At 41.8% G+C, this 72,089-nt stretch overlaps 5 protein-coding genes across 15 annotated transcripts in view; 2 read left to right on the top strand and 3 right to left on the bottom strand.

Moving 5' to 3' along the window:
* The window catches only part of mms4 (Methyl methanesulfonate sensitivity 4), a 16,851-nt gene extending 12,246 nt beyond the window's left edge, over window positions 1–4,605 (bottom strand). For 2 of the 9 annotated variants that reach the window (XM_045767241.2, XM_045767245.2), the window contains exons 1-2: window positions 4,122–4,420; window positions 3,872–3,986 (exon numbers count right to left, since the gene is read on the bottom strand). In XM_045767241.2, coding sequence (XP_045623197.1) covers window positions 3,872–3,924 — 53 coding nt within the window. In that variant the 5' untranslated portion in view covers window positions 3,925–3,986; window positions 4,122–4,420. Of the gene's footprint in view, window positions 1–3,871; window positions 3,987–4,121; window positions 4,422–4,584 lie in introns of those variants that run through there. The other 7 variants (XM_045767240.2, XM_045767244.2, XM_069317872.1 and 4 more) reach the window with 6 other exon arrangements.
* Window positions 4,606–11,538: 6,933 nt separating this feature from the next.
* On the bottom strand, window positions 11,539–45,576 carry LOC123773450 (crooked neck-like protein 1). 2 transcript variants are annotated; one of them, XM_045767238.2, is made up of 9 exons: window positions 45,440–45,576; window positions 27,182–27,294; window positions 26,220–26,470; window positions 24,504–24,591; window positions 23,677–23,796; window positions 16,288–16,869; window positions 15,834–16,046; window positions 15,058–15,327; window positions 11,539–14,618 (listed from the first exon to the last, which is right to left on the bottom strand). In XM_045767238.2, exons 2-9 carry the CDS (start codon window positions 27,218–27,220, stop codon window positions 13,506–13,508), a joined length of 2,676 nt encoding a protein of 891 aa, XP_045623194.2. In that variant the 5' UTR covers window positions 27,221–27,294; window positions 45,440–45,576; the 3' UTR covers window positions 11,539–13,505. The 2 variants fall into 2 exon arrangements, with proteins under 2 accessions (XP_045623194.2, XP_069173972.1); XM_069317871.1 differs by lacking the exon at window positions 45,440–45,576 and adding an exon at window positions 41,151–41,169.
* On the top strand, window positions 28,152–33,635 carry LOC123773451 (transmembrane protein 69). The gene is made up of 4 exons (XM_045767239.2): window positions 28,152–28,268; window positions 29,386–29,505; window positions 31,562–31,656; window positions 32,104–33,635. Exons 2-4 carry the CDS (start codon window positions 29,397–29,399, stop codon window positions 32,578–32,580), a joined length of 681 nt encoding a protein of 226 aa, XP_045623195.2. The 5' UTR covers window positions 28,152–28,268; window positions 29,386–29,396; the 3' UTR covers window positions 32,581–33,635.
* Window positions 40,181–46,050, top strand: LOC123773449 (uncharacterized). Its single transcript, XM_045767237.2, has 3 exons — window positions 40,181–40,270; window positions 44,428–44,631; window positions 45,350–46,050. Exons 1-3 carry the CDS (start codon window positions 40,265–40,267, stop codon window positions 45,548–45,550), a joined length of 411 nt encoding a protein of 136 aa, XP_045623193.2. The 5' UTR covers window positions 40,181–40,264; the 3' UTR covers window positions 45,551–46,050.
* A 2,689-nt stretch (window positions 46,051–48,739) lies between these two features.
* LOC123773448 (tubulin alpha-3 chain) lies at window positions 48,740–61,611 on the bottom strand. 2 transcript variants are annotated; one of them, XM_045767233.2, is made up of 3 exons: window positions 61,498–61,611; window positions 52,230–52,452; window positions 48,740–49,928 (listed from the first exon to the last, which is right to left on the bottom strand). In XM_045767233.2, the coding sequence occupies exons 1-3, from the start codon at window positions 61,510–61,512 to the stop codon at window positions 48,799–48,801; spliced, it is 1,368 nt and encodes a 455-aa protein (XP_045623189.1). In that variant the 5' UTR covers window positions 61,513–61,611; the 3' UTR covers window positions 48,740–48,798. The 2 variants fall into 2 exon arrangements, with proteins under 2 accessions (XP_045623189.1, XP_045623190.1); XM_045767234.2 differs by lacking the exon at window positions 61,498–61,611 and adding an exon at window positions 54,323–54,460.
* Window positions 61,612–72,089: the final 10,478 nt, after the last annotated feature.

Genomic DNA, 72,089 nt, shown 5'->3' with positions numbered 1-72,089 from the left:
AACACTTAGTTGGTCAGCCAGAGACTTATGCCCCACACAGGAATATCCCTGCACCCCCCCCCCCCCAAAAAAAATGCGCTGCTTGTTTGCACAGCTCTCCAGGGAGAGGGAGGGGGAGGGGACAGCCCCGGACCCTTGTGCTGGCTGCCCACACCTCAGTTCAGAGTCTGAGCATCAAAAACAAAATGAAACCACTGACCAGAGGGAGGGAAGATGCCAGGGAGCCTATGTGGCTCACCCAGAAAATGGCATTTCATTACATTCAACACTGGTTTTCTGTGGGAAGCCCCCTTTGGCTCTCTGGAGCTACATAACCAGAGATAGGTATAAAACCAGCATTGAATGTAATGAAACACCATTTTCTGGGTGAGCCCCAGAGGCTCCCTGGAGCTATCGGGCTAATATGCGAATTGTTAGACCGGAGTAGTATTCTATGGAATTCAGCCTACCGGGGACCACAAGCCAGAATCTGGCACCCTGAGAGAGGAGCATGGAGCAATGACCCTGGACATCCTCCTCCCCTGCGTTCGGGGGTTTTCCTTATCTGCCATCGATCGGGGTTAGGCACCCAGAAAGATAAGCATAACAAAACAGACCCCACGTGGTAAGAAAATTGGAACTGAAAACTGAAATGTGAGGCAGAACTCCCTCCATTCCCAGAGAAACAAGCAAATAAACAAACTTCACACTATCGCCACGTCACTCATCCGTGCAGCCTCCCCCCCAACCCCCGTACTAACAACGCCGGCGACCCAGCCACTTCAGTTCGGAGGCCAAGTATCAACCACACGAAAACTATCGACCAGAAAGAGGGAGGATTGTCAGGGAGCCTCTGGGGCTCACCCCAAAAATGGTGTTTCATTACATTCAATGTTGGTTTCCTGCGGGAAGCCCCTTTGGCTCCCAGCAGCTATATAATCAAAGATAAGGAAGTAGGGACTTACCCAGGAGGCAGCCACCACACACTGCTCAACGCAAAGTTGAGACAACTGACTGCAACCTGCGACCCAAAGCAACACAAGAACGCCCAAGGCCCAGGAACGTTAACCATATATCGGGTGGCCAGAACCGTGTTCGAACTCAAAAATCCCCGTGCCTGAATATCAGCCCAAGTCATGTTGCCAAACACGGCAGCCAACGCAGTAAACTTCCTAATGTCTTGGGCACGAAAATAAACCGCAGGCTGGCTAGACTTAACCCTGCGGACAACCTGGGAGACCTGAGCCCTGGAACAGGGAATGAGGGGAAACCCGGATCAACCTAAAGCCCATCCCCAGCAACAGAAGCCGAAGCGCACAGGTAACGGCGAAGAGCCTCAACCAAACACAAGACATGATGCAACCCCGGCCTGACCAACCAAGCATCAATTACCCAAGGACCCCTCCAGAAAGCAGCCATCTCATTCTTCGCCAGAAAAACAACAACCATCCATTCCATGAACATAGGAATGAACCAAGACAGGCTGTCCACCAGGACGTTGGACACTCCCTGGATACGAACCGCACGGAGAACTAAACCCTGAGAATCCAGCAGACGAGTCACCTGAAGCGACCAGCCCCAAAGAGCCAAGGACTGAAGAGAACACCTGCGTTTCAAACAAGGAACAACTGGAGCGCAGTCCGAATAAAGCCGGATCGAAGAGCCCCGAGTGACCAGAACCCTCCGCAGTAAAAGCCAAACTGCCTCAAACTTCCACACTGTGCTGTGGACCCAATGGAAGGATGGAGCCCATCGCCCCTGCCTGGCCTGGTGAGCGCTGGTCACAAAGACCCAGCCGAGAGATGAGGCATCCATGAACACATCGAGCGAGAGATCGGGGAGGCGCCAAGGCACTGAACCCTGAAAAGCCAGAAGAGGAAGCCGGCGATGCAGCAACCGACGCAAGGCCCACAGGGGTCGAACCCAGCAGTTGCAAGAGAGGCAGAAGGGACATCCCCGAAGGAACCAGAATAGACGCCGAAGCCAGAACCGACCTGGCGGGAAACCAGCACAGTGAAGTTCAGACTCCCGCACAACCACCCTAGCAACTGCTAAGTGACTCGGGACCCCCCCAGGAACAGCTGGAGGTGGGACTGCAGCCACAGCAATGCCACAGGGGGGACACACATGGAAGTGGTCCTAAAATCCCAAACAAGGCTGGGCTGGGAGCCCACACCAACCAGTCATCAAGGTAGGCCAAAACCCAAACATCTAGCAGATACAGACGGGCCACCACGAACTGAGTAAGATGTTTGAAAATGCAAGGTGTCAGAAGCCGGCCAATTGGAAGGCAATGAAAACAAGAAGCACACCACCCCACCACAAAACCAGTTCCTGAACCCTGGATGAATCGGGATGTGCCAACATGCGTCCCGGAGGGCCAGAGACACCATCCAACATCCCGGCCCCAAAAGGAGCCGGATCTAAGACAGAGGTCATCCGGAAGGAAGACAAGGAAACAAGCGGTTCAGATAGGACAAGTCCAGAATGAACTGGAGATCCGCACAGTCCCATTTTAGCACTGGAACAAGTGGGAAACCCACTTAAGGGACGAGGGCATTACGACCATGCCCAGGTGCACCCTCACCGAGATGACCCGACAGAGGCACGGGGGAAAGAAGCTAGCCCCAAGCCTCCGAGAGGAAGAGGAGAAGCCACCCAACGCCATCACAGGCCGGAAAATGAGACCCGAAATGCACAAGAATCATGGGACCAAGCGTGAGCAAACAGAGCCAGCCTCTCCACATCAATGGGGCGATCTGCGAAAGGGCTGACGCCCCCTCCAAGAAGCTGATTAGCGAGTAGAACGAACACTGCGATGACCAGACGAAGACAGCCCCGGAGGAGGCACTGGCACAGAACTAGGCACCAAAGGCCCATCTCGACATGCAGAAGCTGGAGACCCTGGCATGACCATAAAACCCGAGCCAAGCTCCAAGAAGTAGTCGGCAAGCCCTGGAACCCCAGAATGCACCCAATATGGGGATGAGGACACATGTGGTAACAGCATACTAGACCTTGTGCTAACAACAGATGAGGGGGTTATGATTGATAAAATTCTTGTAGGGGGAAAAGCTAACCCCTCATGCGACCACCATATTTTAAGATGGATTATGATTATAGAAACCCACATAAAGGTCAATGATGATGAATTTCTAGATTACCAGCGAGGTGACTATCAAGGAATATGAGGAACTGCAAACCATCTTCTGGAGGGAGCTGATGGGTACACATGGTACAGAAGCAGCATGGCAAAATTTCAAGAGGGTCATCATGCAACTCGTTCAAAAATATGTGCCAAAAAGATGGAAGACAAGAAAGACCTAGATGGATGAGACAGGTCATAAAATGACAAACAAAATCAGGGGCAAACAGCAGGGGGGACCTTTGACAAGCTGCCAGCATCCTGTCCTCATCAAGGTCACTGAAGTGTTAGTGGTCCTCAGATAAATTCAGGTACTGTACAGTATATCATTAGGTTAGGTTTTTTATTTATGTATTTATATATACAAGAGTTGTTACATTCTTGTACAGTCACTAGTACGCGTAGCATTTCGGGCAAGTCCTTAATCCTATATTGCTTGCAATACAACCCTGTGAAAAATCGTTTAACAACCAGGTACCTATTTTACTGTTGAGTTAAACAGAGGCTACACTTAAGAATTTGCGCCCAGTAAATCCTCCCCGGCCAGGATACAAACCCAGGACAAAACACTTGTGAAATGCCAGGCGAGTGTCTTAACCACTACACCACAGGTTGTGTTAGCTTGGGATTACATTTGATTACATAGGTTTTAAAATCTGTTGGGTGGCCGTCTTAGGTAGGTGTGACATATCCTGGCTCTGCCTTTATGTACAACACGTCAAAAGAACTAATAACATTACAACTAACCTGTCATCTGAATCATTGTCCGATGATGAGAGTACGTGAACACGAGACGCCATATTACATACAATAGTCAAATATTGTATAAGCTAAGCAGCATTCATCAGTTCTATATCATACCCTGAAAAATACAAAATAACTACATTTAAATTTTAATTAGTCCGATCAAAAGTGCTAGATACTTAATTCCTTCCATAAAGAAGTCAAAAGGAATACAAGTGGAGGCTTCTTTAAATATACATGTATACATGGTTACCTTGCCCACAAGTTACAGCCCGCTCCTGTGCCAGGTAAGTCCACTACGGGCTCACCATAGCCCGTGCTACTTGGAACGTTTTGTTCCCAGTAGCTGAATCTTAAATAACATGGTTACCTCCTCGTGATGACTACCGAGTTATCATGTGATGTGGTGCTCCTCATCACTCGCTAGTTAGGAGCTGTGTCCGGCCACTAGTTGAGGACACTTGGCCTGGGCCCTGGGTGAGGGAACTCTTATTGGTAGCTTAAGGGCGACTTGGCTTTGTTTGGGGAGAGAGAGACGCTCACTTTAACTCCCAAGAATTATTTTCATTTTCTTTGAGAACATTAATGCGGATACTAATATATTTTGATTTTGCGTTAATAGGTAGAGCTAGTACATACCTAAAGCCACTAATACGCACAGCGTTTCGGCCAGATATATATAGGGCAAACAATTTTTTTTTTATAAGAGTTCTTACATTCTTGTACAGCCACTAGCGTAGCGTTTCGGGCAGGTCCTTAATCATAATATTCAGAGTTGACAGGTACTACGATGAAGATAAAACTCAGGCAGGGAAAGATCCGGGCCAGAACAATACAAGACCAACTTGGACTAGGGACGTTAACCAACCCAAATACAAGACGGCAAGAACCCTGTCAGAGCACTAAAACATTCCAGCCCAGGACATGTTGGAGAAGACTGCCGTCAAAGCAGCGTACTTCCGAACATCATGGATCCAAGAGTAGCCCACAGGTTGGGTAGACTTAATGACATTGTAAACGACCTGAGAATTGCGAGCCATGTAACACGGAACCAAGGGAACAAGGTCAACCAACAACGCTTCAAATTAGAGAACCAGTGGCCCGCAGGTAGCGGCGAAGAGCTACCATCAGACAATAAATGACGCACCCTTGTCTAGTCACCCTAAGTATCAGTCATCAAAGGAGCCCTCTGAAAAATGAGCCCTCCCAGTTGTGTAACCGGACCCCGACCAGTTGTGTAACCGGACCCTGACCAGTTGTGTAACCGGACCCTGACCAGTTGTGTAACCGCAACCCTAGCAGGAATGAATCGAACAAACAACATCCCAAGCACAAACATACACGAACCGAAGCCCAACTATGCACAACCCGAAGCCCAAGTAATACCCCCGAAGCCCGACCAGTTTTGTAACTGGAGCCCGACCAGTTGTGTAACCGATACTCGAACAATTGTGTAACCAGACCCAGACCAGTTGTGCAACCGTAAGCCTAGCAAGTATACATCTCATCCAACCCCCACCAAGCTAAACAGTCGCAAAGCACAACCAAACTCCATTCGTAGCTCGACCAAACAAAAATCTCTTTAGCCCTACCTAAAACCCTCCACTTGCCCTAGAAACCAACTATGGAGCCAAAGCAAACAATTGAATTATATAAAAAAAACTTATTTCTAGCAAACATATAAACATAGAGCCCTAGCAAACAAACCTGGAGCACTAAAACACAAACAACCGCTGGAGCACAACCATGCACGAACCGAAGCCTGACCATGCACAACCCATAGCCCAAGTGACACCCCCGGAGCCCGACCAGTTATTTAACCGGAGCCCGACCAGTTATTTAACCGGAGCCCGACCAGTTATTTAACCGGAGCCCGACCAGTTGTGTAACCGAAGCTCGACCAGTTGTGTAACCAGACCCCGACCAGTTGTGCAACCGTAAGCCTAGCAAATATACATCTCATCCAACCCCCATAAAGCTAAACAGTCCCAGAGCACAACCAAACTCCATTCCTAGCTCGACCAAACAAAAATCTCCTTAGCCCTACCTAAAACCCTCCACTTGCCCTAGACACCAACTTTTGAGCCATAGCAAACAATTGAACTACATACAAAAAAAGAAACCTGGATTTCTAGCAAACATATAAACATAGAGCCCTTGCAAACAAACCTGGAGTACACAAACAACCACTGAAGCACAACCATTCACGAACCGAAGCCTGATCATGCACAACCCATAGCCCAAGTGACACCCCCGGAGCCCGACCAGTTATTTAACCGGAGCCCGACCAGTTATTTAACAGGAGCCCGACCAGTTGTGTAACTGGAGCCCCACCAGTTGTGTAACCGGACCCCGACCAGTTGTGTAACCACAAGCCTAGCATGAACGAACCAAACAACCTCTGGATCACAACCATGCATGAACCAAAGCCCAACCATGCACAACCCGAAGCCCAAATGACACCCCCAATTAAGCCCAACCAGTTATGTAACTGGTGCCCGACCAGTTGTATAACCGAACGCCGACCAATTGTGTAACCATAAGCCTAGCAAATATACATCTCATCCAACCCCCACAAAGCTAAACAGTCCCAGAGCACAACCAAACTCCATTCCTAGCTCGACCAAACAAAAATCTCCTTAGCCCTACCTAAAACCCTCCACTTGCCCTAGACACCAACTATTGAGCCATAGCAAACAATTGAACTATATACAAAAAAAGAAACCTGGATTTCTAGCAAACATATAAACATAGAGCCCTTGCAAACAAACCTGGAGCACTAGTACACAAACAACCGCTGGAGCACAACCATGCACGAACCGAAGCCTGATCATGCACAACCCATAGCCCAAGTGACACCCCCGGAGCCCGACCAGTTATTTAACCGGAGCCCGACCAGTTATTTAACCGGAGCCCGACCAGTTGTGTAACGGAAGCTTGACCAGTTGTGTAACCAGACCCCGACCAGTTGTGCAACCGTAAGCCTAGCAAATATACATCTCATCCAACCCCCACAAAGCTAAACAGTCCCAGAGCACAACCAAACTCCATTCCTAGCTCGACCAAACAAAAATCTCCTTAGCCCTACCTAAAACCCTCCACTTGCCCTAGACACCAACTTTTGAGCCATAGCAAACAATTGAACTACATACAAAAAAAGAAACCTGGATTTCTAGCAAACATATAAATATAGAGCCTTAGCAAACAAACCTGGAGTACACAAACAACCACTGAAGCACAACCATTCACGAACCGAAGCCTGATCATGCACAACCCAAAGCCCAAGTGACACCCCCGGAGCCCGACCAGTTATTTAACCGGAGCCCGACCAGTTATTTAACCGGAGCCCGACCAGTTATTTAACCGGAGCCCGACCAGTTGTGTAACCGAAGCTCGAATAGTTGTGTAACCAGACCCCGACCAGTTGTGTAACCATAAGCCTAGCAAATATACATCTCATCCAACCCCCACAAAGCTAAACAGTCCCAGAGCACAACCAAACTCCATTCCTAGCTCGACCAAACAAAAATCTCCTTAGCCCTACCTAAAACCCTCCACTTGCCCTAGACACCAACTTTTGAGCCATAGCAAACAATTGAACTACATACAAAAAAAGAAACCCGGATTTCTAGCAAACATATAAACATAGAGCCTTAGCAAACAAACCTGGAGCACTAGTACACAAACATCCATTGAAGCACAACCATGCACGAACCGAAGCCTGATCATGCACAACCCATAGCCCAAGTGACACCCCCGGAGCCCGACCAGTTATTTAACCGGAGCCCGACCAGTTGTGTAACCGGAGCCCCACCAGTTGTGTAACCGGACCCCGACCAGTTGTGTAACCACAGGCCTAGCATGAACGAACCAAACAACCTCTGGATCACAACCATGCATGAACCAAAGCCCGACCATGCACAACCCGAAGCCCAAATGACACCCCCAAAGCCCAACCAGTTACGTAACTGGAGCCCGACCAGTTGTGTAACCGTACCCCGACCAATTGTGTAACCATAAGCCTAGCAAATATACATCTCATCCAACCCCCCACAAAGCTAAACAGTCCCAGAGCACAACCAAACTCTATTCCTAGCTCCACCAAACAAAAATCTTCTTAGTGTTACCTAAAACCCTACACTTGCCCTAGAAACCAACTATGGAGCCATATCAAACAATTGAACTATATACAATAAAAGAAACCCGGATTTCTAGCAAACATATAAACATAGAGCCCTTGCAAACAACCCTGGAGCACTAGTACACAAACAACCACTGGAGCACAACCATGTACGAACCGGAACACAAGCATGCACAACCCAAAGCCCAAGAAATCACACCCCTGGAGTTATGTAACCGGACCCCGACAAGTTGTGTAACCGGAGCCCGAACAGTTTTGTAACCGGAGCCCGACCAGTTGTGTAACCGGAGCCCGACCAGTTGTGTAACCGGAGCCCGACCAGTTTTGTAACCGCACGCCTAGGTTTACTTCGACTGTTGCTGGTGCGCCCCCACATGAATTATTGCATCCAGACATGGAGACCTCATCCTCAGAAAGACATAGCTGCTCTGGAGCCATGTCTTACCAGAGCTATATGGAGCTATGTCTTACGACAAAAATCATACCAGAGCTTAGTCATCTGTTCGGTTGAGGGCCACAGGACTAACACCACCTCAAACCAGGCATGACAGGGCGGACTTCATAGAAACCTTTAAAATACTAAACAATTTGTAGGATGTCGATCAGGCCAATGTCTTCAAAAGGTCAGATGTTACATAAACAAGGAGCAACGGGTTCACACTCAACAAGCCAGAATGTTGGGCAGGAAACAGGAGATGCTTTTTTACCGATAGGGTTGTAAACCCGTGGAACCGCTTACCCGCCGAAGCTGTAAACGCCAAAACCCTGCTGGGTTTAAAAATACAGCTGGAAAAGATCAGGACAAATGGGGTCCTTTGACAAGCCGCCGGCTTAATCATCGAGGCCACTAGTGTTAGTGGCCCTCAGGTAAATTCAGTTCCCGGAGGGGTGTCCCCGCTCCTTCCTGTTGGGAAGTTAATTGTTCATCTATTGCAGTATCATACTATCATGGAAGAGGAGCCACATATCTATGGTTCATCCAATAATATCAGCAGACTTCTAGATGTTACTACTGCTCGGCTTAGACTCGGTTACAAGTATCTCTGGAAATTCTCATTATCTGCTGATGTAGACCTGACCAAATGTAAACTGTGTATCAAGATTGTAACTTGCTTAGCTAAATGAATTGTGGGGTTCAGTCCCTGAGCCCATTATGTGCCTCTGTAACTCTTTCCACTACCACCCACAAGATGGGTATGAGGTGCATAATAAATAAGAATGTACAGGAATGTAACAACTCTTGTATATATCTATAAAAAAAAAAAAAATTGGCCGCGGAGGCGAGCCTGGCCTGAGGACAGGCAACTGTAAATGCAAATTCAAATGTAAATTCTCCCTCCACACACTTCAAGTGTAAATAATTGCCAACAGAACTTGAATACCGAACCTACTATACGCCTAATTAATTATAGAATATAAAATTAATTCATACACGATAAAAACTATTTTTAATACACAGTACATGAAATTCGATAATAAATGCGTCTTGGGATGTGGGGGGAGACGACCGCCGCGTTAACGAGCCTAGCCTGACGACGGGGTAGTTTAACACTGGGGAAGTGTATTCTACATAATATCCTACCCATATAATGTTGGCAAATCATGATCCTCAAAATCTTCCACAATATCCGAGAGAGGACAGGCTATTTAGCATTAGTGGAATACAAACATTTGAATACTACAGAACCCGGATGAAAAAAAAATACGGAAACAATGACCCTCGGAGACATTACAAAACTCAATGTTATAATAGCGAACAAATGTATAATGCATTAAGCATTGTACGTGAAGGTAGACTATGTATTCATGCTACCTCCCAACTGCTCCGATATATTTGAAAAAAAAAATTATCAGTCTTACCTACTCGGGAGAGACGCATCACACGCCGCGGCTGCTTCTTGACGACTGACCGGCTCGTCGTCGATGACCCGGTCACCCGGAAGCGTCCAACCGACCCAGAGACCCTTTGTCTAAAATTATTTGAATACCATATTGAAATTCCTGACGTATAGCGTCAGGAATGTGTAAATTAATATATATACGCATTATAGGCCTTTCTAAAGTAATTTATAGATCTGAATATCATATATTGTCTAACAAACTAATTATTTAAGTTAAGATTTTAATTATGCCAGATACAAGTTTCATTACACACAAGAAGATTCGTCGGCGGATTTGTTTTTTTTTATTTATATATAAAAAAAAGTTTTTAAATTCTTGTAAAGCCACTAGCACGCATAGCGTTTCGGGCAGGTCCTTATTCCCTGGAGTATGACCCGCCAAATTGTTTAACAACCTATTCTGTGCTGGGTGAACAGTTAAGGATTGGCGCCCGGTCAGTCCTTCCCGGCCAGGATACGAACCCAGGTCAAAGGGCTGGCAAATGATTTCCTCCCCGAAACGCTTTGCGTAATAGTGGCTTTAGGCATTGTATATACTAACTCTATCTATAAATCTATCAATTTTTGTATCGCCTCTTGTATGTATGTACTTTACCTGAATAAACATTTGAATTTTGAATTTGAAGAGCCGGGCAGGTGCTTTACCACTGCGCCACAAAGACTGCTCCGTGGCGTAGTAGAATTTTGAATTTTGAAACCCGACTAACCGAGATCAACCCAACCTAATACTTGTGTAAAGGAGGAAATGTATATGTTTATCTCTCAGAATGTTCGGTAATACGTTTATCGCTTGTGACGTGTGTCTATGTATGTATTAACACGATGTACTGAATGGGGTGAGAATAGCTTGAGCTACCTCATCCCTTTGTGTGTATTTTACATCAATAAACTTATTTAAATTTAAATTTCAATTTTAACCCAACCTAACGTAACCCAAATCCAATACTATACCTATAACTGCAGTTATCAATAACAGACCAAATGGTATGAGGTACTTTGAGCTCTGTAACTACAGGTACTTCATACACACAAAAATTTTAAGATATATTTTTTTTCTTGGTCTGCACTCAGATTTTTTTAGTCCATGCTAATATATACAAGCCTCTCATTTGATGTATTATCCTGATTCCATGTAATGACTGACCATCCTGTGAGATGGTGATATTAGATGAACTTATAGCCAGTTTTTATTTACACTTTGTAGTCCTTCATATTGAATAGGGTAGTAGCACATTGCTGTGTATACCTAAGCTTATAAAAAAAAATTGCCCCTCTCTATCACTGGTAAGAAGACACCCAAACTTTTCAGGAATGAAGTACATCTTCATATTAAAAATTAAATACAAAGGCAGCAATGGATTATGTATCTTATATTTGAAGCAGATCCAAATACCTGGTTATATAATAATAATAATAATACAATATTATTTTTAAAATACAATAAGGATCGGTTAGTGTTACTTGGTAGGTACAGTACGTGCGTGTTTTATAAAGCCAATAATTATGCACAGCATTTCGGGCATAACTTCGGAAACGTTTAAAAGATTTATATTGGATACGTATATTAATCCAGTTCGATGATGAACAAATCACCAACATTAAAACCATTTGGATATTTACACACAGTAAACTGTATAGGTTTTTATATGAACAAAAATATGCTTTCACCAAAATTTCTCATTGAACATAATCATTCATATTTTAAGTAACTATTAAAATACAAAAAACATACTATGTATTTACACTACAGGTACTTACAATATTTACACAAAGCAGAAGGGCACCATTCTGTGTCATTTCATGGATTAATTGTCAAGTGTTGTGGTATGATTGCAATTACCAATTTATCTACAATTTTATTGTGGAGTAATCCAAAATACACAGTGATGTTGGTGAAGAAGCAAGAAAGGGTAGATTAGTTCTTTGCACATTTTAAAACAGTACATAATGGCTTCAATTGTAATTTTGTCTCCAGTTAAATTGTAAATTCTCAGACTTGAATGTGCTTATCTGTCAAGGTCAGGTATAGTGCATTCAACTACCATGAATATTAATACTGTAGTTGGTTAGATGACCTTAACCCTTGCTTGGAGTGGTGATGTGCGATTCTGAGAGCATTTCAGAATGCTCTCTGAGAGCAATAAGCATCAAATTACTGAGTAAATTTGAATTCCTTCAATGAGTTATCACATTCAATTTTATCAGAACAATTATATAATCCCTAAATAGTTGTTCATTTCATCTCATTACTACATACTTGCATTACCTTACACAGCTTTCCACTTTCCTGAAGTAGGTTTCCTGGTTCTGATGATAGACTTGCACATCAGAATTCCTATGGGCCTCCACCAGCTTCCTCTGGCCAGGCATAGTTCACCATGTATATACTGAATAATCAGGGGTGACATGACAACCCTGACATACACCTGCCAAATCCATACATGCTCTTCACTCCCCCCAAAGTCCTTTTTTTATAAACGTTTCTGCTTTTTTTTCAGTCAATAGCCTTGTATATATAACTTACAATCATTCCCATATACCTTCTCTATAAATTGTATCAATACTAATATTTGATTATACAAATTTTCCACAGTCAAACCCAACTTGTTCATCAGTAATCAGTCTCTCAATAATTTCCTGGACTTAATTAATCTTGTGATCACTTTGCTTGGTAACTTAGTAACTTAACTGCATCACTTAGTACTAACAAATACCTCTTGTAATTCTTACAATAATCCTTATTCTTTCTTCCCAATCCACTGGCATATCACTATCGTTCCATGCTTTCCGACAATTTTTCCAGGCCTACTCCATTCCTCTTAATCTACAACATTTAATATTTTCTGCACATACAGTACAAATACCTCATTATCAAAGCCAGCACTTTCTGGTGCTACAAATTACTACTTTTTTCTCTTCAATAACAAGCATATGAATATAGAGCAATGGTCCCACCTACACAATGCTCTGAATAATAACCTGAAAATGATGGGTAGATAAGGTATGAAAGAAAATGTTGTAAGCCTGTGAACAATGTACATGACTGAACACAACCGAATTAAAGCAATTTGTTAACAAGACATGAATTAAAGGTGGAGCTACATCTGTTAAATTTTTGTTAAAACATTGTTGAAGGTATATGCTAGCTTTCCTAGCTAGCTGTAGGTATATCCATAGATACTTAGTATCTATGGACACTAAGAATAAAAGGTATTACAGGAAATGAGGCACCACTGATATCTTTTAACTATCTTTTCCCATCACTGCCAAGAAAATACAGCTTTTGCTTGGTAAAAATTAAGCAAAAGGGCAACCCATTAGCATCCTATGACTTAATTTTTATGTAAACAAAAGATATACAAGATCACAAAATTTAAAGCAAATAAATAGACTGACAAGAATTAAGCAATATTATATCCTATTATCCTATGATAACACTCAGTGTTACCTCCTTCCACAATTAAAAGTATTTTCTTGGAATATGAACCGAGTCAACGCTTTCATCATTAGTTTAATGCCTGCCTCATGCACTCCAGGAGCACATCATGCCTTTATACAGTTCCTTCTGCTTCCCCATTTAATGCTTGTTTTCTTCCTAATTACTATCACTGGAAGACCTGCCCCTCTTTGATCTTTTCTTTGCCAACTTTTTCTCATCTTCATCAGAAGAGCTGGAAGAACTTGAGGATTTTCTTTTACTATCCCTTTTTGTTTTTGTTGGTCGTTCTCCATCGGAAGAGCTGGATGAACTTGATGATTTTCTTTTACTATCCCTTTTTGTTTTTGTTGGTCGGTCTCCATCGGAAGAGCTGGAAGAACTTGTCGAGGATTTTCTTTTACTATCCCGTTTTGTTTTTGTTGGTCGCTCTCCGTCAGAAGAGCTGCTTGAACTTGTTGAAGATTTTCTTTTACTATCCCTTTTTGTTTTTGCTGGCCGCTCTCCATCACTTAAGCTGGAAGTACTGGTACTTCTTTTCTTCTCTCTCTTTTTTGATCCCTCATTTTCTTCATCACTAGTGTTAGAACTATCTGTTTTGCTTTTCTCAAGTTTATTTTTTATTTTTTTATCACAACTACTTTTCTCTTCAAGTTTTCTCTTTCTTCCGTTTCTGTTTGCTGTCTCTTCTTGATCACTTTCACTTGATGACTCACTACTAGATGAACCCACGTCTACTTCACTGTCATCACGATCCAAATCAGGATTAAACTCCGGTGTTTCTTCATACCCTGGCTTGTCTGCCTTAGAACTGACTTCTTCAGAATCTTGCTTTTGCTCCTGTTGCTTCTTGACCCATTCTTTAGCCTTTGCCAACAAGAGCAGTGATGGTTTGGCTGCTTCATCATCTGGGAATATGTAATCAATATATTCTTCCCAGCGGGTCTGTGACCCATCATCTGTGGTGACCTGTCGACGACGGGTGACCTTCCTGGGCATCAGGTTCTTAACTTTCTCTTCACTTTCTTTATCTCCAAATTCATCTTCAAAGTCTTTCCAAGCTTCAAGGAGCATCAGCCGCTGTTCCTTTTCTTGACACGAGCGAAGAGCACGATTTGCTCTTTGGAACACTGCCCGGGCATGAACAACATTATCCTCAGTAGGCATCGAGTGTTCACACTTGGCATAACTAATCCAAACCTTCACATGATGTGTACGCTCCAAAAGTCGTTCATAAAGATTTCTTACATGGTCCCATTCTTCCTGTTCTACCTGTGAAAAAAAAAAACAATTACTGTATATAAATCTTTATATAATCTTTTATTACATGCATGATTATACATTCTTGTTCTTTTAACAAGTTATAATTTGTATTCTCTCCAATCAGTAGCAATGCTTGATTAAACTTGAACCTCTAGTTAGGGAAAATGCAAGTAAAATCTATTGACAACTGTAAGATACAAACAGAGCTTCTTGATAAAGAATCACTATAGAATCTAATTAGTGGCTACCACAGTGGGATAAGTCGGTAGTTACCAGAAGGCACTAAGCCAGTATGGTTATATTGCATTGGACATTTCTCAAAAAAGCACATTCAAACTCTTATACTGTACTAGCTACAAATATCTATACAAGTTAAGAAAATAAATGATCTGTATGATTACTATACCTCCAAATTCCCTATGAAATACATGAACAGAGAGAAACTCACCTCAAAATCTATGTATGACTTCCACATGTATTCCGGCATATCAAGGCGTGGTTGTGCAATTGATAGTTCATAAATGCCCCTTGCTCGTTCATCATCATTCAACATTGCCTCCAAAGTTGCAAACTGAATCCACATTTTGCAATTTTCTGGATCAAATTCAGCCCACTTTTCATAAAGTTTACGGCAACGGTCAAATTCTCGTAATTTGATTTCAAGATCAATATATCCACGAAAAATCTTGTGCTTTGGACACATTCCTATAGCTTGACCCTGTAAAAAATAAGTGAGCTATTACACAATAAAAAAAATAAAATACAGTGCAATCATTTGAAAAGAAAAAATCTGCAAAATGGGTCAAGAATGTTTTAGTATTTTGAAAACAAAATTTCAGATTAAGGAAATTTATACTTTTATGCACTTGAGTATTCTAACATGCTGATTAATATAATCTCTAAGTCTATAAAATATAAAATGCAACATAAACTGCACCTGCATGACCTTAACACAAGGGAAACTTATCTTAAATAAAAATCACTGAATAAATACACATTAGTTACAGGGCTTGAGCCAGGTCTGTATAGGAACTCTAATAACAAAAACTGTGTGTACATATGTACACAGACATACATATGAACATTTTATGAGATGGTTACACCATTATACTTAATTACAATAATTCACTGGAACTGTTAAACAACAAGAAAATTTACTACAATATATACTGTACAACCATTCATTCAGTGATTATCCATTCATTTCAATAATGACCAGCTTACCAATGCTTTTCTTGCTGCTGATAGGTCCTTCTGGCGAATCTCAAATTTAGCATAGAGTAGCCAAATCTCAGCAAAGGTAAACACCTTGTGTGGAATTAGACGAAGGCACATTTGGTACACCTGCCGTGCCCTCTCCATATCCTTGGTAGTGAGCTCTTCAAACACTGCATAATAAATCCAAAGGTAGATGTAGCGGCGCCAGTGTCTCTTCTCCTGTTGGGTGTCATCACAATCAAATTACAGATATACAAGCAAATAGTTTTGCAAATGATCAATACTGACACATGGAACACTTATACTGTATCAGTACTGTACTGATATATAAATAACACACACTAATTATCAAAAGAAGGCACCAAGCTGGAACATACTAAATTTCACAATATCCATCAATACATAACAAACATTCTGGTGCAAGACTCGGGAATAGTGTGCTGATAATACATACACTAACCTTTAAGGGCGGAACACAAGCTATTGCTCTCTCATATGTCTCTCTAATGAGATCCACATTGCCGTCTGCCTCCAACATCCGTGCATAGTCAAACCATGTGTCATAATCATGAGGATTGGCTGTCACTGCTTCTTCATACTGAAATTTCCTCTTGCTGGTAATGACATCATCAATCGATGATTTATCTCCATATTTCTTTTCATGTCGTGTATACTCATTGTAGAGAGTCAAACACTTCTCTTTTGGCATATGATCCAGTGCGTACCTATAAATAACTCGGGCTCGATCATGTTCCTTCTGACCTTCCTCAAATTTAGCAAAGGCAATAAATAAACTCTCCTCTAGGTGATCATCGCCATAGAATTCAATGGCACGTTCATACACTCGCCGAGCACTCTGAATGTAGCTATGATTCTCTTCAAAATGAGCATATTTAATCCAATATTTTGGTTCGGGATGAACATAAACAAAGCGTTCGTAGATTGCTCTTGCACGATCTAGTTCTTTATAACGTAGCTCAAATTTAATGTAAGTGAGCCAGGCCTGCTCATCTGGCTCCCACTCCATCCATCGCTCAAATACCTGTAAAAAAAAAATATCCCTTTATTATGGTATTATCTTTATCATCATTACCAAGTTTCAATTATTATGGAGTTGAGTGGTATTAGCACGGAAAAAACCATGAAAGCAAGGTAGGGGAAAGGAAAATGTGTACTAAAAAATCACTCATTCTTTCACTATCTTCCACACTAAATAGCATCACATAATACTCAAAGAATTAGTACCATTATGTTTCAGCTGAGCATCCACAGCAGTATTCCACCACTTCATATGACAAAAATAAAGTGTACTTACCATGATCTGCTTAAAAGTATATTAAACATGTACAAAGAAATCAAATTAACAATGTATCAATGAGAAAATCAGGAGCTATAAGATGGATTTGAACCTGCATGTTGGATACTCCAAAGCACACACCTTAGACATGCACAAATGCACAAACCACATGTCGTTTGTGCATTTGAAGAGAAGTATTGAAAGAACTACTCCTATACTACAGCGTGAGTGCATGCAGACAATGAGTGAAACCCTGACTTGCTTCAGTGGAAGACTCGGGACCCATAGAGGACTCGGTTGAGCACCAAGTTTCGTTGCTTTTGAGCATGTCGTTGTTAAGTGGTCTAAGGAATGCACTTGGGAGTACTTAGTGTGCAGGTTCAAATCCTCCACATAGCTCCTACCGATTTCCCCAATAATAAACATACAAACAATAATAAACATTTAGCAAAGAGTGAAAACTGTTGCGGTTGGTGAGAAGAAATGATGCTAGAGCTAACTGGATTGAGTGACAAGCACACAAGAGGAAAAGGATGCTATGGAGCTGCATTGCAGACATCAATGCTGTAACTAAACATCTGAGTAACATACTTAATGATAAAATAAAAGTAACCCAAAGGATGAAGTTTGAAAAACAGGAAGATATGGCGATTGCCTTTACAGCATTGTAATATGTATATTCAAGTTTCTTTATAACCTTGATTTATTTATTTATTTATTTATGCATATACAAGAATGTACATAAGGAATGTGAGGATACAATTATGGTAATTACAGTCTTGTAAAGCCACTAGCACGCGCAGCGTTTCGGGCAGGTCCTTAATCTAAGAAAATTTTAAGGAGGTAAATACTTGCAAAATTTATAGACAAAAAAAATGATAACAGATTACATGGAATGAAAAAAAAAAAGATGAGAGAAAATTATAGGTACAGTATATTAAAGCACATAGGTAGCTATGATTGATTGCAATGACAGCTTAAAATGGTAGTTGACAACAAATTGGTAGGCACAATACAGCAGAAACAATATAAGATTGATTGCAATGACAGCTTGAATGGTAGTTGACAAAAATTGGTAGTCACAATACAGCATATGGCTAGCACATAAAAGAAGACAGCAATGAACACAATGATAAGGTTGTTTGATATTACATAAAAATTAGGAGATTGGGTACCAATAGGTACAGAGCAAATTTAAAGCTCAGTGTAGGAAACTAAATAGATGAAGTTAGGTACTTTTTGGTTTTGCTTTTAAATAAGGCAAAAGTTTTACAGTTTTTCAATTCACTAGGGAGTGAGTTCCATAGACTAGGTCCCTTAATTTGCATAGAGTGTTTACACAGATTAAGTTTGACCCTGGGGATATCAAAGAGATATTTATTTCTGGTGTGGTGATAATGGGTCCTATTACATCTGTCCAGGGAGAGTTTCAGAGCATGGTTTGCATTTAAGAACAGGGTTTTGTAAATGTAGTTGACACAAGAGAATGTGTGGAGGGAGTTAATATTTAGCAAGTTTAGAGATTTAAACAAGGGAGCTGAGTGTTGTCTGAAAGCAGAGTTAGTTATTATTCTGATAGCAGATTTTTGCTGTGTGATGATGGGCTTAAGGTGGTTTGCAGTGGTAGACCCCCATGCACAGATACCATAATTAAGATAGGGGTAGATTAGTGCATAATATAGTGAGAGGAGAGCAGAGTTAGGAACATAATATCTGATTTTGGAGAGTATACCAACTGTCTTAGAGACTTTCTTAGTTATGTGTTGAATGTGGGTACTGAAGTTGAGTCTCTTGTCTAGGAATAGGCCAAGAAACTTGCCATCATTTTTATTACTGATGTTAATGTTGTCTATCTGTAGCTGAATTGCATTTGATGATTTGCTTCCAAATAAGATGTAGTAAGTCTTTTCGATGTTTAATGTTAGTTTGTTCGTTGACATCCATAAGTGGACTTTTTTTAATTCATTATTCACAACATTATTTAGTGTATGTGGGTTGAGGTTTGAGTAGATAAGGGTAGTATCGTCAGCAAACAATATAGGTTTGAGAATATTAGAGACATTAGGCAGATCGTTTATATATATAAGAAATAGAAGAGGTCCTAAGATGCTGCCCTGTGGCACTCCAACGGTAATTGGTAGAGTGGAAGAAGTTGTATCATTGATGGTTACATATTGGTGTCTGTCACTAAGATAGGATCGGATGTAGTCAAGGGCAAGGCCTCGGATTCCATAATGCTGGAGTTTAAGTAAGAGGTAGTTGTGATTAACAGTATCAAAGGCTTTTCTTAGGTCAATGAAGAGTCCAATCGGAAACTCATTTTTGTCAAGGGCTGAGTAGATAATGTCAAGGAGACTAATGATTGCATCATTGGTACTCTTTTGGGACCGGAAGCCAAACTGGCAGGGGCTGAGTATGTCGAATTTTACGAGGTAGGAATAGAGCTGTTTGTAAATAATTTTTTCAAATATTTTTGATAGAATGGGTAGATTTGATATTGGTCTATAATTGTTTATGTCCGCCGGATTGCCTCCTTTATGGACTGGCGTTACTCTTGCTTTTTTGAGGATATCAGGGAAGGTGTGACACTCTATAGATTTGTTGAACAGTAGTGCTATGGGTGGGGCAAGGGCATGGGAGGCTCTCTTGTACACAATGGACGGAATTTCACTGGTGTTCCCTGCCTTGGTTTTTAGAGAGTGTATGATGGACACAACATCTGCCGGGCTGATTGGTGAAAGGAGAAGATAGTTTGGATAGCTGCCTGAGAGATATGTGTTAATATGTGTCTGAGTCTGTGGGATTTTACTGGCAAGATTAGCACCAACCGATGAAAAGAAACTATTAAATTCATTTGCCATTTCTAAATCAGTTGACGGTATATCCCCATCCTTGTAGAGTTTTATTTGGTTATGTGAGTGTTGTTTAGTTCCTAGGATACTAGAGATAGTTTTCCAAGTGTTTTTCATGTTGCCTTTTGCTTCATTGAATCTATTCACATAATATGCAAGTTTTGCCTTTCTTATGATACTGGTAAGCATTGATGAGTACCTTTTAGCTACTTCCTTTGAAACTAGGCCAATCCTAACTTTCTTTTCATATTCATGTTTCTTGTTGATTGAGTTGAGAATGCCATTTGTGAGCCATGGATTGTTTAATCTTTTGTCAGTTACTTGCTTTGTAAGAAGGGGACAATGAAGGTTGTAGAGGCTTAGAGTTTTGGAGAGGAAGAGGTTAGCTAATGAATTTATATCATGGGTATTATTGAATTCAGAATCCCAGTTAATATTGTGAAGTGCCTCTGTAAGATTGACTAAAGCTGATTCACTGTGTAGCCTAAATGAAAATTTCTTGCTTTTTGGTGGTGTTATGTCCATGTTCGCTATGAGAAAGGTAGGATAGTGGTCAGTTGTTCTGTCGTAGATTATACCAGATACAAGGGGAGCTGTTATGTTTGTCCATATGTGGTCCAAGGTAGTGGCTGATGTTTGAGTGACTCGGGTAGGTTTGGTGATAGTGGGGATTAGCATACAGGAGTTCATGCTGTTAAGGAAATAGTCAACTTGAGAGCAGTTTTGTTGACCCAGGTCAATATTAAAGTCTCCTCCCAGAATGATGTGGTTTTTGTTGAGATTGTTGTTTATAATAAGATTCCTTAGGTTGTCTGAGAAAGAAGCTATGTTAGTATTAGGAAATCTATAGATGGCTCCAATAGTCAAAGAGGATTTAAGGGATTTAATTGTAAACTGAGCAAAAGTATATTCACAGTAGTCATCTCTGTCACTAATAACACTGTTGCAGATAAATGTATCTCGGTAATATATAGCTGTGCCACCACCTTTTTTATTAGGCCTACAGTTATGAATGGCTTTATAACCAGCTAAGTTGTAGAGTTGGGTATAGTCTTTATTTAGCCAAGTTTCTGTTAAAATAATGAACGATAGGTTAGTACCTAGTGCTGTGAGTAGTGCATTTAAATCGTCAAAATGTTTACCAAGTGATCTAACATTTTGATTATAAACTGATAGATAGGTGCTATTTTGGAGTTTGTTTTTAGCCTGGTGTGCTGTGAAATACTTACAATAATGATGATCAATGTGCTGGTTGGTATAGATATGAGACAGAAGATTTTGATCAGGATCAATATCAGTGTGCATAGAGATGCAGAGGGATCACGATACAAGATACACGATAAAGCAAAACACAAGAATAAGAGCAGATACAATAAAATAGTAACAATTTAGAAGTAAAATAAAGATCCAATAGATAGCCAGGGAGGACACAGAAGTTACATAAAATAAAACACAAAAAATCAGTAGAGACTGACAATATAAATGTAAAATAAAAAATAATAAGAAAAATAATAATCATAAAAAAATGATCTTGAAGATAATTAGCTTAGTAATGGTTAATTAACAGGGTAATAAAAAGCCCTAGGTTTAGTGACAAGGGGATTAACTAAGAACAAATAATTAAGAGTATAAAACAGGCAAAGATGTCAAACAAAAAATAAAGTAAAAATTAAAATAAAAATAAAAATAAACACCTTTGGAAAGGAAAGGCAGAGCTTAAGTACACTTTGGTTGTATGTGAGACTACAAATTATGTTCTGGTTATTCAGCTGATATCCCACAGTCATCCAGGAAAGAAGTGAGGTGTGCTTCAGTGGTTATGACATAAGTTTTTCCAGAGTCAGTCTTCCTAGCTATTATTTTACCATCGCGCACAAAACAATGTTTAATAGCAGTGGATCTATTGCGAATTCCACGTAGTTTAAATAAGAGATTTTGTCTGAATCTGGTAAGACATTCGTTCACATAAACCTTGGATTTCCTAGCGACTGCAGCAGTGATAAGGTCTGACTTGCGGGAGCAGCTATCCAACTTCACGCGTATCCTTCTGTTGTTTGCACCAGATGATTTGGTACCCACTCTATAAGCTGACTTAATGTCTCTTGCTTCGATTGAATAATTCAACTTAGTACGCAATTCCTGGATCACGATGGCAGTACAGTCTTCTCTGTCAGTTTCATGGGGAAAATCCTGTGATTTTCTTGATCATATTATATGATGTTGTAGTACCACGAGAGAGATCAGAAATGTGGCTAAAGTGAAAAACAGTAGTAACAATTCAGCCTTGGTTCACCTTTTTACAGTGTCAGTCACCAGATGACCTTCACTTTGCCGGGGGGAAATATTCCCATCATTATCCCTCCTATTTTCCTAATATGAAATCCTAACCTAATGTATAGATGATAACTGAGAATATGTCTAAGGTCATAGTCAAATGCTAGGTGTCCTTTGTAATTGTCTGATTTGCCAGGTTATTGCTTCCCATATACAAACTGGTCAGGAAGTTTGACCAGAATTTGTCCATAAGAAATAATGGGAACTGAATTAATCCATTCCACACCCCCAAAAATACTAACTTCAAAATATATTTTATAAATAATGCATACTACAAATATTTTGTGCTACAGGATGTACAAGTTATATCTTACATTTATTGATGACTCTTGTTGGCATATAGAAGACGGTGAGGAGGGGGAGAGGGGGGGGGGAGAGATTTTTAGTGTTTCGAATGGGTGTCCTCTTCCATTATAACATCAAGCAGTGATGACTTCTCTGGGGTACTCTCTCTCTCTCTCTCTCCTACGTTTTGCGAGCATAACACTAGGACCTGGTCATGGCTCACTGCTTGCTTGTCTTACTAAGAATCAGTCTATAGACACTTGTTTTTCCCTACATTTTAACACTTGTCTGTAGTGAGACATCACATTGTCATTAAAATGGTTAATGCAACAGCCTGTTAGAGCTTTATCTGGGTGACACTTTTCAGCAAAACTTTGCAGTTCTTCCCCTGCTGCACACATTTTCTTAATTAATGAGGAAGGGACATGCCTCCTCCTCCTCCTCCCCTGAAGAAATTTCCTCAGCTGTCTCTTGTTGCTGCTCCTTGGGAAGGGTTAGGAGTTCGACAGAGGTCAGTGCTTTGCTGTGTTCTTCCACCAACTCCTCCACATAAGCACCATCCAACCTAGCTAGTACAACACTCATACCATTTTCATGTTTACGAATGATCTCTTGTTTTTCCTCTATCATCCTCACCTTTGTTTTCTTAGGTTGAGACTTACCACTGACTTTCTTGGGACCCATGTTGTGATATATAATAATTACTTTTTATGTTCAAAAACCAAAAAAGCAGAAAAATAATGAAATCCTTTACAAAGAATTCAAGCACGATCGTCACTAAGCGGGAGGTACTGGTAAACTGAAGCACACCTCGCCTGTGCCACCAGGAACCCACGCGCTCGGTCGACCTATACGTGTATCAACAAACTCGTCGCCAAGTGAGGTAAAGGTCATCAACCGAGTCAAATTTTACGAAGAAATTGAGATCGTAACCAGAAAAATTTGTAAAGAGTGACAGTCGTTAATCGAGGTTCCACTGTAATATAAACATACAACCTAAATAATTGATCTTAAATAATTAATAAAATTCCAAATTCAATCATTTAATGTTATAGAGTATTTGGGAATGACTTGCTCTCACCTGTCTGCAGCCAGCAATGTTCTTCAGCATTTCCTCCATGTAAGTAAACTTGTACCAAAATTGGTTGGCTCTCGGTAGGATGGTGACCGCTCTGTCCCACACATTGCGAGAATGATTCACCTGAAAATGCAATTAACGTTTCTTGTCTGTATAAATATTAATGCTATATTTCAAAATATATAAATACTTCATATTATCAATATTGAATACAATACACCACATGAAAATAAATATATGAAAGTAAAGCCAATGGCTCGAGTTCAACAAGGTATATAAAAAAAAATAAGCCCCCAATTTGTTGTTTTCACATTTCTCAATAACAGATCAGGAAACTTTTTGCTTTCAGGTTAATAATTACTTTAGAACATATTGCATCCAAAGTTAAGTACTGTACTTTTTTATTTATTTTTTATTTTTTTATTTATATACTGTACTGTATATACAAGAGTTCTTACATTCTTGTACAGACACTAGTACGTATAGCATTTCGGGCAAATTTTACTTGAAAAGGTACTCAAATAAATTTGCCTCAAATCAAAATAATTATTCAAGCCACTAATTCTGCTTGTTCACATTCAGAACAATTTTTTTACATTTACTACAAAGAGAAAATTATCGTAATAATTCTTCAGACCATCATCTTAAGGAACAAGAATGTGGTAGATAGGTTACTCAGTGAAGAAGACAGACAGTTATCTCCATTCTTTATTCTATACTTGAGTGAAATAGAATTTTACTTACACAAAAATCCAAGCATATACAAGTACACCTGGGCTACCTATATGTCAATAAATTCACTTACAAAATATTAACGTCAAAGAACTCACCTGCCGGCTACGCATCTCCATCTCAGCATACTTCAGCCATAATGTAATATTTCTGTGTTCAACATCCAAAGCTCTCTCATACACAGACCTGGTTGGAAAATAAGATCAAGAAAATCTATTTAAATCATGTAAATAATACAGTACTTAAAAATATTGCTCAGGTGTTTCTTTAATCTTCTAAACACTGGAAGGTGTTGAGGAACAAAGTTTCAAAGTGTAGTAACAGAATTATATGTAAATACACTGTACTGTATTTAATACATTACAACCTGTACAATCAACAACCAAATCATGCTCAAGTAATGATTAATCAACACTGGATCAACATTTTCAATATTTATTCGAAGTTACATCAACATCATTTGACCAGATTTGCCTATGGGGATCTTGTATAGTAGCCCCCAAGCAATCTAGAAAGTAGCATAATTACCTACAGTGAGTAACCTCCAATTACAGTATTAAAACCATACTGTACTTCCATTACATCAAACCCCTCATAATGATACAGTACATATACACCTTAGCTGAAGTGTTAACAAGAATGCACAATGTAAACCCTGATATGGAAAAAGACAGCAGGGTAGTTTAAGCATCCTCTGGACCCAGAAGGTAATGTGTGTGATCTTTGATATTTTCCATGTGTGATGTCTAAACAATTGTCAGTGTTAGAGTAGGGACTTATAGTTTGGTGAATATCATATATTGTTCTCAATAAACCCTGTGTTAAACTTTACATCTGAGTCACTTAAATGGAACCTTTCAAACTCCTCTGTGTAATTGGCCGGTTGTTTTGTTAACAACCGGCCCATAATTAATGAGTTAAAAAAGGACTCTTAAAGTCAAGGCATGTTTCTTGCCTCATTGCTTGATATAACTAAGTGACAGGCAAGATGGTGGCAGTGGTTAATTAATAAGTCTCTGTATACCATTTCCTTGGGAAGGTACCATTGGTCCTGGATGTAACCATCAGTGGTGCATTATATTTCGGTTCATATTACATTGAATATGTAATCTAAATTACCAGTGTTATAACTAGTATCATCAAGGTTTTACCTCAAAGTGTTACAAAGTGCAACCAGTAGGAAGTGTTATTCAGGATTAATCAGTATCTTCAAAGGTTAATAAAATACTAGTGTTCCAATATACCAGAGATACAAGGGAACCAAACAGGGAAGCTATATATTTTGGCTGTGGCTGTACTCTCATAACAGCACCACCTCTGCATCACCATGACAATGATAGTACCTCGTCATCTTTACCTCTGCATCTCCATCACAATGAACAGTACCTTCCTATCTTCACCTCTGCATCATCATCACAATGATCACTACTGTATTTTCATATTTTGCAGTTATCTTAATTACACATCTTGTTCTTTAAACAGGTTTAATTACTCTCACTTGTATAAAATTTAATAAGGTTTAATTAAACGTTTAATTACTTTCACTTGTACATTGCTGACTGAAGTATGTCTTGTTCTTTAAACAGATAAGTATTTTTAAGAGCATGAAGAATCATATTTCATTTACATCATTGCCATACCAACATATTATATTTTTACCAATTGTCTCAAGAAGTTGTTGAAATTCTTTAACACTGAAAAGACTGACAAAACAATTTATTTGGAGCCATAAATACTGGATAGATAATGATACATCATAAGTAACTTCTGATACATCACAAGTAATTTCTATCAAAATACATAAAACACTCTACCTGGCTCTTCGAATTTCTTGCTGCTCTTCCTCCCACTTTGCATATTTAATCCAATTGGAAATGCTTCCCCGATTTTTACGAATGTTATCTTCAAAGGCTCGTCTTTTCTTCAAGCGATATTCTTGAAGTTCTTCTGGATCTGATATCTTCTGCCGTGGAGGAGGGGGCACAATTTCAAGTTCTCGCTCCTTAGCTTCTCTCAATAGTTGTTCTGCTGTTATCTGCAGCTCAGCAGGAGATTTGTCCTTTACCTGTTGGATTAAAATATATAAACAAAATTAATAGCAAATTCTCCTTTATCTTTTAATTTAATAAACATTTAATATATGCAAATTTAAACTCAATGATGATACTAAATAGACTTTACTCTAAATGTATACTGTATAGTGTATTGCACATATTAACACAACCACCATGAACCAAGTCACTGCAAATGACTTTAGTGGATAGTTACTCGACTACAAGATTTCTCACTGTTTCTTGAAGCTTAGACAATGTTCAAGGGGATGTTCAGGTCATTTCATACCAAAGATACTCAGCCAACGAATTGTAAAACCTAACCTAACCAAGCCTAAAGCATAAATTACTAAAAAAAAATATAATTTTCATAAGAGTTAAGCACTGAATCATGGAAATATTATATTATAGTTATTTTTACCAATGTGTAATCTTTCATATGGCATATAATATATGCTAACAAGCTTGAATGGTCCCCAAACCAATATGCAACTAAAAATATATAATATATAATATATATATATATATATATATATATATATATATATATATATATGTCCACAATATTTATCATGTAGTTTTAGGTTTAATATCGTCAGGTATGCTGTGCATATTAGATTTTTTGCTCCAAGAATCGAGACATTATGTTGAAGACATTGTGGCATAAACTCAAATTTAATCAAACTTTGATTGAATAATATTATTTTTAATCATACATTACATACCTTGGCCACTTTGGGCATTTTCTGTGGCTTGTTTGCCATGATTTCGTCTTTAGTAAACAGAGACTTGTGTATAATAAGTGCAGTTGTCGTCCCCAGCCCGTCACCAGCACCACCTGGTAAACATTGGAGGGAGACCGCGCTAAAATAAGTAATCAACGTTTTCTCTGTAAAGTTAAACTGATTATGACAAATATGCGTGGCATTGTAGCTTTATTATTTATTTGAAATATTTATTATGAAATTAGTGACTTTCTGGTACTATACAATGTTGTTTAGTTATGATATAACTATTCCACTTTACATTTTGCATCCTGTATACAGGGGCTCATATTATATGATACTTACCTGAATTTAACTTTAGGGCCACTATCTCTAGAGTGACCTCGACAAGGACAGGAAGCCGGTTGCGTGTCAAAGGTCCCTCCCCACTCCTTCATGTGTCCTAATGATTTTATAAAGCTAGATTTTAAAATTCAGCCGTTTTGACATTTGCGGCTTCAGCGGGTAGGCGGTTCCATGGGTTCATAACCCTGGGTGGAAAAGCATCTCTTGTTTTCAGTCCTACAGTGTACCTTGTTGAGCTTGAAACTCTTACAGTCAACTGTAGCAAACCACAGTACTGTATCTCTAATCTGCCAGCTACTTAAATTATTCCAATACTAATCCACATCCTAACCATCCTGTGAGTTGGGCATATTAGATGAACGTATAGCTAGTTTTTAATCTACACTGTGGAATCTTTCATATAGAATAGGGTAGCAGTACATTGCTGTGTATACCTAAGAATGTTAATTAAAAAAAAACAAAAAAATCCCAAGAAATTCTATTGGTTCTCAATAACTCGCAAATATTATACCTACTACATGTAAGCATTGTAATCAAATCTATATGTGTTATACAATAATTAGTATTAGTATTGCATTATTATTAATATACATTAGATTTTATTTCATTTTGGCTGACAGTATTAGAAATACAGTATTGCATATGAATCCGGATTACTAGCTTGTGGCTGCGGGCGGCTGTTGACCTTCACACGAACACAAGCACCACCAGATCGAACGAGATTAGAGACGAGTGTTGAAAGGCAAGATATAAATAAATTTACTCACTGTTGGTTACTGTCACCCACAGCCGTTTGCTGTAATACTATGCTAGAAGGCTAAGATGTATGTCTAGGTGGCGGCAAGGTGTTAAGAGGGTGTATATTAGCGTCTGGGACCGGGACACTGTCCTCGGGTCCCGGTCACCACCAGTACTCTATTTACACGTACTTACCTATCAGTACTTGCCTGTCAGTAACCACGGGGTAGTTAGGTCTAATTTCATGTCCCTGCCAACTAGTCTTGTTGTACCTGTTACGTTATAATCTAAGTATTCTGACCTTTGAATTCTTAGTCAAATCTGGCCTTAAAGTTGTGAATGGAGGTGGCTTCCACACCTTTCAGTGCCTTTTCCTTGTTGACCACCTAAACAGAGTACAAGAATTTCCTTGAATTTTCTCGATTCGTTTGTATTTCCAGCTTGCCCTTATGCCTCCTCTTCTTGTCCATCTTACCAATTCAATCTATCTCTGTCTCACTATTCACTCACTACTCACTATCTTGTATGTTGCAATCATGTCCTCTTTGTTTCTCTCTGCCATGGTTATGAGGCCTTAACCTATCCTCATAGCTTAGACCTTCTAGCTCTGGCACCAATCTTGTTGCAAATCTGTACTTTTTTCATTTTTGTTTTATGCTTCTCAAGGTATTGAATCCAGGCTGGTGTTGCATATTTCAATATTGGTATAAAAAGGCTGTGTAGATTTTTTTGTTTTTGAACATAAAAGTAATTATTATATATCATGCTATAAAAAAGGTAAGCCTAATAGCTCTTATCACCACTACATTTTATGAAGCGTGAATTTTGTTAAATGGAAAACCAAACTTCAGAATACAGTATCTGTATAACAGTTTTTTGCAGTAATCATGGAGGATATACTACAGTACTGTATTGATTAATTCTGAATATTTGTAAGATCAACTTTAAGTTATGCCAGAGCAGACTAATCAATCTGTATTACTTAAAACATTTTGTATATGAAACTAATTAGCATTCAAAATGATGAATATATTGTATTAAATCTCATAATGATAAAATTATAACTGTAAATATGGTATGTGTGGTGTTAATCTTATTTACAAATAAATGCACTTTTGCAGGGTACCATATAATGATGATGTCCTTGCGATGGCTTGGGAGATGTCGTCGTCCTGTCCACAATTTAGTGATGGGTTCTCTGGATTCTTCTTTAGTCCAGAGAAAGCTTATAGGTGTAAATGGTAAGCTGTAAATTTAAGCCTTTCACTAGGGGGTATGGTTGCTTATTATTGTCTTGTGCCAAAAAAAAATCAGGCATTGAATGTAATGAAACTTCCTTTACTTGGAGGAATTAGTAGCTGCCTGGTGCATTGGCTCTAGTATTATAGGCATGTTCTTAACACTGCCAGATCTTTGAGCTTAGCAGGCTTACCAACACCAGAAGCAGAATCTGGTGTGCTCGTAGAGGCAAAGGGAATGTGGGAGTTTAAGATCAACCTCATAACTTTACAAAATTTACCAGAAAGTACAGGTAACGAAAATCAAATGGCATTTGTTGATTAGAGAGAAAAAAAAAGATGAAAACATAGGACGTGGTAGTTTGTTCATTGTCAACAAATCTTGTGCTCGTATCCAAGTGTACCATCAGATAGTAGCTTGAGTCAGTCACAGGTTCAACCTACCTCCCTGCCTTCCTCAAATGCTTCCCTGAAAACACCCTGAATCACTACAGGAAATGACAGGCAGGTACGGGGAGCTACTGAGGTCACTCAGAAATGTCCGTTTCAGTTCTTGATTTCTGAGCTGGTCCTCAGTAGCTCTTTGGTGTATACCAATCCTGGAGTATGCAGCTCCAGCATGGAGTCCATATCTCATCAAGCATAGGACTGGAGAAGGTTCAGAGGTTTGCCACCAAACTAGTACTGTACCTGATCTGAGGGGTATAAGCTACGAGGAGAGGAGGAATTGATAGGGTAGATAAAGACAGTTTATTTAACACAAGGGGCACAAGCACTAGAAGACATGAGTAGAAATTGAGTACTCAAATCAGCCATAGACATTAGAAAAAAACTTTTAGTGCCAGAGTAATTAAGAAATGAAATGCATTTGGAAGTGATGTGGTGGAGGCAGACTCCATACACAGTTTCAAGTACAGTATAGATATGAGAGAACCCAATAGGCTCAGGAACCTGTACACCAGTTGATTGACAGTTGAGAGGTGGGACCATAGAGTTGAAGCTCAACCCCCCACAAGCACAATTAGGTGAGTACAGTACTCTCAATACCTCTTTGGATACAAAAATGCCATTGAGCCAAATGAAACATTAATAACAGAACAATGATGAATTGCTAGCCTTTGGGGTGATGAGGTTAGAAACCCAGGCCCTTACGGTAGAATGAACTCTGCGACTGGAAAGGCATCAAAGTGTCACAGTCACTGGGAGTTAAGGGAACAATCAAAAGGCAAAGAACAGCCAACACACTATTAGACTGCCAGAAGCCCTGAGCCCAAATATTAGCCATAAACATATTAGCAAAAAAAAAAAAAAAAGTACAGTATGTGCTGTAATAGCAGCATGCTTGTGCATGTTATGTATATACAGATACATATCTGGCTGGCTGAATCAAACTATCCAACAGATAAAATTATAAGCCTGGCCTTGGAACAATGCACCAAGAAAACAGGATTAACATAGCAAAAGCTTCAGTGGCTCCCATACAAGGCACTGAACATTTGAGCTGGACCAGTTGGTCGGCCAGCTACATATTTTGCCTATTGTCTTTGTAAGAGTTGAATGTAGACCAGATTCTGCTCATTTTATAGATAAATGTCTTCTCTTTTCATTTGTGACCTGTAGCAGAGGACAGTGTGAGGTGCTTGGGTATGTTTCATTACTCCTGATGTCTATATTCACCTAGTAGTAAACATGTACTGTATCTGGAGTTAGGCAATTGTTGTGGGTTGCATCTTGAGGAAGGGCTGTTGTTGAGCTAGAGGTACAGTACCTCAGTAAGGCTAACAAGCATCCTGTCTTAACAGTAGGGAAGAGATTTTTTTTATCTTTTTTTTTTTTTTTTACATGTAGCTTAATTGTGTGACCAGCAACTTTACCCGAATGTGAATTTTCAAAATTCAACCATGATTGCCTTTACCAGTAATACTGTTAAGCTTGTCAACATGCTGTGTAATAATGCATAACATTATGTTAGCTTGTATTACAGTAGTACATTTATGTTATGGGGATGAAAACATGGTATGAAAACTTGTTTGAGCCATAATATGTCCTGTGTTCACAGGTATTGCAGCTCAGCTTCTTCATACTTCTTTTTGCCACAAGTTCAAGGAGAATACACCAGCCAATGCCCTTGCCATAATGGACAATATTAAGCAGGTAAGGTTTTAAGGTGTTTTTTGCCCATTGAACTTTCCAGATAACACATATTGCATGTTAAAGGGGAGGCATTAGCATTGGAAGCAATGTTGATACAGTATAAGCATATAGACAGAGAATTGAGTGAAGAAAGATTAGGTAATTTACTTATTTAGAAGTTTAAATAAGGAAGTGTGTGTAAACTACTGTATATGAATAAGCAAAAAATGTCACTATATAATGTGAAATACCCTCTTCAAGAGAAGCATAATGCAGCTGAAAAGTTACAGTATTCATGTTTATCAGTAATTGTAAAAACTATTGTTGTAAACTAAAAAAAAATCAGTTGATATATTAAAAGTTTTTTAAGGTAGCTAAAGTTCTGTAGATTTTTTTGAATCCATTGAATAGTTGTGCATGCCATAGACGATACTAGATAATTATCTCAAAATTCAATTAAATTTTCAGATGCGGCATTCTCCAACTCCGGCACTGGCCTTCGGACTCTCTGGCCTTATACCAATTGCGGCTGCGCCTGTCTTCATGATTACTTCTGGAGCATTTGACCCGAGTATGGCTGATACACAACTCATTTATGGAGCAGTTGTTTTATCCTTCCTGGGAGGTGTGCGATGGGGATTAACACTGTCAGAGGGCAGCTCTCAACCTCCAGATTGGCACAACTTGGGATACAGTGTCACGCCTCCCCTTATTGCATGGCTCGGAATTTTAGCTCCTTACTCCATTGGGGTAATAACTGTTATTGCTGGAGTTGGATTTGCTGGGTATATGGACCTAGCCATGATGGGTTACCCAAATTGGTTTAAAGGATTAAGATTTTGTCTTACTTTAGGAGCTGTACTTTCTCTTTGGACATGTTTTGTTTGTAAGTTTATATTAGATGAGCTTAAGGAAGGAGAAGAAGTAAAGAGTGAACCACAGTAAAAATTATATATATACTGTATATACACTATATATATGTCGTACCTAGAAGCCAGAATGCACTTCTCGGCCTAATATGCAAGTCCCAATTTGCCTAACAGGCTGAGTAATTTTCTTTATTTTCGACAACATTTTTACAACTGGTTTATTTAAATTATAATTATTGTATTGTATTAAGAACATAAAATATTGACCTGTGTTAGTTTAGCTTAGGTTAAAATAGGTTCGGTCATATATCTACATTAGTTTTAACTCAAAATAAAAAAAAATTACCTCATATATCATGAAATTGATAGCTATATCGTTTCATAAGAAAAAAAAATCGAAAAATATATAAATTTGGGAAAACTTGGCTTATTAGACAAATTGGGCCTTGCATAGTAGGCCAAGTACTGCGTTCTGGCTACTAGGTACAACATATATATATATATAATATCACCAAGAGTTGGTTACATATTTTAAATTACTGTGAATTTTATTTGCTCTTATATCCTTGTAAATATGTTTTTGAAGTAGATTCTAATCTACAGTTGAAGTGTATTGATTAGGTTTCTACCTGTAGCTGTTATTTTTTCATGGACTAGTTTAAGCTGATTGCACCAATACTAACCCACCAATGATAAAGCATATTAATCTTAAAAGTACAGTAGTTGATTTAGCTGTTCTGAAGGAACTGTCTGCGTATGAAGACAGTTCCCAGAAACCCCCAAAACAACTAAAAGATTACAACCTGCAATGAACACATGTATTCACATTTATATGAAACAAATTTACCCAGCATCACTATAGAAAATATGTAAGTAGTTGATAAACTTTTGATGAATGTAGGCCCAAAAGAAATTGCTATATTCAGTACTGTATATGTAGTAGCTTTATAAAAACAATCTAAAGGAATATATTTAAATGGGGATGATTGGAGGCTTTTCTGTCTTGATTACTCCTTGGGAGGTGAGTATCTTTGAGAAACATGGTGTCAAGTGTAGTTATTCAATTTGTAAACTCAAAGACAAATATATACCAACATCTAGTCAATAAATGTCTTGCAATAAATTATAAAATTTCATTGACCTATGGCTTTCATTTGTCTCGGTCTATATTTAACACAGACTAGTGTAGGACCAACTCCTGAATATTCCCGTGGTTAACTAGCAGGGTTAATGATGCTGATAGTGCACTGCTAATAACAATCCATGAGCTTATTATTTGTTTTTGGTGATCACATGAGCAGTAATCTCCACAAATCACTTGACGTTCCTCTTGTTAATCATTTGCACTATGGGGGTTAACACAGCACATAGACTTGATGTCCATCTTCATACCAGGATGACAAACTGTACAGTACTTATTTGTTGTCTAGAGTGAGAGCTATGTCAGTGCTTTGAAGGCATTGTTCATTGAAGCGAGACCAAAAATGGAATATGCAGCAGTTGTATGGTGCCCAAATCTCAAGAAGCGCACAAATAAATTGGAGAAGGTGCAACGGCATGCTACAAAATGGTTTCCGGAACTGAAAAACGAGTTACGAGGAGAGACTAGAGGCATTAAACATGGCAAAACTAGAAGATAGAAAAAAAGAAGTAATATGATCACCACTTACAAAATACTAACATCTTAACATGCAATACTGAAATAATCGAAAGGTATAACAATAACAAGACTGGACATCAGCGAGGCCCTACACATCAAAAAGTCAAGACCAGCAATCAACAACCAGTTAACACATTATTACATTCTACCTACTTCGAGACCTTTGAGCCATGACACCGAGACAGGAGCAGCAAGAATTAATAGGCATGTAATAGCCTATTAATATCCCTTATGTTAAGACATTCATCCACTTGTTCACCTCCATCACCTCTTGGGGTGAAGTGGTCCTGTACCACCCCACCCCAAGAGAATATATGCCTTTGCAAAAGCATGAAAAATTTGTCTGAAAATGTATGGAGTACCTTGCGAAATGCATCCCTAGGCGTCAGACCCTAATAAATTGTGAAAATTAACTTTGGAGAGTTAATTTTTCAACTTTCCTCAACAGTGAAGAAAAACATAAGAAATAGAGAAGATTTGTGTTAGAATCATTAATCTTACCAGTACTTTCACCACTAGGCCACAACGACTATTTTAAAAGAATTTTAAGTCATCAGCCCCTTGACCTAATTTCCAACAGCACTCTGACCTTTTTGGGCACATATTTCATCAAATCACCTCTCATGCTGGGGTCATGTGAGTAACATTTGTGCGATGTGACATTTTGCACAAATGTTACTCACGTGACCCCAGCATGAGAGGTGATTTGATGAAATATTTGTGCCCAAAAAGGTCACCGAGTGCTGTGGGGAATAGGGTTAAGGGTCTAAGACTTCCAATTCTTTTAATTGTGGCCTAGTGGTGAAAATACTGGACATGCTAAGGTGCATGGAGCCTCTGGCTGTCTGGGTTCGAATCTTTCAGGAGTGAGGAGTATACACTCGTTTGTACAATCATGCCATGCTGCCAGCAGATCTAAGACAGTCAAATGAATATACTTGCAGATGCCACCGCTATGGGGACCATACATGCCTGTCATGTTCCTCGTAACAGGGTTCCTCACTCGGACTTCTACCCAGTCATTAGTTCCACAAGTTGCTCTCGTTGGCAAGGTCAGTGGTCTGTTATTACAGGTAACAAGCTGCACACTCTTAAAGATGGCCTATTCCCGTGGCCTTCCTCCTACCACTGCAATAGGTGGCGGAACACGGCGCTGGCCAAGCTGGGTATCAGACACATATTGGCATTTAATGGAATGCCGCCCTGCTCCTTATTGTCCAAACTGTATCGTCCCAATGGCACTTTTGCACCCCCCTTGTGGAATGTCCTGATTTTCGAGATGATCGTAGGTCTTGCTTTCCTAATGTCCTTCTGGGACCCTCGTCCCTTGGTGAATGGGACAATGTCGCTCGCCTAGCTTACGTCCTTTTGTTCGTCCTGGCATCATGAATGGCCTTCAGCGCCTCGTGAATATTCCCAGACACCAACGGTTAATCTTCCTGACTTAGTGTCTTCTATTGACAAATATTATACCCACAGCTAGCTCTTGATCTATACTCTGTAATGCCTCATCTATAACAGGCTACCAATGCACTGCTCTGAATCTTCATAAAACAAAAAACTAAACTATGCACCCTTCAAATCCCATCCTGTTCTGCATACAATGCAGGCCTCCCCTATAATCCCTAGCTAATGCAATATTGATGCCAGCGTGTTCTCCCCATGGCCCTCCTACCACCACACCCCACAATCCCTATCCCTTCCCCTCCTCTTCCCCCACCCACGCCACATATCCCATCACTCCTCTCCCTCCTGCCCGCGACCTCCCCTCCCATCTGGGTCCCACAGCCACCCACGGGAGAGCGCATCGTGATGAGGATCGTAGTTTTACCAGAGGAGTGAATCCTATCGTCAGCCGTAGACGGGGGCCTTAATTAGAGGCGTGTGTGTGTGTGCGTGCATGTCATCTACACATAGTGTGTGGACACGTGCAAATAGTGTGTCCACTCACATATAACACACTGTATAGAATATATAGGACACATGTACACATTGTGAGGTAGCAGTGATTTATAACCTTTCACTAAATGGCAGAAGAAGTGGGCAAGAGTATGACAGGCATTACATAGCGGTTATTACTATAATTGAAAGGGCATCCTCTGTCACCTGTAGAATTCGATCATATGCGCTTATTATGAGAGACTTCAACCATTGGAAAATAGACTGGGAGTGCAGAAACATATAAAGCTAAACTATTGGACATGACCACAAGAAAAGTTTTAAGATAGCATGTTAGGAGGACCCACAAGAATGAGAGGCAATAATGAACCAGCCAGACTTGACCTGGTATTCACTTTGAACGATTCAAACATAAGGGAAATCAACTTCGAAGCCCCCGTGGGAATGAGTGATCACAGTGCACTGATGTTTGAGTATCTGGTGGAAGTAGTGATAACTTACTCAAGGCAGAGACTAGAAAATAATATTGAAAAGGAAACCACGAGGAGATAGGGAAATTCCTAATAAAAATACTATGAGTAATATAAATCAGAGGAAAGGCTGCACAAGACATGATGGACTACATTACCCAGAAGAGTAAGGAGGCACAGAACAAGTTTGTCCCAGTAAAAAAAAAACATAAAAAACGAAGTACAAATGTGGAACTCAAGGTTTACTACGGGATGTAATTAAGATGGCAAAGCAGGTAATAACAATTGCATAGAGAAAGTACAGAATAACATAACACCAGAGGAAGATACCAGAAGGCCAGGAATGAGCAACTCCTAGATGGATTTGAAGAAAGTAGAACAGTGCAAACTGGAACTAGTAGGTCCATTGTTCATCACAATGAAATGTGTGAAGTAAAACATGTGTATGGGGCAAGTAACAAAGTCAGTAGACTAACAGATGTTGTCACAGCTCGTATAAGACTTGGCTACAAGTATCTCTGGCAGTTCGGCTTGTATAGGGATCTAGATGAAGTAAAGTGTAAAGTGTGTGGACATAGGCAGGGACACACACTCGAACACTATATCTTGGATTGTTGTAAAATTGAGCCTTTTAGAGATAAATCTAAGCTCACTCTGTATGATATGGCAACCTATCTTATTACCATGGATAAATTACCTGAAATCCTTGCACTGTACCCACATTTTGCTTCCAGTAGATGAACGACATATGAGATTCAGAAACAAGTAGTGTATTGTGAGGACTAATAATAAACAGAAGCTCCCCTATGACTCTGTAATATCCCCATTGGCCAAACTATTATGTATTAGCGATAAGACCTACCACTAATGTATGATGACTTACTGTAAATATGTAGCTCTTGTAATAGCACTTTCTCTGTAACTAGCTGACATTGTATCTATAAGGTGTGAAGGATTGAAGAAATTGTTTATGTAATAATCTAAGATGAGGTCTGATAAAGACCTTTTGTGCCCTCTGTAATGCTTTTGCGCTACCGCTCACAGGATGAGTATGGGGTGCACAATAAACTAGCCGCCTTCGGCGGCAACAATCAAAAGGATGAGCAGGGAAGCAGGAAAAACAGTACGAAAATTACATAGCAAATAGCAGAATAAAGGGAAAACCCAACCCAAATTGCTGCACAGCCACATCAGAAGGAACACAACAGTGAAGGGAGAGCTAATGAAACTGAGGAAAGGGGCAGACAGGTTCACTACAAAAGACTAGGTGTGTGAGGAGCTCAAGGTGAGGTGTCAGGGGTCAGGAGGTCACTACAGCCAGCCAGGGGTCAGGGGTCACTACAGCCAGCCAGGGGTCAGGGGTCACTACAGCCAACCAGGGGTCAGGGGTCACTACAGCCAGCCAGGGGGGGGGGAAGGTCAGAGCCGCCACAACTAGGGTAAACAAAGGATGACTTTTGTCTTGCCAGATTACATTACCTAAAGTTAACAATAGGGAGGAGCTGGCCATTAAGTTCATAAGAGAACATTATATCCTCCCTGGCCCCACGCTGGCTCCCTCAACAATGGCTCTACACCTGACTTTACCTCCCACGCTCAAACGCTTGGCTCAAAAATTCCAAACAACACAAACTGTATTATTCACCGCTAGGCTTCAATTACTCCAAACTTTGCTCGGACTCTACCTGGGGTTTGCCGCTCTCTTGCGCTGCTGCTGCTAATAATAATAATAATAACAATAATAATAATAATAATAATAATAATAATATATTCTTTTCTTTAAATAGGGAAGGGAGTACCATCTCTGGCTGGAAGGGGACCCTTAGCCTCGGAGGAAAGCACACATAACGCATTAGAGGGAAAGTTTAGGTCCCCCTCCAATACAGTTTCTGTGTGCTTTTCTCCTACCACCCACTTCCTTTTGTGTTTTTGTGCTTTAGTATATATTTAAAGGTTACAATATATACATTGGTTGAACAATGTGTGCTTAAAGGTTATGGATCTCTTGAAGTTCCTTAGCTTCCGGACAGGAACCGAGGATGCAGCAGGTGTTTCCCCTCTGGATCGCCACATTGAGGCGCTGAAACAAAAAACTGGCAGCCCTTGGGTCTCTGGTGACGTCAATGAGGTTGGAGCCCAATTTTTTGAGAAATCCCAAGGCACTCTTGCCCCAGGGGCCATGCGTCTCAGATGCTATGGGAACAAAGGTATATTGACCTTCCAATCGCCTGTATTTGACTGATTTTGCTATTTCCCTGTGGTTGGCCGCCCCACCTGCTTGATCAGCACCGAATTGTACATAGGTGTCAGCCAGGGTGAAAACACATGTGTAGTCCCACACCAACTGTTTGCCCGTTTTTCAGCAGTATATAGTGATGCCATCAGGGCGAAGTGCGGGGTCATCCGGATTTTGGTCCTCTAGGATGCGAGGTTCTCTCTCCGCTGGACACTGAGCTGAGACGAGGCTCCTCTTGATGATGTCATTGACCTCATTGTGTCTTGCATGCCAGCCTTTTGTGCTTCCGCAATACAACCCATGCAGTCCATATTAGTCTGCTTCCACCCTGTTGCAAATACACTTGTATTCGGTGTGAATTGTGGCACCAAGGCGGAGGGCCACTGCTACACAAAGGGATTCTTGATCTAGAGGCGTGTCCATTGCCGACATGGGTACTGCCAGGAGGAAGTCTCCTGCATGGGGGGCAGGCATTGTTCTGAGGCGGGTTTTCTCCTTGTCTGATGTTGCGGCGCTGAGCATGGCATCAGTTTTGTCCCACTAGTGGGTGGTCCCAGCTGGACTGTTTATGTTTTTTGTTGGCACTATGATGGGTGCTGGGGCTGCGAAAGCATCCCACTGATTTGAACATTAAGTGAAAGCAGGATCGTGTATTCCTGCTGAATCACTCGGGGGTTCAGGTAGGATATCTCTTACGAGGTCGTGCGATGCATGGGAAGAGGAAAGAAAGGCTGGTAAAGCAATCTGGGAGGCTGTGCGGACACCAAGGCCGCCGAGTCTTACAGGGAGGGTTGCTTGCTCCCACTGAGAGTCGTCCAATGGCAGGATCAGGACTTTGACAAGCATGGACCTCAGAAGGGTGTCAGACACATTTAATTTAGGGTTGCTGTAGGATGTAAGGATCAGAAAGTAAGTCAACTTAGGGAGAGATAGGCATCTTGTGAGGAAGAAGAGGGCATCATGGGCATCAATCTTATCAATATTGTCCAGCATTCTCTTTAGATCAGTGATTTACAGATCACTGATGTGCAGAATCACTTATTGTGCAGAAACTGATCACTGATTTACAGAATCTGATGTACAGATTCCTGAGCCTACTGGGCTCTATCATATAATATATTCTATTATATTTATATAATATAAATAATAATATAATAACAGCAGGGGGGTGGTGGAGGGGCTAACAGGGCAGTGGTTGAGGGGGCGTAGTATGTGGATATGAGGGTGGGAGGGAGCGTGACATGGGGTGGGTGGAAGGGGGCGTGACATGGGGTGAGTGGAAGGGGGCGTGATATGGGGTGGGTGGGAGGGGGCGTGACATGGGGTGGGTGGGTGGGTGGAAGGGGGCGTGACATGGGGTGGGTGGAAGGGAGAGCGCGCACGTGGGCGGACCAAAACAAGGGGTAATAAGGCAGGGGCCGTGGGTGTGCGGCCTCACTCCTCCAGAAGGCCTCTCGCCGTCATCATCTACGAGTCGCTCGCCTCTCCTCGAGCTATGAAGGTCAGCCTCAACTTGACGTAAAGTTCGTAAACCGTAGTGTGGCTACACAACGTCCAGGTCAAGCCATCATCTGCCTGGTAGCCGGGTGGGAGGCCTAGTAGGTGTACCGAGACCTGTACTCACCTAGCTGTGCTTGCGGGGGTTGAGCTCTGGCTCTTTGGTCCCGTCTCTCAACCGTTAATCAACTGGTGTAGATTCCTGAGCCTACTGGACTCTATCATATCTACGTTTGAAACGTGTATGGAGTCTACCTCTACCTCATCACTGCCTAATGCATTCCATCTGTTAACTACTCTGACACTGAAAAAGTTCTTTCTAACGTCCCTGTGGCTCATTTGGGTACTCAGTCTCCACCTGTGTCCCCTTGTTCGTGATCTACCCGTGTTAAACAGTTTATCTTTATCTACCTTGTCAATTCCTCTGATAATTTTGTAGGCCGTGATCGTGTCTCTCCGAGCTCTCCTGGCTTCCAGCAACATGAGGTGCAATTCACTCTGCTTTTCCTCGTAAATCATGCCTCCTAATTTTGGGACTAGCCTAGTGGCAAACCTCTGAACTTTTTCCAGCTTCGTCTATTGCTTGACAAGGTACAGACTTCATGCTGGGGCCGCATACTCCAGGATTGGTCTTACATACGTGGTATACTGGTATGTAAACCATACATGTACTGGTATTGGTAGTCAAGTTCCCAGGCTACCAGGAGCTTGTATACCAACACCAGAAAGGTTCCTAGACTACCAGGAGCTTGTATACCAACACCAGAAATGTTCCCAGGCTACCAGGAGCTTGTATACAACACCAGAAAGGTTCCCAACCTACCAGCTGTGTGTACACTAAAACCAGGAAGATTTGCAGGCTACCAAGTGGATGCATTTTTTACCTGAATCTGCCTGAGGGTCACTGTCACTCTAGTGACCTTGACGAGGACTGGAAGTCTCGTCAAAGATCCTCCCCATTTGTCCTGATGATTTTTTAAGCTGGGCTTTAAAATTCAGCAGTGGTTTGGCCAACCCGTCCTCGACTCAAGTCCATTACATGCAGCGGTCGACCCCACAGACGCATTCATCAATTTTTACATGCTGTTCGTTCAAAACAGGAATTTTCTCAAATATAAATTAATATTATAATATATTAGCATATTGTGCATATATAGGCATAGGTTAGGGTTAGGTGTTTAGGTTCTGTTGGCGATTATTTGTATTTGTAGTACCTGGGTGAAGCATTTATAGCGTTGTGGTTCGAACAAAATTCGTCAGTGAAGCACTTGTTCCGGAAGTGTTCGAACTTCATCAGTTGTGAGTTGTGTGTAAACAGTTTTTTATTCCAGCCTGTCCTCCAACCAAAGACCCAAATGTGATTCCATGCACCCACCAAACCTCCTGTTATTGAATGAAAAGCGGTTTACACATGACTCACAACTGATGACGTCCGAACACTTCCGGAGCAAGTGCGTCACTGACGAATTTTGTTCGAACCACAACGCTGAAAATGCTTCACCCACGTACTACAAATACAAATAATCGCCAACAGAATCCAAACATCTAACCTAACCTATGCCTATATATGCACAATATGCTAATATATTATATTATTTGATATTTGAGAAAATTCCCGTTTTGAATGAACAGAATGTAAACATTGATGAATGCGTCTGTTGGGTCGACCGCTGGATGTAATGGACTTGAGTCGAGGAGGGATTGTTTTATTCATAAACAGGGGGTTTGGCGGGTGCATGGAATCACTTTTGGGTGTCTGTTTGGAGGACGGGCTGGTTTTGGCAGTTACAGCTTCGGCAGGTAGGCGGTTCCGTGGGTTTATTACCCTATAGGTGAATAAAACTTCTGTTTTCTTTCCTACATTGAGGCCTGTTGAGTTTGAAACCGCTGCTCGTTGTTCGTGTTACATCTGACCTTTTGAACAAATGGTTTGGATCAATATCTTCCAAATCGTTGAATATTTAAAAAGTTTCGATGAGATCAGCCCTGTCATGTCTGGTTTGCAGTGTTGTTAGCCCAGTGGCCCACAACCGTTCCTGGTATGGGAGTCGCCTTAGATCTGGAATGATTTTGTTGCCCGCTGTTGAACTTTCTCCGACGCAGCTATGTTTTTTCTGAAGATGAGGCTACAAGTTATGTGTCTATATTAACACCAGGAAGGTTCACAGGCTACCAGGTGTGTGTACACTAACACCAGGAAGGTTACAGGCTACCAGGTGTGTGTACACTAACACCAGGAAGGTTACAGGCTACCAGGTGTGTGTACACTAACACCAGGAAGGTTACAGGCTACCAGGTGTGTGTACACTAACACCAGGAAGGTTCACAGGCTACCAGGTGTGTGTACACTAACACCAGGAAGGTTCACAGGCTACCAGGTGTGTATACACTAACACCAGGAAGGTTACAGGCTACCAGGTGTGTGTACACTAACACCAGGAAGGTTACAGGCTACCAGGTGTGTATACACTAACACCAGGAAGGTTACAGGCTACCAGGTGTGTGTACACTAACACCAGGAAGGTTACAGGCTACCAGGTGTGTGTACACTAACACCAGGAAGGTTCACAGGCTACCAGGTGTGTGTACACTAACACCAGGAAGGTTCACAGGCTACCAGGTGTGTGTACACTAACTCCAGGAAGGTTCACAGGCTACCAGGTGTGTGTACACTAACACCAGGAAGGTTCACAGGCTACCAGGTGTGTATACACTAACACCAGGAAGGTTACAGGCTACCAGGTGTGTGTACACTAACTCCAGGAAGGTTACAGGCTACCAGGTGTGTATACACTAACACCAGGAAGGTTACAGGCTACCAGGTGTGTGTACACTAACTCCAGGAAGGTTACAGGCTACCAGGTGTGTATACACTAACACCAGGAAGGTTCACAGGCTACCAGGTGTGTGTACACTAACACTAGGAAGGTTCACAGGCTACCAGGTGTGTGTACACTAACACCAGGAAGGTTACAGGCTACCAGGTGTGTATACACTAACACCAGGAAGGTTACAGGCTACCAGGTGTGTATACACTAACACCTTCCCCGACATAACGAAGAGCACACATCTTCAGCCACGTTAATTGTGAGTCTGTGCATACTCCAACAACTGGGTATACTGGGATAGATCAGGGATACCTCCCTCTATCCCCCTAACATGATATAATCCTATAGTTATTGATTATTATTTTATTGTCTTAAACTGTTACTTTAAACAACTGTTTTGTTGTTTTTCCTTTTACGTCCCAGACATACACAACCCACTTGCTAGGTCCCAGAGGTCCCCTTGACCACTCTAACCATCATGTGGCATTTCTCCCTTTGCCAATTTCCCTACTCTATCCATCATACCCTTACCTTATAATGCACTCTACCTATCCTACCCTTTGATCCACTCCTTCCCATTCACACACTCGCTTCCTCCTCGTTTTCCTTCTCCCTCCCTATCTCCTCATCATTCTCCCTTAGCGGCTCTCTCCTCCGCCTGCAAGTTCGTCCTGGGAAAATGTTATTGTTTTAGAAGCTCATTCATACACACGTCCCCGGCGTCTCTGAGACTGATGTCTTATCTTGTCCTGCAACACTAGTGTTGCTTGGTCCCAGATACCGGGCTCTAGCTCTCTCCTCCCGCCTTCTCCGCTCCTCTACTGATAGTTATTTTAATAGTGATAATAATATTAATATAACTATGACTATTAGTTGTGTTATTATTGTTGAAGGATTAATTAAGATGATGGGCCGATTTGGAGAGGTAAACATATGTCGTAAAAGGGGCGGTGGACGGGTGTGACGCACTTCTGGACGGTTATGGACAGGTGTGACGCACTTCTGGACGGTTATGGACAGGTGTGACGCACTTCTGGACGGTTATGGACAGGTGTGACGCACGTCTGGACGGTTGTGGACAGGTGTGACGCACTTCTGGACGGGTCACATACGGGTGTGTGACCCAATTCTTGACGGGTGGACACTGCAAGACAGGGGTAAAGCATTGCAGGACAGGGAAACGCACTGCAGGACAGGAAGGCACTGCAGGACAGGAAGGCACTGCAGGAGAGGGCGTAGTGACCGCAGGACGGGGGGGGGGGGTTACTGCAGGACGAGACACTGTTACAAAGTGTAGGTAAAATGCTAACAAGGATTTTGTTGTATAACACAGGACAGTGAGGTTGGTGTGGTGTTGGTGGTGGTGCTGGTGGTGGCCATGGGGAGCAGGTCGGCAGGTTACACGGGGCCTGGCCTGCACCAAGGCTTCGCCCTGCAGGCCAGCGACAACCTGCAAGCCCTCAAGCGCGGGTTCTGGGACAAGCGTGCTGATGCTCTTCACCAACAGGAGACGACCGATCTCCAGCACCCCCTTCAGGTACAACTATGTTACTGCACTTAACGGTTACTGTTCTTATCTGTTGCTACAGTTATTTGTTGTTGCAGTTATCTGTTGTTGCACTTGCATTACCTGTCGTGCAATTAACTTGTATGTTCGTATACTGTCCTTGTCTATTCGTGCCCTTTTGTTCACGCATCCTGATTGTTTCCATAAATATATGCTGTCTTAGTTTATGGTTTTGTCTAGTGGTATAGTAACTGATTATCACTATAACCATGGGTACACTATAGCCATGGGAACACTATAACCATGGGTATACTATAACCATGGGAACACTAACCATGGGGTACACTATAACCATGGGTACACTATAACCATGGGTACACTATAACCATGGGTACACTATGACCATGGGTATACAATGACCATGGGTATACAATGACCATGGGTATACAATGACCATGGGTACACTATAACCATGGGTACACTATAACCATGGGTATACTATAACCATGGGTATACTACACTGTTTACAGGTGACAGTGTTGACAAGACAGCAGACACGTCAGCTGACTCCCACGGCCAATGTTTACATCGAGCACGTGGTGGCGTCATGTGTCTGTAGTTCCGTCTAAGTCACCACTCTTGTTTCTATACATTTACTCTATTTACGGTCAGATTATTGCCTCCTCTTTGTAGCAAGTATTTGTTTTCTAGAATTTGTAATGATAATACAGCCCCTGTGCCCCTATAGGAAGCCTGGAGGCCAGCCCAGCAGACATTGTGGAGCAGGAAGCAGGAGGCCGTGGACAAACGGGGCTTTGGTTCCATGATGCCGGCTTACCTGGTACAGCTCTACCGTCCCGAGCAGCCCCTCATCAACCCGTCCGCTCTCTTCACCTCCAGCAGGACCATCGGTGACCGCGACAGGACCGACTACAGCAATCGGGGATAGGCGAGCGCTACGCCCTGCACGAGAAACAACCCAGGTTGAAGGTGGCCGGCGGCGGGGGTGGTAGACCCCGCCGCCATGACACGCTCGCACCTCAGCCTCGTATAGTGTCCACATAATATACTCCGAGAAGCTGTAGTCTTTGTGAAGGACTATGTATTAATGAGGATTTTAACAAATCCATGGAACTTATATACCTGAGGACCACACTCTGGGGGCCTTGATGGAGACTATTAGCCGGCTGCTTGTCATAGGTCCCCCTGTTTTTAATCATCACATATATAATTATATATATTATATATAATATAAATTATATATATATATATAATACACGTGATGATAGGTTCATTCATTTTATATATTCCTTGTATCACGTAACTTACAAGTGTGCAACAATTGCTCTCGAAGGATTGAAAGAAACTGCTTCAAAATGAAATAGATAATGCCAAACTAATGCCGAAATCAAAGAATAAAGAAACTTTTGAAATTAAAATGCACCTTTATTAGATTTTCATTAGCCTATTGCCCTTAGATTCACCGGGGAAGGGGGGGGGGGGCGGGATCAATTCTCTCTGCCTAGTTTGCCTTTGTTTTATATTTATTTGTACCTTTTTACTCTGGACATAGAACATGCAGTTATATTTGAATCCCGTATTGATGTCATTAATCAAAACACTGCAGATGTTCAGAACACAAGTGTTGGTGGTGCTCCGAATTGTACAAACGTGCCCCCCCCCCCTCCCACACCTTGCCCGAAACGCTATGCGTACTAGTGGCTTTAGGTATTGTATGTACTGGCTATCTTTAAATTCCAACATTATGTTTGTAACTCATCTTCAATGTATGTACCTTTACCTGAATAAAAAATCTAAATCTATTATTATTCCTACAAGATTATTAAATGCTAATGTAGTTAATTTATTAATGAGGAGTGTGTAGTGATATTGGTTACAGTAATGAAGGGAAAATTGTAAATGTTATAGAAGATATAAAAAGGTAGATAAGGTGGTGAAGGGTCGTCTCCGTGGCGAAGTGGTAAGACACTCGCCTGGCGTTTCGCGAGCGCTGTGGCCTGGGTTCGTATCCCGGGAAGGATTTACTGGGCGCCAACCCTTAACTGTAACCTCTGTGTTACCCAACAGTTGTTAAACGATTTGGCGGGTCGCATTCCGGGGAGCATTATGATTAAGGACTTGCCCGTAACGCTATACGTACTAGTGGCTGTACAGGAATGTAAGAACTCTTGTATATATAAATAATACAAAACTAGGGAGGTAGTGGTTTGTTGTAAAGCCAGTAAAGTTAGGCAAGTACGTAATTATCAAAACAAGGCACCAAACCGGGAAGGCTATTTAGCACCAAGTGAAGTTAGGTAAATAACTACTATAATTTTAGGAGGATGGGTTGCAAAACAACGTATCTATAATTTATAGTTATAATTATTATTTAATTATATTATTATTATATTACTTTTAGCATTATATTTTTCCTTAGGTATCCCCCATCCATTTGATTTTTATTACGTTTTCTTTAAATCATTATTAGTTGCAGGGCTAACTTCTCTGCGTTAATTCCGGCACCGGTTTCGGCCTGCTGGACGGCCTTTCCTTTCCAGGTCAAACTTACTTGGTGTGTGTCGATATTATAGAGCAAACTTTGCTCATAATGTACTCTCAAAACATTAAAGTTTAATAATATTTTTTATTTATTTATATATATATATATATATACCAGAGTTCTTATATAATTGTAAAGTCTAGCACGCATAGCGTTTCAGGCAAGTCTTTAATCTTAATTTTCCCCGGAATACGACCCGCCAAATCGTTTAACCACTAGGTACCCATTCACTGCTGGGTGAAGAGAGGCTACGGATTGACTGGTGACCAGTCAATCCTCCTCGGCCAGGATACGATCACAGGCCACGCGAATGTTTTACCACTGCGCCACGGGGACTGGCGACGTCTAACTATACTTAATGTTCCGCAGTCGCCCTTGTATCATCCGGCAGCGACAACAATCAAGCCTTGCCAAGAAAGAACTGATGCGGAAAACGCACGCATCAAGAACAACGTGTAAATTCTACACTATTGAGTACTCTATACTACTGAATAGTGTACAAAACTTGTCCCAAAACGGGCAGACCTAAAATCATCATCATTAAGTCAGCTCTCAGGCTGAATGCCACATTACATTATCTTGTATCCGAGCAACACAGTACAATACTGTGTGGCTGCATCCAAGCAATGCACAGCATCCAGGGACTCTTATCCACACTGCTTTGGTTAAATAAGTTTTGTTCCAATGTAATTAAAGATACAAATCAAAATATTCCTTATAATACTAAATTTTATGATTTTTGTTAACTTTAAAACCTCTAGTACTGTTCATCTACAATATAATATGGGATTAGTAGGTGTAGGCTGGTGTTTGGCTGCCATTTGTTTACGCGTGAATTAATTTTTATTTTATAGTGTTCTTACATTCTTTTACAGAATGCACGCGTAGCGTTTCAGGAAAATCTTTAATAGCATGTTCCCCGCAATACGATCCCACCAAATCATTTAACCACCTCCCCCCCCCCCATGAGCAGACTAATTACCTACAGATAGGTAAACAGAGGCATTAGGTGAAACTAAATGTGCCCAGCCGTCAGGAATTTTAGATTGAGCGTTGGGAACGAACCCAACTGTACTACTGGGACCCTTGTGAATCAATTAAAAAATAGGTGTATACGTCCTTAATGTATTAACTTATTGATGCTAATCTAAAAGTGATAAAAGCAGGTTACTGTACACTGGTAGGACAAGTTCATCGACTGGCTGGTCAGAAAGGCATTGTTAGCTTTGCATTCAAGTTTTACTGTAATTGTGTATTGTTGCCCGTAATGGATGTGGAGCTGCTTCCTCTAGGAATGAGACGGCTTCAAATTAAATTTGACTTTAAAGCAAATATATCCATTACAAGAATCTCTATATACAGTACTACATACTCTTTAAGTGTTCCCTGTTCATATCTAGTAGTAACTTATAAATAATCAGCCAGTCCTGCCTGGCAGACGAGTATGAAATGTTCACTTTTCCTATCTCAATATTCAAATTTTGGTTTATAGCACTAACAGTAATTCGTAGAGATCCAGCTCTACTAAAATGTTTTAATCATAAATGCCATACTAAAAAGGGTAATTATAAATAATTAAATTTTAACTTTTATTAAGACAGTTTTAGAAGAATTGTCCTAAGGTCTAGTGTACTCTAGTACTCTTCCCCTTCTTCCTCACCCTCTGCGTCAGCAGAGTCAACACCAACCTCTTCGTAATCCTTCTCTAGGGCAGCAAGATCTTCACGGGCTTCGGTAAATTCTCCCTCTTCCATACCTTCTCCAACATACCAATGAACAAATGCACGCTTAGCATACATAAGATCAAACTTATGGTCCAGACGAGCCCATGCTTCAGCAATTGCAGTAGTGTTTGACAGCATGCACACTGCGCGTGAAACCTTGGCCAAATCTCCACCAGGTACTACAGTAGGTGGCTGGTAGTTTATTCCAACCTTAAATCCAGTAGGGCACCAATCGACAAACTGAATGGTCCTTTTTGTCTTAATTGTAGCAATAGCAGCATTGACATCCTTTGGCACTACATCTCCACGGTAGAGCAGACAACATGCCATGTACTTTCCATGACGAGGATCACACTTTACCATCTGGTTAGCAGGTTCAAAGCAGGCATTTGTAATTTCAGATACAGACAACTGTTCATGGTAAGCCTTCTCGGCAGAAATTACAGGAGCATAAGTTACCAGTGGGAAGTGGATCCTTGGGTAGGGGACCAAGTTGGTCTGGAATTCTGTAAGATCTACATTAAGAGCACCATCAAAACGAAGAGAGGCAGTAATTGAAGAGACGATCTGACCAATAAGCCTATTCAAGTTGGTGTAGGTTGGGCGCTCAATGTCAAGATTTCTGCGGCAGATATCATATATGGCTTCATTGTCAACCATGAAGGCACAGTCTGAGTGTTCTAGAGTAGTATGGGTCGTCAAGATGGAATTGTAAGGTTCAACAACAGCAGTAGCTACCTGGGGAGCTGGGTAAATTGCAAATTCTAACTTGCTCTTCTTACCATAGTCAACAGAAAGCCTTTCCATCAGGAGAGAAGTGAAGCCTGAACCAGTGCCACCACCAAATGAATGGAAAATTAGGAAGCCCTGAAGACCTGTGCAGTTATCGGCTAGTTTGCGGATGCGGTCAAGTACAATATCAACAATTTCCTTTCCAATTGTGTAGTGGCCACGGGCATAATTATTTGCAGCATCTTCCTTGCCAGTAATTAGCTGCTCAGGGTGGAACAACTGACGATAGACTCCCGTTCTGATTTCATCTGCAAAATAATAAATGTAAGACTACTTTTCCAGAAAAAAATTAACACAATTTTAGCCTACACAAGTATTAAAGGTTCCAGCAAACAGATTCCTTGCATTTTCATAACCTTGCTCATAAGACAGGAGGCAATTTTAAGGCACATCTAACTGAAAGCTAAGCCTAAAACATTTACCATTTAAATTACAGCCATAATCCAATGGCTGTATTTTGGATTAGTCATTGTAATCCAAAAATGGCTTGACCATTTCATCTACAGTCACTTGCATTTTTGGCAAAATTTAATAAATCAACTTTGTAACAATAGCATACTTTCAAGCAGCTTGGCTGCCAGTAAATCTATATCAGACTGCTCCAAACCTGTGTCTCCAGGAGGCTGGGAAGCAATAGCCAAAAACATTTTATATATTGTTCCATGTGATAAAGTTAAATATTTGACTACCATCGGTTATGCAGACGAGTCACAATAACATGGCCGAAGAACATTTACCAATCCACACTAGAAATTGAAAAGAAGTTTCGGTCCGTCCTGGACCATTATCAAGTCGAATGTGAAGATACTAGAAAGGCATGGGTATAAGACAAGAGGCAAGGAAATCCTGGAGGAAGGTAAAAGCGAGGCAAAAGATAGGGCTAAGGGTATGATGGGGGTAATAAAAGGAGTAAATGGTAATGAAAGAAATAAAGGTAGCCTTATGTTAGGTTACGTTTGTTAGAAAGTTTACAAAATCGGGAGTATGTACTGTGAAAGGGAAAACTCAACAGCTACAAAGCCAGGATTTAGGTTCATGTTGGGTAGGTTGTATATTAGAGCCGATTCGACAAGACTTAAAGAGTAAAGGCAACACTTCTAGTGTCATTAAGTGCACAGCAGTTTCCTCAAAGTATTGGAAAGGACAAAACAGGAAAAGAACACCAGCATTAGAAGTGTGAACAAGATTAGTATGAAGTGTTACACAAGAACTGCCTTTAGAAACCTTGTGCAAGAAATCGTTCAGGACCTTTTATACCACTAATGTCAGTCCAATCTAGGAATATTCAGCTCCAGCCTAGAGTCCATATCTAGTTCAAAACAAGACAAAGTTAAAAGAAGATTCAGATGTATGCCACCAGACTAGTCCCTCTGACGAAAGGCAAGCTTTATTGTCAAGAGGACAAAGGGTATTAAGAGTAGAGTTCAGATAAGAAGCCAAGGCAGAGCACAGTACTAGTAGGGTTGGAAGCATTATCAAATGGTCCAGGATGGATAAAAATGTAGTCTCCAGTTTCTAGTGTCAGGTTTGGTTACCATTGGTTCTTTTCTAAGATTTCCTCTTTGTGCAAGTGTATTGTATTTATCCCCTTGAATCATGCCACACTTAAATTAGCCCTTGATACTTTTCACACGAATTCAATCTTCGACATATGGACAAAGGTGTAAAATTTCATTCCTTTAACACTTAACATTCCCATTTCTCTCGATCACCTTCCCCTAGTAAGCTACAAATACAGAATACTCTACCACAATAAATTTTCTTTCGGTACACCTCTTACTAAACTATTTGCGTTCCTAGCACTCAAATCCTACAGCCAACTCCGATAAAACAATCTTTCAAATTATATGACAATTACACCAATCTCCTTACAGTGGCACATTTAAGTACTGTTCTTACAAATTTAAGAAATGTTTCATGTTTCATAACCTATTATGAAATTTCAGCATTTTTTTTAGTTTTCCTCAAATCCAACAACCAATAATTACCAATCACTTCATTTACACCTACTGTAAAAATACTTGCTTTCAATTTCCTCTTATGCTAGTGTCATTAAGTGCCCTAGATTTTTTTCTATACATCTTAAAATAGATGCCACTTTTTGCCCACTTGGAAATTCATGCCTAGTGTAGACTAATATCAGGCTGTCATGCTGCCTATGTGGGTATATTCTCCTTCATTTATCTTAATCAAAGATTATTCAACATTATTAGGTAAAAGTTCATAAATTAAATTTTAATGGTAACGGCAAGCAGGGTAGAGCCTTTGAGTAGAGTTTGAAGGCCATTGGAAGTTGAAGGAAAAGGGACAGGGTTGAGGAGGGGGATGGATTTGCAGTTACTGAAAAATGCTAGAATTTGTATTCTATATGCAAAATCAGGTGGTGCATATTTAAAGATGCCTGGGGCGAGCTAATATCCAATATTTACAAAACCCAAAGTTATTCTACCAATGCTACTTTAATGCAAAGATTTACCACAATTTAGGCTAAATTAGCATCTGTAGGCACAATGATAAAATGTTCCAAAAAGAAAATGCAATTCACTCACCAATTACTGTAGGTTCGAGATCAACAAACACAGCCCTGGGAACGTGTTTGCCTGCACCAGTTTCACTGAAGAATGTATTAAAGGAGTCATCACCACCCCCAATGGTCTTGTCAGAGGGCATCTGGCCATCAGGCTGGATGCCATGTTCCAGGCAGTACAGCTCCCAACAGGCATTGCCCATCTGGGCACCGGCCTGGCCAACATGGACAGAGATGCACTCACGCTGGAAAAAAGCAATTTAAATTAATTCATGGTTTCTAGAATTTTTTTTTTAGACCAATACAGTAGGTGTATTGCATCAAACAATTTGTTACTGCCCAGTCACCTCTGCAGCTATAAGTGCTTCTTACATATATTTAGTCAAGCAAAAGTAGTTTGCTCCAATTTCCAGAGAATGGGATTTTTAACATTTGCAGCCATGATAACTATCGCCATGTGTGCAGTATATTTCATGCCCCGATATATACAGTATAGCAGAATTTTCTGCCAGATTATTTAAGGCTATCACTTGTACAAAGTTTTTGATTGAGGACTCTTGTCCTCAATCCTAATTTTCCCCAGAATACGACTTGCCAATTCCTTTAACATGGTACCCATTCACTACTGGGGAACAGAGGCTATAGTTAAGGATTGGCACCCAGTCAATCCTCCCCAGCCAGGATAAACCCAGGCCAAAGTGCTCATGAAGCGCCAGGCAAGTGATTTACCACTGTGCAATGGAGACATTTGAAAATATCATTTGAAAGTAAAAGACTAAGGGTAGATATTTATAAGAATTTTAAAAAATAGTCAAGCTAGCCTTTGCCTTGGGTAGATTTAAACTTTTGGTTAACCATACAAAAGTGACCTGTACCAGAGAAATTGATAGAGTATGCATTTTATAAAAAATAGCAGTTGCCATGTTATAATGTTATTTAAGCCAGTGTTTAACCTCTGGAGACTATCACTACTTCAGAATCCTTTAGCACTATTCAATATCAAGCAATATAACAATTCCTAAAATTGATTAAATACTTTAAAAACCCCAAATGTTCATAACTTAGCCCCTTGTAATTTAAACCAAGGTTACACTTGGGATAGTTTAATCAATGTCTTATAGCCAAGATATTATAAAGTAATATTTTGGATAGTCTTGGGAAAGTTAAAATTCAATAGAATTTACCTAGAATTTGTTCCATTTCTCCCCAAAAAATTTCTAAGCTAAAAGTCATCATGACCTGTAGACATCTCAATTTACAGCCAACTTTATATCAGCTTCCTGCAATTATATGTAGGCGAAAAAGTTACATTCTAATCAGAAGCCAACTACTGGAGAGTGCACCACCAAGCAAAAGAAAGTGACCGACAGTCGAGAGGCAGGCGTCAAGAGCCAGAGTTCAACCCCCGCCAGCACCACTAGGTGACCACAGCCACACCCCAGTAACCTGCACCCGGCCCCAAAGATCAATACAAGAGACGCATCACCAATGTCGCTCACCTGCCCCGGGATGACGCCTCCCAACTTGTATATTCTTTTACTTTACTCCAGTTATATTACTTTTATAAGTAAATTAGTTTCAGTTCATGTAAGAGACAGGCCGAGGTTACAGAGCTGCGACACATCAGGCTACACTCATACCGCTATAGAAGCACAATTAACTTACTTTAATACTTTAATTTTTACTTTAACACTTTAATGCCACCTCTTGGCCACAGGCCAGGTTCCTGCTAGCATTGCCCGCCTAAACACCCTTAAATCCTCCGTAACAAATCTTAAATTTAAAGGAAACACTATCAGGAGAAACCGCCAAGCCATTACGACTATGTAGCGCTTTCAAAGGATTATGAGTTGAGCTAATTGTGCTCGGGGGGAAAGGACTGGAGCCCAACTACTTGCTCGGTCAGGAAAATGTCGCACAAGTTAAAACCCAATATTTAGGGATCATGAGTAACTTGAAGATACATGGCGGGGAAATGCTTTGTGCGGCCACACCCTGACCGCGCCGGCCGGCCACACCTCCAACACTCCATGTTTCCTACCATCCCACGCCAAAAATGGCACAAATAATCCCAAATCAACCCTCCCACACACTCACAAAATACAATACACTCACCATTGTGTTGTAGTGTTAAGGATTTAGGAAACAAGTTGGTGCCGAGATCACAAGGAACTGTGGACGATGCCCTCGCGATTCTTCAACTGTTTAAGATGCGACCCGGTCGTGGGGTTTTATACCAACCTTGACGTCACCAGCCACGCCTTCCCTGATTGGCCGGGCAACAATGGCGCCAGTTGTCATTGGTTCAAAAGTGGCGCGAACATGCCGGCGCCGGGGAAATTGTTAGCAATTTCTACTTCCTTATTGATTGTTACTTGCTATTTTAATTTCATAAAAATTGTTTAGCGATTATTTAACGATTGTTTTCATTACAAATATAAATTAACTTAACCGCATTATTGAAAAGTATGACAAAACAAAGAAGCTAAATACGTTGGCGGAGTCCAACTCACAGACCGGATATTAGCATAGACTATAATTGCTGTCTTTGATGCCGTATTGTTTATTTCCTTATTTTATTTGTATTATCAGCCTCCAGTGTAATGCATCTTCTTATATATACATCAAAACACACAATTCGTTATTATACAAAATATATTCTGAAAAGCACTACGTTGCAGATGTCTTAGTAACGGCTATCGACCGTCAGGATGTTGCGGGCTTATTTTTAATTTAAATTCATAATATATTTACTTGCATTTGAATTATCCTTTAAGTTGAAATAATGATAAATTTAAATATGTGAATGAAAGAGGCTAAGAAACAAAAGAATTAACTTCTACGATTTATATATACATCAATATGATTCAATGATTTGTTCTATGAGAACATATATTCACTTTTATATAGAGTACACTGTACTCTTTAGTATACCACCGAACAAAGAATAAATCTACAAGTAGAGTATACAAGCATCACGGTGACAAGAGAGAGAGAGAGAGAGAGAGAGAGAGAGAGAGAGAGAGAGAGAGAGAGAGAGAGAGAGAGAGAGAGAGAGAGAGAGAGAGAGAGAGAGAGAGAGAGAGAGAGAGGAAGAGGAAGAGAGAGAGAGAGAGAGAGAGAGAGAGAGAGAGAGAGGAAGAGGAAGAGGGAGAGAGAGAGAGAGGAAGAGAAAGAGAGAGAGAGAGAGAGAGGAAGAGAAAGAGAGACAGAGAGAGAGGAAGAGAAAGAGAGAGAGAGAGAGAGAGAGAGAGAGAGAGAGAGAGAGAGAGAGAGAGAGAGAGAGAGAGAGAGACAGACAGACAGACAGACAGACAGACAGACAGACAGACAGACAGACAGACAGACAGACAGACAGACAGACAGACAGAGACAGAGACAGAAAGAGAGAGAAAGAGACAGACAGACAGACAGAGAGAGAGAGAGAGAGAGAGACAGAGACAGAAAGAGAGAGAGGACGGGGGTGAGAGGGAGCAAGGTGTGGCTCCCACAATGCACCACAGCCAGCGGCCACCACGTGGGAAATGCGGCACAGCTGTGACTCACAAGCTAACAGATCTAAGTATCTTTCGAGACCACTGAGCTGTCACACCAGCGGCGAGATAGAGAGAGAAACATTATACTGGCTACTGAAGCCTTCAAGTGTCCATCTGAGCCCATGTCATACAGGCCTTTATATCAGGGCGTGGCTAGACAGCAGCTGTCAATACCCACCAACTGCTCTTGGAAAATTATATGTATATCATATGATATATATATGTCGTACCTAATAGCCAGAACGCACTACTTGGCCTAGTATGCAAGGCCCAATTTGCCTAACAGGCAAAGTGATTTTCGTTATTTTCATAAATTCCAATCTAAATCGGGACCTACATACTAGGCTGAGATATAGAAACCTGTATATATACATATATAGTTACAACATACATACGAGTATATACATATATAGATACAACATGCATATATACATATATAGGTACAACATACATATATAGAAGTACCATCTCTGCTGAAATTATTTATATATAAATAATTTCTTGGTCATTTATTTCTCTCATTTATATCTTCAATCAATGTTCTGCATTTTTAATGGATTTTAAGAGTTAATTTAATTCTTCCTGTATACTGGGCCCCACCCAGCTTTGTTTATCACATAACCCACCTCTTCTTCCCTTCCCATCTGCTCCTCTCTTTTACTCCTCAATTTCCTTCTTCCTCCTCCAAATACAAATCCTACCTTTTCCACTGATATTCACTCCATTCCTCCCTACCCCACCTCTTCCACTCTCCCTCCTCTCCTGCCAGCCATCCTTTTCTCTGCTTCTTCCTTTCCACGCATTCACTTTACCCTCCCTCCCACCCAGCCACCCCCTCATCCATCCCCCTCTCCCTCCCACTTAAGCGGGAGGGAGGTCCCTCGGGGCCAGGGTGAATCACTCGTGGATGATATCATCCTCCAGCTCGCCGGTGTGCTCCTTCAGGCAACCTTCCACCCCTCGCCAGGGGCCGTCGCCACTAGTTTAATGTTCCTCAGGTTACTATTCAAGTCATCAGACGCTTAGGCCTGGGTAGTAGGCGCTGTTGTGGTGGCGGCAACGTTGCCTGGTGACGGTTGGAGGGGTAGCAGAGGCGGCGGTTGTGGCAGTGGCAACGCTGCAAGGTGATGGTTGGAGGGGTAGCAGAGGCGGCGGTGGCAACGCTGCAAGGTGATGGTTGGAGGGGTAGCAAAGGCGGCGGTTGTGGTGGCGGCAACGCTGCAAGGTGACGGTTGGAGGCGTAGCAGAGGCGGCGGTTGTGGCAGTGGCAACGCTGTAAGGTGATGGTTGGAGGCGTAGCAGAGGCGACGGTGGCAACGGTGCAAGGTGATGGTTGGAGGGGCAGCAGAGGCGGAGGTTGTGGTGATGACTGACCATGGACGCGCCACACACCGCTTATGTTCTCCAGGAATCACTGTACAACACTCAATATCAGTCTTAAAATTTATGTGACCTTAGACAACCCACGAGCCTATCAGTGCATATTCCTGAAATATATAACTGCCATCATTTATACTTACTACTTAGAAGCGCATCCCTCCCTCCTTCCCAAGAAGTGGTCGCCCCAGTAGAATTTCCTGTAACTGGTAACTTGAAGACGTTGTTTATTTTTTTGCTATTGGGTTTAAAGCCTAAGTATCCTTACCAGGAATATAAGCACATTTTATAGAAAAAAATATAAAAAATGAGTGTGGAAAAATATGTTCTAAGCGTGTATTGGTTATATTTAGCGTGTAGGCTACCATGCCCCTCTGGAGGGAACGTGTTCCGTCCAAAATAGTTTACCATTATTGGATACAGGAGGCCAGGAGGCCTATTAGGAATATCGAGGCCCTCCCTCCTTATGCTAACGACTGACCTTTTCCATGATGAAACCCACCACACTCACCTATATGTACTTTACATGCATAATTAATACATCGTAATACAAGTTCCTCTTTGGTGTTGGGCTCAAGGCCTGTCAACTTATTACTTCAGAACCAAAATAATCATATCGTGTGTGTGTGTGTGCACCGAGACACGGGGAAAAGCCTCTTTGTGTGTATCCCTGTGATAATTGCCTTTGATTTTGTTGCTTACCAGTAGAAAATTCTGGTGTAAAAAAACAATTAAGATAAAGATATATTAAGGAAGATTGCCATGAGCGTGCCCTTATTGCCCGCAGTGCAGGTTACCCGCCAGCTGTCAGGTTGATCAGATACAGTGAAATTGTTTATAAGTCCATATATCGTCATGTTTTATAAACTGCTAGTAACAATTAAGTATGTGTGAATCAAAAACTATCTTGTAAATATTGTGTCAGGGGACAGACATACAGAACATGTTAGGCTTATATCGAGGTTATTCCTCCCCCAGGGTCGAATTACTGACCCCGCTCTGTGCATCCCCACAAGCTGTCTACTTCCTGGGTACCTATGTACTGCTAGGTGAACAGGCACATTAGGTGATAGGAAATGCACCCATCCATTCCTGTCCCGCCTGGGAAATGTCTCGAGAGGCGAGTTTTAGGGGTAAACTCACTCATCCTGTGAGAGAACATACCACCAAAGGTACACTATTGGGCAGCGTCACTCACCGTGTGAGAGAACATACCACTAAAGGTACACTATTGGGCAGCGTCACTCACCGTGTGAGAGAACATACCACCAAAGGTACACTATTGGGCAGCGTCACTCACCGTGTGAGAGAACATACCACCAAAGGTACACTATTGGGCAGCGTCACTCACCGTGTGAGCCGCGTTGTTCCAGTGAAGAACATTCACCTTGTATTTTCTAATCAAACAAGTGACGGAGGTTCAGGGGTTCAGGCAATGGCGTTGAATCGAATACCTACGAATACGAATCCCTACGAATCGAATAATCCTACGAATACCTTAGACTACTGACTGGAAAAAAACAAGCATTGAATATTAGTTGCGGTGAACGAAAGGCAGCGAGGAATGGTTCAACGTGACACGCTCGAATGAGGCGCCGAGCAGCCAGTCGCAGGAAGTGGCGTCACGTAGCCTATCGCCTCTGACTGACATTCCTCTCACTCACTCACATTCTCTCTCTCTCTCATGAACACAAGTACAGTATCACACTAGTGCTGGTAGTGGTACACTTGTGGTACTAGGTGGACACTTGGGGTACACTTGTGACACTAGGTGGACACTTGGGGTACACTAGTAATGTTAGTGGTACACTGATAGGCGAAGTACCATTGTGTCTACTGAAAACTGCATTTTACTAGGCTCGTATGTTCACAATTTTTTATCTTTATTTAATAAAATACAACATAAATCAAATATACCTAAATTTTGACACTATTCTTCCACAATAGTGAACTCCTGCACCCTAACCTAACCTGGACCTCATTACACCAGCAACAACTGGCAAATTGGTTTACTATCAGGGCTTGGAAGCCTGTTATCGACGTACATAGGCAAGACGGCCATCCCCGCCACTCTAGTAACTGGCGAGACACAGAGGTGCTTAACCTGACTAACCAAGCGAAACACTGCGCCACGTCCCACCAGCAACACCTGCACCACACCCCACCAGCAACACCTGCACCACACCCCACCAGCAACACCTGCACCACACCCCACCAGCAACACCTGCACCACACCCCACCAGCAACACCTGCACCACACCCCACCAGCAACACCTACACCACACCCCACCAGCAACACCTGCACCACACCCCACCAGCAACACCTACACCACACCCCACCAGTAACACCTGCACCACACCCCACCAGTAACACCTGCACCACACCCCACCAGCAACACCTACACCACACCCCACCAGCAACACCTGCACCACACCCCACCAGCAACACCTACACCACACCCCACCAGCAACACCTGCACCACACCCCACCAGTAACACCTGCACCACACCCCACCAGTAACACCTGCACCACACCCCACCAGCAACACCTGCACCACACCCCACCAGCAACACCTGCACCACACCCCACCAGCAACACCTGCACCACACCCCACCAGCAACACCTGCACCACACCCCACCAGTAACACCTGCACCACACCCCACCAGCAACACCTGCACCACACCCCACCAGCAACACCTGCACCACACCCCACCAGCAACACCTGCACCACACCCCACCAGCAACACCTGCACCACACCCCACCAGCAACACCTGCACCACACCCCACCAGCAACACCTGCACCACACCCCACCAGCAACACCTGCACCACACCCCATCAGCAACACCTACACCACACCCCACCAGCAACACCTGCACCACACCCCACCAGTAACACCTGCACCACACCCCACCAGCAACACCTGCACCACACCCCACCAGCAACACCTGCACCACACCCCACCAGTAACACCTACACCACACCCCACCAGCAACACCTGCACCACACCCCACCAGCAACACCTACACCACACCCCACCAGTAACACCTGCACCACACCCCACCAGTAACACCTGCACCACACCCCACCAGCAACACCTACACCACACCCCACCAGCAACACCTGCACCACACCCCACCAGCAACACCTACACCACACCCCACCAGCAACACCTGCACCACACCCCACCAGTAACACCTGCACCACACCCCACCAGTAACACCTGCACCACACCCCACCAGCAACACCTGCACCACACCCCACCAGCAACACCTGCACCACACCCCACCAGCAACACCTGCACCACACCCCACCAGCAACACCTGCACCACACCCCACCAGTAACACCTGCACCACACCCCACCAGCAACACCTGCACCACACCCCACCAGCAACACCTGCACCACACCCCACCAGCAACACCTGCACCACACCCCACCAGCAACACCTGCACCACACCCCACCAGCAACACCTGCACCACACCCCACCAGTAACACCTGCACCACACCCCACCAGCAACACCTGCACACACCCCATCAGCAACACCTACACCACACCCCACCAGTAACACCTGCACCACACCCCACCAGCAACACCTGCACCACACCCCACCAGCAACACCTACACCACACCCCACCAGCAACACCTGCACCACACCCCACCAGCAACACCTGCACCACACCTCATAACCCCGTCATGGCTGTGATCACGTGACTCAGCTAGCTGGCAGTTCATGAGATACAAGTAACTGTATAAACATGTTAAAATTGAGCTTCTACCACACTAAACAATGCACTCTTAAAATAAAATATATTTATAATAAAAAAATGTTCGAAAAAAGTAGAAAATAACAATTATGTACATTAAAAGGTTCAGTAACTGTCGTTTTTTTCGATCTTTTTGCAGCACATTTACCATTTACAAAGATGTTATTTATCTAACGGTTAGCTAAGCGTTTTACATACCATGACGCGTTCTTCAATTTACAAATCTCTGTTCAATTAGCAATGCATGGACTAAAACGCGTCTCCTGTTGACTACTCAAAAACATATACAGGTATATGTATATAATATATATACATGCATGACAGTGTCAGACCACGGAGGAAAATTGAAACAGGAATTTCCTTAAGTACTTTCGTATATTAATACATCTTCAGAAGAAGTATTAATATACGAAAGTACTGAAGAAAATTCCTGTTTCAATTTTCCTCCGTGGTCTGACACTGTCACATTTTTAATCACGTGTTTATTTTTCGTGATTTACACACATATACATGTATATATGAATACAAGTACACCAACGTGAACAGTGACACACAGAACAGCAAGAGGCGGATGAAAGTCTCTTGTGAGATATGCATTAGCAACTTACCCCGTGGGAGTTCATGATGTCGAGACTGTAGAGTGGAGATGTGTGTCTCTCATGTGTGTATCCCCTGACGTGACACTCACTCACTCACTCACACTCACACACTGCACACCACCACACTGCCTCTCCAGCGGCCTCCAGGGGTTTACTTATAGCCTTCAGGTGGACCAAATAGGGCGAGCGGTGGAGGCGGTGGCGAGGGTGTGGGTTGATGGTGGTCGGCGTGCCGCAGGAACTTCACAGTCCCATGTGCGATCTCTCCTGTCCTTGACTTACGCTCCCGGTTACAAGCCTTTACGCCAAGTTTTCCCAGTACTAAAGAGAACTCCTGTGTTCTTATTTACTAACTGTTATGATGCTATGTTGTAAAATGAGGCCGCTTCTATGTGGGTTCTGTCAGATCGTCAGATAACGAAAATTCCTGATGTTTGAATATATTAGGATTTACTCTCGTGCTTCTGCCAAATGCATCGTTCTGTCACGGATTACTGACACAAGATTTACACCTGGCATCATTGCATTGTCCGCTGAATAAAAAATGCACGTGTTTCATAATGCATGTACGGTACTTTGTAGATATATTAAATGTGCGATATTGTATCCAATCCTTGTATTTTGTTATATTATTATATTTAAGTCTCTTGCCAAAATTGATTTATCTTCCCATTACTCTTCCCGTTTTCTTTAGGACGTTGTTCGATAAATAATTTTATAAAATATATATATATATATGTATTCAATGAGTTCATTAGTTACATTACAAGGTTACAATAGTAATCTTATTAGAATACTATAGTTAAAGATGGAGGATGTGAATAAAGTTTGGTTTGGAATTTACTTGGTCAAATCTACATAACTAGGCGATAAACAGCGAGAGGTGTACCCAATTTTTGGAGAGAGCCTAATGGTTGCCGCCGGAGGTGGATAGTTTATTGTGCACCCCATACTCATCCTGTGGGTGGTAGTTTATTGTGCACCCCATACTCATCCTGTGGGTGGTAGTTTATTGTGCACCCCATACTCATCCTGTGGGCGGTAGTTTATTGTGCACCCCATACTCATCCTGTGAGCGGTAGTTTTAGCACCATATGAGCATAATAACCCACAGTAATTCTAGATCTAGATCTAGAATTTAATAATTTAATAAAAATAATTTAGTTGATCTAGATAGGGTTTTGAAATGGTCAAAGGATTGGCAGATGCAGTTTAATGCTGATAAATGTAAAGTTCTGAGGTTAGGTAATGATGATAGAGTTACAAGATACGAGCTAGATGGTGTTGTGATTGCGAAGTCGGATTGCGAAAGGGATCTGGGAGTTATGATTAGTAAGAATTTAAAACAAAAGGATCAATGCATAAATGTTCGTAATAAGGCAAATCGAACACTTGGATTTATTAATCGCAGCGTTAGTAACAAGACACCTGGTGTGGTTCTCAAGCTATATCTTGCTCTAGTTAGGCCCCATTTAGATTATGCAGTTCAGTTTTGGTCGCCATATTATAGAATGGATATAAATTCACTTGAACGTGTCCAGCGTAGGATGACTAAGTTAATTCCCCAAATTAGAAATCTTTCATATGAAGAAAGATTAACAAAGCTTAAGTTGCATTCACTGGAAAGGCGAAGAGTTAGGGGTGACATGATAGAGGTTTACAAGTGGATGAATGGACATAACCGGGGGGATATTAATAGGGTATTAAAAGTATCAACACAGGACAGAACACGAAACAATGGATATAAATTGGATAAGTTTAGATTTAGGAAAGACTTGGGTAAATACTGGTTCAGTAACAGGGTTGTTGATTTGTGGAACCAATTGCCGCGTAACATTGTGGAGGTGGGGTCCCTCGATTGTTTCAAGCACGGGTTGGACAAGTATATGAGTGGGATTGGGTGGTTATAGAATAGGAGCTGACTCGTATGGGCCAATAGGCCTTCTGCAGTTACCTTTGTTCTTATGTTCTTATGTTCTTAATTCCTCAAGAGCCATCACCACTATACAGAGGCAGCCTACAGGAGCCTGCTGCGTCGCCAGACTGTTGTTTCTTGTTTTAGATTTAGCTACTCAGAACGAAATGTCCATGTAGCACGGGCTATGGTGAGCCCGTAACGCCAAACTCCCCGCAAGGCACGTATATACTCCCCCACAGGTCGCCGCTCCTGACGGAGTGGGCTGCCTGGCCCACCACCTGCTCTGCCAGCCCTGTAAACAGACTCCCTTCCTAGCCGGTTCATTTCAAAAGCTATTTACGTATGTACTGAAGCATAAATGTACACTCATCCGTTATTATGTTAAGTAGAAGAGAATCATTGTAACATCTGTTGAGATAGGCGAGGTGAGGACGACACGACACGGCCTCTGAGGTAAAGAAATGATGCTGCTGCTTCAAGACGTCCCTCGTTAGCACGAGATGAGGTAGGGGGCAGACAGGTAGTAGTGGTGGTGGTGGATGTCGTGGCATTCACCACACACTCTGCCACTCCACCAACTACACCAGAGTGTAACTATAGCCGGGCGCAGGTAGGTGTAAGCTCTCCCCAGGTATACATGCGTTCCAGAGCAGTGCTGGCGCTCTTGTGCAGCGGCGGCGCACTAAAGATGAGAGGCCCAGCTGAACGCCCGGCGGGGGTCGTGCTGGCGTAGCCGCATGTGTATTGATTTTGTTTCAGAGTCGAGGCCGAGAGCTTGCCCTAGTAACACAAGCACCCGTGAGTGGCCCTTGACTGGTCCTAGATGAGTGGCCCTTGACTGGTCCTAGGTGAGTGGCCCTTGACTGGTCCTAGGTGAGTGGTCTGGTGTGACCTCCAGACTTGTTAGCTAGTGGTCCTTTCTATTTTGTTTTAATGTTACCCCGAGGGGCGAGTTTACTGGGGAGGCGTCACTCATGACAGCGTGTACCCGACGCCCCACCAGTAGCAACACAACCTGCTGGGTTGTTTGTCACTTGTACCCGGACAAAGCTGGAGGTTTTTCTCTCTTGGTTGCACTCTGGATCTAACAATACACTCTGGGTCTTGCTAGAGTGGTTCTACTTTGCGTGATTTCTCTACAACTGGTGTAGGGATTAAGGAGACAACGATGGGAGATAAACAAAGTTAATTGTAATTAGTATGGCTTTGATATACGTAGAACAACAAGGGAAGCCTTGTTCTACACGGACTCAAGAGTTGTTCTTCAAAGTCATAAGAAAAGCCAGGCAGAGGGACACGCTGACATTAAGAGCCGAGAAAATGGAAACAAATTAAGGAATAACAGACTAAAATCACAATAGCGTGATGCATCAAATGAACAAATTCCTGTTCATTTGCCTTAGTCGACTCAGGCAGCGCCTGGGATCATCCCGGGGTTAAGTTCGAACCCTCATCACGGCCCTTGTGGATTTGTTCAATGATAAACAGGTTCACGTGGATCCCTTCTCAGACTGGAAACAGAGGGAATAGGCAAGCTTACGGGCTGAAGGTTGACCACAATTAATATTTTATCCCCAAAACTTGTTTCAGCAAATGAGAGGCATCACCAGGGAAGACAATTGTGCCAAGGTACATGACGGAAGGACAGAACATAAGGCACTGAATCTGTACACTGGTTCAAGGCAGTTGCCGCCAACAACCAGAATCACTCACAACCTTTATCAGTAACAAGAACAAATCGTTATAATCATGGCTAGACTCAAGAGGTGTACAGATGAACTATAGAGCCATGTTCACCATTTCACCATTCGTATTTGTGGCTTTGCAACAACGTAAGAACACCAATGTTATGTATTCTCACAACCCAGTATACCTTCTTGTATATAAATAAAATAAATAAATACGTAAATCAATAAATGAGGCAGACAGAACACCCGTACGCGTGACGGGTGTGAATGACGGGGCAGACAGACCCACATCTCCATCCTGGTGTTATCATAAAGTGTATGTTATTGTTTTAGATTCAGCTACTTAGAACAAAATTTCCAAAGTAGCACGGGCCATGGTGAGCCCGTAGTGAACTTACCTGGCACAGGAGCGGGGAAGTGCATGTCTCAGTGGTACAGCTTTATACCCTTCCCACTCTCCCTCCCGTCACCGTCTCTCTCCCACTCTCCTTTACCTTCTCCCATCTCACTACAAACTCTCAAAAACTATTCATAAATGTTCACACACACACACACACGGTATCAGCAAGATTAGCCTCCAAACACACAAACAGTCCGCCTATCACACTTTACTCTATAGTTCTCATTTCTACATAGGCTATATTTAACCTATGCAGGTCTGATTCTAATTTTATACCGTAAGTTTAATGTTTGCTAATTAGTAGCCTACCAATAGCCTACACCGCTCTAATACATAGCTATAGGTCTATTCAAGGCCTGTACACCTATTCACTCCAGCCAAATATGATCTTTATATTGTATATTATTTAATAAAGAAAAACAAACTTTACATCCTTCACCCCAAAAAGCGAGAGGTTGAAGAGTTGTGGAAAAGTTTTTGAATTCGAATTTGATGTTTGTACTGTGTTCTCTGTATTTGTGTCACCCTCAACTTCTCATATTTTTTATCTTTATTTAAGAAAATACAATATAAATCATATATACATAAATTTTACAAGGTAATACAACATAACATATACAGTAGTATCATTCTCAGTAAACAAGTGTTTCAGTATCACAGAACATGAACTTTAAACCCCTAAATGTTATACTTATTTTTCTTTAAATGATTTATAATATTGGAGATTGTATTTACATTAATTTACAGGGGAAATTATTACATTTATATATTTTTTATATAATTCTCTGTAAACAAATTTTCCATATCGCCGAGCAAGAGCCGTAAACCCCAAATGTTATACCTGATCCTGCTTCGCAAGAACTTCAATATTTTGTCTACTGAGTAACCTTCCTGCCTGCCTATCCACACACAAAAAATGTAATCGGAAAGTAACATAATTATTGTGTTCTTAATTTAACTTCTCATTGGATATATTATGTCCAGCTGACGGTTGTCGCTAACTGCCCTGGAGAACGATTACTGACGACTCCTGGTGGTCACTCACTTAACCTCTCCCCCTCTACCCTCCGCTCTCCCCCTCTCCTCATCACATGTTCTCCATCCCTGGGGCATCGGGTCACCCCCCACCACCCAAGCCACTCAATAGTGGTTGTCCCCACTTTCCCTGTCGACTGGCCACCTGGTCGACTGTCTGGCGTCTGAGACACTCAGAGAGGCCACCTGGTCGATTTTGTGGCGTCTGAGAACCTGTGTCGCCACCTGGTAGACTGTCTGGCATGTGAGGCCCCTCCATGTGGCCACCTGGTAGACGTCTGGCACCTGAGGCCCCTCCATGTGGCCACCTGGTAGACGTCTGACACCTGAGGCCCCTCCATGTGGCCACCTGGTAGACTGTCTGGCATGTGAGGCCCCTCCATGTGGCCACCTGGTAGACGTCTGGCACCTGAGGCCCCTCCATGTGGCCACCTGGTAGACGTCTGACACCTGAGGCCCCTCCATGTGGCCACCTGGTAGACTGTCTGGCATGTGAGGCCCCTCCATGTGGCCACCTGGTAGACGTCTGGCACCTGAGGCCCCTCTACGTGGCCACCTGGTAGACTGTCTGGCATGCCATACTCACCACCTGGTAGACTGTCTGGCATGCCATACTCACCTAACCTGGCTGAATGTCGAGCCCTTGCCGTAACAGCTTTTAATTTTCTTCAAAGTTAAAAAAAAGCAAATTGCGCGTTTGTCACGAAAAAGCATCGTTGTTCCATTAATTTATTGCGTCGTTCCACTCCCCGTTCCATCCCAAATCCTTATCCTGATCCCTTCCCAGCAGTGTTGCCAGATTGGGCTACAAATAGCGAATTGGGCTACTTTTGAGAGCCCCGCGCTCCCAAATTTTTAATTTCGCTACTTGCTACTTTTTGGGCTAATTTAAAAGCAAGATGTGCTAATTTGGGCTATTAATGTTAAGAATGTACGATTGCGAGTTACATGAAAGTATCTAAGCTATAAATAATTATAATTAATAATAATTGTAAATATTAATTAATACTAAATAATATTATTTAATAAATTAGTCCCAATTCAATGCAGAGTTTTCTTCCAAGCACAGAAACTTGTAAATATAAATACAAGATAATAGATAGATCGATAAATAAATAGACAACTTTCAAATATTGCAAAAAGTAATGGCGAGAGGAATAAACTACACAGTATACATTACATTTGAAATTAATAATGGATGAATGGTAATAAATTGGTGTATGTTTGTATGTATACCAGACAAAGTCCATTTAATGGCAGAATTTAACCATTTTGTGTAAAAACTTTTATATCTCCTATTATTAATTATAACAGTAATCGAAAAAAGTCAGTTTGTATATACAAGAGATGAAAACAGAGAGTAATGAGCTAGAGCGATGTGCTGAGTCCATAAGGAGGCGGAGCTTCCGGAAATACCTTCCTGTGATTGGCTGTTGCGGGGAATACCAACACTCTTTTATGAATAAAATTTAAACTAAGAAATAGGTCCTTGTGCACAACAACAAGGTTGTTGTGAAAAAGAACAACAATTTCTGTTTTGCACCTGACAGAAATCTCCGTCTAATTGAATAATTTACTCGAATAAGAGGGCAGAGCAGCGTATCATTATTTGTGTGAGGCAACCCCCACTGATGACGTCACACGTTAGGTAGCCAGCCCGTGTTTCTGTAACACTCGTTACATCCTGCAGTATTTAATTATCACTATATTAATATTTTTAAATACTTAACATTTCACTTTTTAGGTAGATTAATGTTGAAGCAGAATGTCATAAGCAAGGATGGTGTGTTGAATAAAGATGATTTATTAAGTGGATGGAGCCTTTAGCTGATCCCTTCCTGTGACTGGCTGTTGTGTGAATGTCAACAAAGAGTTTCTACCAATGATATGCCATTGATTATGCACCCCATACCACTTGTGGGCGGAGCTTGGAACCTCCTACCCGAGCACAACAACCCGCCTTATGGGTTGCTGTTTGGCTATTTATAGTGCGTTGGAAAAAAAACAGATGGCGCTAGTTGTATTTTGTGGGGTAATTTGTTATAAGTGTAATTTGATGTCAACAGATGGCGTAAGCTGTACCTTATGGCCACTGTTGACCAGCCAGTTGATAGTGTTCTCTTCTGCCGACAGATGGCATCAGCTGTGTTATTATTACTTCCAATCTACAAATCTCTTGGCTTATGATAAGGTTTTATACCATTTATGATAAGTATTAGATAACTGGAGTTCCGCAATTACTTTTATTCATCAACTGTTCAGGATATCATCATATAATGTCTGGTTAGGACGTACTGCTCTCGATTGATGAAGATTAAGCCACCCAAGGTGTGGCACGGGCATGAATAGCCCGTAAATACTGCTCTCGTAATATTATTCAGGAGGGGTGGGGGAACTATCAAGTGAAAGCGCCAAGCCATTACGACTATATAGCACTCGGAAGGGATCAGGATACGGATTTGGGATGGAATTGGGGAAAGGAATGGTGCCTACTCTTATTACAAATTCGCTACTTTTTGGCCGTCAGCTCGCTACTTTCCGCAATTTGGATCTGGCACCCCTGCTTCCCAGTGCTATACAGTCGTACTGACTTGGCGCTTTCCCTTGATCATTCCTCTCCCTAAGGAGGGAAGAGAGTCGGGGACTGAAAGTGAGGGAACCCTGTTAGATGGGGGGCGTGTGGTGGAGGTGAGAGCTAAGGAGCATGGGGGGGTGGTTAAGTCAAGCCTCGTTAGCCAGGCCGTCACTCCAGCCGGTCTGAGTGGCTCCTAACTGCCGTAACAGGGAATATATTAGCGCCAAAGCATCGGGTCATTTAGAGTGGGGACATGACCATGACGTAACAATACTCACACGTATCGATCGAATGAGTTGACAGGGAAAGGCTGTTAAATAAAGTAATTATCAGGTTTAAGGGGTCATTCCAATGAGTCTGGGAGTGAGGTAGGGAAGACGGCCCCAGCAGCCTGTCCTCGACTACGTTAAAAATGCAACGCATTTCGTGCAAGTCGAGAGGGCGGAGCTGGAAGAACTAAAACAATCCAGCGGAGGTCTAGAGGCTAAGACCCGGAGCTGAAACTCAACTCTCTCAATAACTAGCCGTTTTCACATAGATCGCATTAATGTGTGGTAATGGCGGCGGTGGCAGGCGTGGAGGTGGAGGATGAATGTGGGTGAACCTCACCTCCTCCCACCACACGCTCTCCCAACACCACATTCAGCCCTAACCTCAACCATAAGCCTCTCCTCTTAACTTCTAACCCTAAAGTTGTTTATAACCCTGCCACGTGATGTAAATAATACAGAACTGTGACCAGTGGCAGGATTGAGGCAGTTTGGAGAACTGGACCAACAGCCTCACAGATCGAAGTCAAAATTAAAGCTTCCGAACACAACCCTCGACCCGCGTGGTGTTCTCGGATGTTCGCATGACATAGATGCCACCTCAGCAAATCTTGATCATTTTCTAACTGTGTTTGACTATTTTAGAGCTAATTGTAACCCATAATGCCCAGAAGTATACTCTTTAATAACGTGGTTGAAGAGATCTGATTATTATATCAAATTAAGGAGAACAAATCGAAGACATTTGAGTGTGAAACTGGCACATGTGGGGTGAAAAGCCCGACCAGTTCGGTGTAACGAGCTGAGACATGGGAACCCCCCCCCCCCCACTAAACTCTCACTGACCCCCTTACTCAACCTAAAACCTCCCCACCTCAGCTTAACACTCACCCGTCTAAGCCTTTGGGTGGTTTTGGTACTTTAGGCTTCACTTTCGATGTGCACTCAGAATGAAAATGCGAACATTATTTTGAAACTTTTATACAAACCACATCCATTTTTTAGGTTGATGTCATTAGATGTGTAAATGACACATCAAGTGCCTTCGTATCTTGGAAAGGACGTCACCTGAAGTGATGACGCTGTAGGACTCATCATATGCGCCTTGGAAGGTTGATGTCATCTGAACTGATGACACAGAGTGATTGTCTTCCTCTGTATATGACTTTTCATTCCCAGCTCAATAGAAACCTATATCCCAGTCCATTAAGGGTCGAGAGACGGGTTCCCTCGTCCCCCCACAAGTACAACTAGGTGAATACAAGGAGAGGAAACCGTTTAGGCCTTAACGAGGTTCTTCTAAGATGCCTATAGGGCCTAGGCCAGCTTCCCAAGGATGCATTCTCCAACAGCTGCCTAATTTACCAATTTTCCGCTAGGTGAACAGAGACATCAGGTGTAACGAAACGTATCTCTAATGTCTCATCTTGCCGAGGGAATCGAACCATGTCTCATTTTGTTGGTTACATGGAGATAAATGTCTGTGTTCATTTCTGTGATCCCGTTTTTTAGAATTGTGGATCCTGTAATTTTTTTTCTTATGTACTTTGAGAAAACAGCAACACTGATGAAAACAGTGTGCCTTATATATTTAAAATATTGTCTTGTATATTTAATTCATAGGATTTTTATCTTTATTTAATAAAAATACAATATAAATCATATATGCATAAATTTTACAAGGCAATACTACATTACATATACAGTAGTGTATTTCTCAGTAAACAAGTGTTTCATATTATCACAGAGCATGAACTTTTATTTAAATGATTTACAATTTTAGATTATATTCATAGGAATTTGTGTATTATGAAATAGCTGTGGCTGCAGCTGCACACATTATCACTGTCGTTTGTTCAGCAGCCTTATTAGTATAATTTTTCATATAGTTATTTTAACTGTAACCTCGGGCTCCTTATTACATAATTATACATTCATTAGCATTTATGAATAAGCAATTCATACAACTCGCTTTTTTATATTAGTTATTAATGGTATTCTTGTCCAGCTGTGTGGCCTAAAAACTGAAGACCTGGACTAGGCTACCTAGGTCTTGAGACGCCGTCTTCCCGCGCCACTGTTGAAGAGAAAGACTGAATATTGTACTCACCTAATTGTGCTTGCGGGGGTTGAGCTCTGGCTCTTTGGTCCCGCCTCTCAACTGTCAAACAACTGGTGTACAGGTTCCTGAGCCTTCTGGGCTCTATCATATCTTCACTTGAAACTGTGTATGGAGTCTGCCTCCGCCACATCACTTTCTAATGCATTCCATTTGTCAAAAATTGAATTAGGTTTGTGTGTGTGTATTCATCTAGTTGTGTTTGCGGGGGTTGAGGTTTGCTCTTTCGGCCCGCCTCTCAACTGTCAATCAACTGTTTACTACCTTTTTTTTCCCCCACACCACACACACACCAGGAAGTAGCCCGTGACAGCTAACTAACTCCCAGGTACCTATTTACTGCTAGGTAAAAGGGGCATAGGGTGAAAGAAACTCTACCCATCGTTTCTCGGGGCGAGGGAAGGATGGAAGGAAATCTTTGGTGGGGCTCGGGGCCAAGTTGTGGGTAGGAGGCCCACCTAGCCGAGCTGACCTGGGAGAAGGATCAATATTCCCAACGGGTGCCACAGTACCCCCCCCCCCTGGCACTCCCAGAACACACTTATCTTCACTCATTTACTCATTCTTATCACGCACCCTGCACCTACACCCCCCACT

The sequence above is a fragment of the Procambarus clarkii genome, chromosome 89 (genome assembly GCF_040958095.1).
Source record: "Procambarus clarkii isolate CNS0578487 chromosome 89, FALCON_Pclarkii_2.0, whole genome shotgun sequence".
Lineage (NCBI taxonomy): Eukaryota > Metazoa > Arthropoda > Malacostraca > Decapoda > Cambaridae > Procambarus > Procambarus clarkii.
The sequence above is the reverse complement of the archived record's forward strand: the minus strand, read 5'-3'. Positions and strand labels throughout refer to the sequence as shown.

Bases quoted from the DNA above. Each gene is read 5' to 3' on its own strand.
- LOC123773450 (XM_045767238.2), bottom strand. From the start codon at position 27,220: ATGGCAAACAAGCCACAGAAAATGCCCAAAGTGGCCAAG. The intron at 24,592-26,219 runs GTAGAGTGTTTT...TTTTCCAACCAG, and splicing joins CAAGAAATTCGAAGAGCCAG to GTCTGTGTATGAGAGAGCTT. The intron at 23,797-24,503 runs GTGAGTTCTTTG...TTGCATTTTCAG, and splicing joins TGGAGATGCGTAGCCGGCAG to GTGAATCATTCTCGCAATGT.
- LOC123773451 (XM_045767239.2), top strand. From the start codon at position 29,397: ATGATGATGTCCTTGCGATGGCTTGGGAGATGTCGTCGTCCTGTCCAC. The intron at 29,506-31,561 runs GTAAGCTGTAAA...CTGTGTTCACAG, and splicing joins AAAGCTTATAGGTGTAAATG to GTATTGCAGCTCAGCTTCTT. The intron at 31,657-32,103 runs GTAAGGTTTTAA...TTAAATTTTCAG, and splicing joins TAATGGACAATATTAAGCAG to ATGCGGCATTCTCCAACTCC.
- LOC123773449 (XM_045767237.2), top strand. The intron at 44,632-45,349 runs GTACAACTATGT...GTGCCCCTATAG, and splicing joins ATCTCCAGCACCCCCTTCAG to GAAGCCTGGAGGCCAGCCCA.
- LOC123773448 (XM_045767233.2), bottom strand. The intron at 49,929-52,229 runs GTGAGTGAATTG...ATTATTTTGCAG, and splicing joins TCTCGAACCTACAGTAATTG to ATGAAATCAGAACGGGAGTC.